Source organism: Gastrolobium bilobum, unplaced genomic scaffold (genome assembly GCF_033153095.1).
Source record: "Gastrolobium bilobum isolate Gb01-03AN ecotype WA unplaced genomic scaffold, APGP_CSIRO_Gbil_v1 utg3711, whole genome shotgun sequence".
Lineage (NCBI taxonomy): Eukaryota > Viridiplantae > Streptophyta > Magnoliopsida > Fabales > Fabaceae > Gastrolobium > Gastrolobium bilobum.
Genome location: NW_026899314.1, coordinates 322,858 through 394,946, shown reverse-complemented (window position 1 = coordinate 394,946; position 72,089 = coordinate 322,858). Strand labels below are relative to the sequence as shown.

The following is a 72,089-nucleotide window of genomic DNA, read 5'->3' as shown; positions in this document are numbered from 1 at the left end:
AGCACAAAAAGGTAAACCAAAAATTGAGCCTGTGCAATTCCACGCTTCTAGCCCAAAGGGCTCTTGCGTGAGGGGGCGTGTTGAGATATATAGTTCTACATTGATTAGATGGGCAACTAGTATGGCCTTTATAAGGCTTTGGGCACTCCCACCCCTTGAGCTAGCTTTTGAGATGGTGTATCCTAAGATTCTTTACAGAATCTCGCCTTCTACACTTTGGCATTATTGCCATGCGCTGATTCTTGGGCTTGCAAACGTACAAATACAAAAAGATGCACACGTATCATTTTCGATACCAAAAGCTTCATTTAACAAAACAAAATAGTTTTTTAGTTATATATTTGCGTTTTTCCTCTCTTTTATATATATATATATATATATATATATATATATATATATATATATAGAGGTAGGATCCTTTGACACCAATGTCAAATTTGAAATTTGACACCTTATCTGAAACCCGTTAGATCAAAAAATATCAATGGTGTCACATGCTTACAAATCATAGTCGTTGATCTTTATTGATTTAATGAGTTTCAGATGAGGTGTCAAATTTCAAATTTGACACCGGTGTCAAAGGATCCTACTTCATATATATATATATATATATATATATATATATATATATATATATATATATATATATATATGTGATGCATTAAATGAAAGCGTGAGGAGCTAATCTTGAACATTTAATCTTACATAAAAGATTAAAGAGTAAAGTATTTGTGATTTTAAAATGATCATTTTTAATAAAACTACGTTATTTTAATGTGTATTTGTTAGTTTTTTATATTCTCTTTCCTTCTCTTTCTCCAAAATTAAAATTGTTCTTATTTAAATCTGTTGGTCCCATATAAACTCAAGAGGGGTGAATTGATTTTTATAAAAATAATTTGCTAATTAAAAATTAACTCAAAACAATAAATTAAGATAAGGATAGAGAGATATTGATACAATAGTTTTTACATGGAAAACCCAAAAGGAAAGAAAATCATGGGCCCTAATATTAAATACTGAAATTAGATGGGCAACTTCACTATGAAACTTGCGTACACTAGTATCCTAGTTTCCTAGTTTACTCTTTACACAAATTCCTACCTGGTATCATAGTTTCCTAGTACGAAATCCTAACCTTTTAGGATTTCGAAACCCTATCACACAAGGGTCTCAAGTCACTCTCAATTTCTAAAGAAAAGAGATATGTTGGTATCCCAGTTTTTCAGCAAAAGAATTGCTATCCAAGTTTTCCAGTATATACCTTCAAACGGTCAAGAAGAATTTTATAATTAAAAAGATTTACCTTAGTGCTTCTTTTCCTCAAGCATAAAGGTAATCTGAATTTCTATGGAGAAATATTCACTTTGCCAAAAGATGAATGTATGAAAGATTAACTTGAGAAAACTCTTCAATTGATGCACAAGAAAGAATCCTAATCTTAAAAATCTAATTCTCTATCTTGAATTTTATCCTCTCTTCTCTCTCTTATATTTTTCTCTCTCATGAATAATCTGTAGTGAGCCTTATTTATAATAATAACACTTTCTCTCACATAAAAGCCCAAAAGAAATAAATTTGAAATTTGAAATCTTTTCCAAAAACTAACCAGAAATCTTTTACCTTTAAATAAAATTTTAAATGCAATTTTCAAAAATAAAATTTTCTGATTTTTTCAAATAAAAAATATTTAAAGCTTAAATATTTTTTTCTATTATGCAATGCAATTCTAATCTAAATCTTTGACAAAGAATATTTTATCCTCTCTTCTCTCTCTTGTATTTTTCTCTCTCATGAATAATCTGCAGTGAGCCCTATTTATAATAATAACACTTTCTCTCACATAAAAGCCCAAAAGATATAAATTTGAAATTTGAAATCTTTTCCAAAAACTAACTAGAAATCTTTTACCTTTAAATAAAATTTTAAATGCAATTTTCAAAAATAAATTTCTGATTTTTTCAAATAAATGCAATTCTAATCTAAATCTTTGGCAAAGAATATTTTATTTCTCTTACATGAAATATAAAAAGATAAAATATATCCTAAACTTTACTTAATTCCATGTTTTTCCCTCTCTTCATGATATCTTCCATATCTTCTTCAATCTTCATGCAATCTTTAATTATCTTGAATATTATTTCATATCAAAATAAATATTATTTTGAAATCTCAAACAATCAGCTCATTAGTAATTTCAAGACAATAAATTATTATCAATTAAATTAACATTAAATTATTTGTAATCATCAAAATATATTTTAAATTAATTAAACAACTGGGCAAAACAAATATCCAACAAAATCGAGTTCCCCACTACTAGAAATCAATTTCAACACTATGTTCAACCGTCAACTTTTCCATTCATTTCGACTAGCGCACGCTATCGCAAGTCGTTTACCTTGATTTAGATAAATGGAGGGAGAACCTATGACTTCATAACTTAGCAATTTGTTGTAGGAGCAATTGGATCAGGCAAAGCGTTTTAGGCCATTGCGGTTTGGGATGCAAAGGATCATAATCGTTTTATTGATTTACCTCTCGGTGCGCAGATCTCGTGCAGAATCTTTCCACGTATGATTCTTCTTCATGAACTGCTCACTTCAGCGCCGCAGCAAGAACAACCTCCTTGAAGCTAGACATTGACAGATCTTTCAGACTATGTCTCAAGGGAAAATGAGAAGTGTGTGGGAACTGTCTCACTTTCAGGGAGATGACCTTACCTTAGCCTCTGTAACTATCAAGTAAAGATTCGAGAGGCTGATGACTATAAGTGTAGAATATATATGAGTTCCAAGAAACCCTAGCCCTAAGTTGAATGGGCTTTAGGTTTCTTGAGCTTTTCTTACACACTAGGCCCTATTGGGCTTTAGTGAATGAGTAAAATCCAACAATCTCCTATTTGCTCTTGAGCACAAACTTGAGCCTAAAGCCCAAATGCATGTACCCCACTAGTCATCATCAACTAAAATTGCCTCATCCTTTATCTTGAACTAGTCTGGGGATCTATCATCTGTTATTAATCAAGGCTTTTTATAATCAACGAGCAATTATCTAATTCGGTGTTACTCCGCTAAAAGCCCGAACTTGAAATCCAAGATTAATAAAACCTTTAACACGAATGTGCACCGCCCCTTTGTAGAATGTCTATAATTAATTGATTACTTTTCTGTAACTCAATCAATTATTTATTCTTTTGACTATGATAGTTTCTCTAATGGATTACATGCACTGGCCAGTGTTTTCAACATCCAAGTACCGAAACATATCAAGGGGACATATCCTACAAATTTCTTGTTGTTTATCTCATAAATACCGATAATCAAATAATCTCACTCAACAAAATATCGAGTTATTGGCCGTCAATAGATCGAATCTTACCTGTTGGTAAATCAAAGAATGAAAACTATTTGATTACCTATTTATAATAAACTCAAGATTAAGAGCAATCACATAACTATAGTTAATTGGATATTTGATATCTTGTGACAGAAAAATAACATTAATCAAATCTCTCATTGATCCTTTCAATGTGAATGTTAATTCATACCAATATTTTACAATGATTCAAACAAAACCATTTCATAAAATATTGCAGCTGTGAATCTATTCATCAATTGTGAGAACCTGTGATAATGTCCTCCATGAATGTATCTATATGATCATATACTCCACAATTGATCCGAACCTTGATGTTTATAAATAGTGCGCAAAATAAATAAATAATACCTCATTTGTAAAATTCAGAAAATGATTACATTATTTCATTGTCTTACTCTAAGAGCATAATGAACTCAATATCTCTCACTCGCTTAATGCAAGTATGAGATCCTCCTGAGACCCAATGAAGTAACTGTTAGGAATATGGCTTCCATACTCAAGAGGGGGGTGAATTGAGTATTACAAGATTTTCGCAAAAGCCCATTCTAGTTTCTAAATGATTATTTCAAGCAAACTTTGATATGTGAAAAGCTAATCAATACATTCAAACAATCTACAATATATAATATGTCACAATTATAGAACTTAATATAGCACATACAAGATATATAACAAGCAATTAAAGTGCTAGAAATAAAGAGTTTAGAGTTTAGAGAATTGCAAACACAATATATCCTTGTTCGGTCACCACCACTTGTGACCTACGTCTAGACTGAAGCCGCTCGATCAACTCGTTCACTAATGGTCAAGCTTCACGGGTGCTTGACAAAACTTTACAATCTTCCAAGGCTTCGGGTTCTTGGATACCTTTCAATATCCAAGTTTACGGGTACTTGGCAACCTTACAATTCACTCCAAATTTACTTAGGTATTTGGCTACCTCTCAAACAATGGGTCACACAACCCTTTCAACTCAAGAATACAATGAGGGAAATATTTGGAAATGAATATACACTCTCAAAGTGTGGATATACACCTTGAAGCACTATGGGTATATGGATTTTTAAGATATGAGCTCAAATATGTTTAATCTTTGAAAGATATGAAATAATATGCAAGTGATAGTGTAGAAGCTCTCAAAGCATGCTTAATATGTGTAGAAATGATGCCTCAATCTTTTGAGTCATTGTGAATGCATTTATAGTGTTTTCATTGAAAACTAACCGTTTATAGTCATTAGAAACTAGCCGTTGGAAAATTAGCCGTTTATAGCCGTTGGGATCTCATTTGAAAACTAGCCGTTTTATAGCTGTTTATAGCCGTTGGGACCACTTTTGAAAAACTAGCCGTTTTATAGCCGTTGGGATCTGTTGCAGTGGTAGTCGATTCCCAACTTGACAACAAGAACACTGTTTCATAATTTGGCTATAATTTGAGTTATACTTGTCGGATTGATGTGATCTTGGTCTCTTTGGAAAGATAAAAGAGAGATCTACAACTTTTATGAAGAACACAAGATCCAAATCCATCATATTATGTTATCAAAAAAAAAATCCATCATATTAGATACAAAAAATTGTATGGAAGGCAGCAGCAAAATTAAGCAACAAATTTTTAAGTTCAAATGTGTTCTAGCTTGCTTCCAACTACTTTTTGTGAAAGATCTTGACTTGATAAATATGTTTTGAAGTTATAAAATATGTCAATGATCTTTTCCATGAATTTTTCAATTTTCTTTCAACTATATAAAGGTTGTGATTATGCAATTTGAAAAACACATTTACTTTGAGAAAAACTTTGAGTTCATGCAATGCAATCTATCATATGCCCTCACATATATTCTAAGTCCTAAAGATATATTCTAAATATGATTTTAAACTTAGCTTCATGTCTTGTGTCTTGGATCTTTTCTTGAACTTGATGCTTTGACTTGTTGAATATGACAATGCTGACACTTTGTTGGTTTTGATCATTTTTCACCATGGTTATGATATTGAGCTTCTCTTAGATGTTGTCCATGGTTAGTTGTCTTTGATCTTGTTATTGCTCTTCTAATTATTCCTTGTTGCTCTTGATCCAATGATCTTGCCACTTTGATATGATATCACTCTTCTTGTGTGGCTACATCATACATCTTCAATATCCACATATGGTTGATGATTTTTCCACTTGATCAAACGACCTTGCTTTTTTGTTGTTGTCACTTTATTATCATCAAAACATACTTTGTATCTATAGTAACATTCCTCTCAAACACAAGTTCAAACAAACTCTTGGTAACTGGATCTGCAAGATCCACCTCTAATGCTATATGAGTTTAGTAAAAAACTCATAGCTTGAGATTGATTTCTTGAGTCAATATCCACTTGTAAAACTAAATATGTGAAAATTCAACTTTTCAAGACTCCTACTAGAATATACCAGTATATAACCTCTCACTCTCCAAATATACTTGAGTACATGCTCAACAACAATCTAGTGTTCCTCTAGGTCCAGAATAGTATCATCTCACTACTCCCAATGCATGGCAAATATCTGGTTTAATGCCCAACATGGTATGCATAAGACTACCTATTAAAGCATAAGGTATTCTACTCATGCATTCTTCCTTCTCAGAAGTCTTTAGAGGTTACTCCTTAGGTAGATGAATTCCACGTCTGAGAGAAATAATTCCCCTCTTGGAATTATTATGTAAAATTTTTGGCAAGAGTTTTATCAATGTAAGTAGCCTAAGGTGATGCCAACAACTTAGTCTTCCAGTTTCATAAGAGTTTTATACCAAGAATATAATTGGATTCCCCAATACTTTCATACCAAAACACTAACTTAGCCAACTTTTTATGCTTGATATTACCTCCACGTTATTTCTAATAAGGAGCATATCGTCTACATAAAGTACCAGAAAAGCTACTGCCTCCCATTGGATCCTTTACATACAAATATGTATCATTCATCAAGGTTTTATCAAAACCAAAATTTTGATAACCTGATCTAAACTAATATTCCAAGTTGGATGCTTGCTTAAGTTCATGAAATAGACTTTCACAACTTACATACTGTGTGTTCCTGCTCATTTAATATAAACCATTTTGGTTGTTGTATGTAGATATCCTAACAACCAACTCCAAAAATAAAATATCATAATTGAGATTGATAGCAGCAACTAAGAGAATCTAGATAGATTCAAGCATGGCGTCTGGCAAAAATTTGTCTTCAAAACTAGCTTTGAAGGTTTTCACCTTCCTATCCATCGTTACTTTGCATTTTAGGTCCACATGCACCTAGTGGATCTTACCCCTCTTGATGCCTTTACTAGGTACCGAATGAAGTTGAAATAAGGGTATTTCATCTCATGGTTCATAGCTTAAGCACACTTGATCAACAACATCTTTTAATGCATTATCGTAACTAGTGGGCTCAATATCACTCAATAAGAGACAACTTGAGAGTTAACAAGGTTCTCTACCACAACAAATGTACCACACTAGACCTTATGTATCTATAGGTAGATCTAAGATTGGGTCAAATGGTGTATCTTCAATTTCTTGAGGATCCATATATTATGTCTTTAACATGTCCTTGATATTGTTCTTCCACATGTGATATAAATATTTCTACTAGTTTCATTTATATATTATCATGTTGAATTTTCAATTATAGTTCCCGTGTTTGTTCACCTATAGATACATCTTTTCCCTCTTTGAACAATCAAGAGAATAGAGGATGGAGCTTCTAGAGATTCTGGAAATTCTTGATTTGAGATAAGTCTCGTCAAGAATAACCTTACTTGAGAGCTTATAATTTCTCATCTAGTCTTCCTCTGAGAAAATCACATGAATGCTCACTTAGATCATCTTGTCCTTGGATTAAATAAGATCTCATCCTCGGTTCTTTTAGGGTAGCCAAAAGGTATGCATATTTTCGTACAACATTTCATCTTATTTGACCCCTGTTATAGGACATGAGCCAAAGCACCCTAAATATAAATATGGTTTGAACTGAGCTTGCACCATTTCCTTAATTCTTTAGGTGTCTCTATAACAGGCATAAATGGAATCAAATTAAGAATGTACGTCGTTTTCTCCTAGGTATCTACCCAAAATGCTATTGGTAAGGATGAATAACTAAACATGGGCTTCACCAAGTCTAGAAATGTTTGATTTTTGTATGGAGCAACTTCGTTCAACTAACACGTTCTTAGAGTTGACAGTTGTGAAAACTATCCCCTCTTAAATCAGGTAAGCCTGAACATACCAGACAAGTATTCAACACTTCAGTCAGACCAAAGTGTTTTGATTTGAACACCTAGATGCTTTTCTGCCTCAGACTTAAAACTCTTGAAATTTTCCAAAAGCTTTGAGACTTATAGCGCATTAGGTTCATCTATCCAAATCCAGAGTAACCATTCATATAATGAAGTACTCATAACATATTCTGGCTTGAAAGCTAATTAGTCCACATACATTACTATGTACTAATTCTAGTTGAATAGTTGCACAAATCCCTTTGACCTTGTAAGATTGCTTGGCCATTTTACCTTTCAAATAAGACTTACATGTAGCTTTTAGTTAAAAAACTATGAAACTTCCAGTTTCCCTTTTAACTAAACCATGTTTGCTATTTGAGGTAATCTGACTCAATCATAAAAGCCAAAAATATGTTTCATTTAAAACTTTTATTTCTTTTGTGAATATTCTTGTTCATCATCTTTTCCATTCAGCATAACAAATTTAATGGGGTATAAGACATAGTTAATAAAGACTATTTAGACATCGTATCAGAACAAACAAGACAAAGACGAACTTCGAAATGTAACTGAGGAATCAATTGCATGTCAAACCATGTTTTAACCAAACAACTAACAATTATTGAACTCCTCTTAAAATTCAGAACAAATAAGTAGTCACCCAAAACCAAAGTCTTTTAACTGACTTGTCTTACTACTTATGCAGATACAAGTTCCCATTTTAAGCTTAAAATTTGTTTGTCCACCCTGACAAGAAAGCCATGTTTGAACTACAACAAAAAGTAGTGAACATAATCAGTGGTTCTTGAATCATTGATTCATCCACTAATCAAGCCTTAACTTACCCATGTCTGGTTTTTTTCATCACCTTTCGACAATTTTTCTTTCAATGTCCCTTCAGTCCATACTGGAAGCACTTGCCTTCCGGCTACTTCATAGCAACTAGTTTGACAACTGATAGCCAAGCCATTTTGTTCTTGTTACCACCATTGGGTTTACCCTTCAATTTAACAAGACTTTTAGCAAAATCTGCATTGACTGCATCCTGTCTAGCAGAACTGCTAGACATAGTAAACATGTCATTAAGAGTCTGGAGCATCTCTACTCCACTCTTAACCATGTACATTTGCTTATGCAAGTGTTTGGAAAGACTGACAAGAACATAGTAGTGAACTACCATATCTGCCATTTTCAAATTTGAGTATTGCGTCTTAGTTTCCTTAGATGCATCCTCTATAGATTGTTGTGGCCTTGGTATTATCAGGACAAATTTTAGCTTTCATGTTTTAGAAAAATATCAAAGTTTGTTTTTCACTTATTCATAGTTGGTATCATTTAGAGGTTTTTGACTCAAAATCATTTCTAAGATATTTTCTGAAAAACATACAAGGCTCACAATTTCAAACAAATAATGCAATAAACAAACAAAGTGCAAGTAGATTCTCATAACTACTCTAATTTATTGTTAACAATCCTTCAGTTTTCTTAACAAGGCTTACAATGGGCAAGTCACTTGCAAAAATCAAAATTGTTATTTGGGTCTTCGGTGCCATTGCCAGAGCCTCGATGAGAGGGTTAATAATTTTACCAAAGTTGAATGTATTAACCATTGTTTAATTTCAAAATTGTCCTTAGTGTCCAAGTATTGCCAACAATGGGTCGTACAATACTTTACTAAAATTTTGAAATTATTAAGATTTAATCTAGTGAAATCCGATTATCTTTATCCGATGGGGCTTCAGCGATAACCATTTCACTAGTAAACCCACAAATGGAGCCCACATGATTTAAAATTAGTTAATTAGTTTTAAAACCTTCATTCATTCAATATTTTATTTGATAATTTTCATAATCTCTGTCGAATTCATTGTTTAATTTCAAAATTATCTTTAATAACTTAGTATTAACGACGTTGGGCTATACAATATTTTATTAAAATTCTGAAATTATTAAGGCTCAATCAAATAAAATCCAGTTATGCTTATCCGTTGGGGCTTCACATGACCATTTTATTGATGAACCCACAAATGCGCTTAGAAGTTAAATTAATTTCTTAATTTAAATCTCCTCCCATGATTATTTAGGTCCAATCTAATAAAATCCAATCTTGTTTATCCAATGGGGCTTCGCATGATTATTTTATTAATGGTCCTATAATGCGCTTAGAGGTTAAATTAATTTATTAATTTATATCTCCACCCATGATTAATTCGGTTCAATCTAATAAAATCCAATCATGTTTATCCGATTGGGCTTCACATGATTATTTTATTAATGTCCTATAATATGCTTAGAGATTAAATTAATTTCTTAATTTGAATCTCCTCCTATTCGACATAAACAATTTTTCAATTTCCTAGAATTGTCTAAGAGAAAAATGTTTATCCTTTTAAATGACACAACTTATATCATTTCACTCTCACAAAGAGGTGTGACTCACACCTTTATTTTTTTGTCAACTCTCTCTCCTCCTTTATCTATCTCTTTCTCTCTCTTAAAATGACACAACTTTACATCCTTTAAAATGACACACATTTTTTCCATTATTTAATTGAGAGTAACCTTTGTTTGATTTCAAAAACTAAGTAAGCAAGCGCTCCGATGAACACGCATCACTTAGCTTATCGAAAATTTGAAATTATTAAGGTCATAAATTTCGGTCATGATAGGCAGTGTGTACTTCACACAACCATGATACATGATTGTAGTATGCAGCGTGTGTTTAACACATGACCATTTTAGAAGACCCACAAATTACTCGCAAAATAATCAATTTTCATAGGAAATTTTCTGGATTATTTATCTTGATTTTATTATCCAAAATTAATTAATTCAATTATTAATATAGATTTTTAGAAAAAAATATATAATAATTGATTTCGAGGATAATCTAAAAATAAAAAATAATCTCACAATAACTATCACACTAGTCGCTGAAGACATAATAGCTATTATGCTCATGTAGGGGTGAAAGTGGGCCGGGCAGGCCTACAGGGGCCTACGGCCTAGCCTATATTAGACCGAGTTTGGCCTATTATATATAGTAAAATAGAACAAACTCGAATTTTTAAAGAAGTCTATTTAGAAAGTAGGTGATAGGCTTTTTTTACATACCGGGCCTATAAGCCTACAGGCCAGCCTATATTATATTATTTATTTTAAATTAAATTAAATAATATTATTCATAGTAGTACCAAATGGTGATAGTACAGTTGGTGCATGTGAGCTAAGTAGGTGGTGGAAGGAGTTAGGTTCGTTCCCTCACCAATGCTATCTTTGAGAGTGACATAAGATCTGTACCAATCTCTACAGTACCATCAGAATCAACATTTAGTTCTCGAGGAAGAGTTATTGATGCCTATCATTTTAGCTTGGTTGAAGATACCATTCAAGCTTTAATATACGACGAAGATTGGCTACGTAATAGGTATGACTTAAAGAAAAAACAAAAGGTATAAATTTAAACTATTGAAATCATTTTATAATTTAATTATATTCGATTAAATTTTAATAGAAATTTGACTTTGTTTTTTATGTAGGAGGAACCACCATCTTAGCATGTGAGATTGCCTATATGAATCTATTAAAATATTTTTTGTTTCTTAATCTTATTTTTTTGTTTCTATTTTTTATTCTTGTTTTTTCTTTTCTACATTTAGAAATTGTTTGCCAACTTATGTAATCTTGGAATAGTATTTGTAGGGGACAGAAGATGAAGAGAAGTTTTTGGCTATTACAAGCATCATGATATGTTTGTTGGATTCATGCAGTTATTTTAATTTACATAGTATAGATTTGTTTGTTGGATCTAATGAAATATGTGTTATTTAGTTTGAGCATTTTGCTTTTGAAAGTGACTTAAATGTAGATTGTGATGAGTTTTGTTGTGATTCAAGGTTCTGTTTGGACGTTGAAATTGTGATTTTTGTTTTAGCAATAGAATTTGAGTATTTTGTGAAGTTGATTCATGGTTCTTCTTGGAAGTTAAAAATTAACAGTTTAATGGGCCAAGCCAGGCTAACAGTTAGACTCGTACTAGGCTCGGGTCAGGCCAAATTGAAATTTTTTGGCATAAGCTTGGGCTTTTCGGGACAAAGCTCGACCCAACCCAACCCACTTTCACCCCTATGCTCACCTAATATTCAAATTATGCAACAATATGGCACCACCTACTCTATATGGCATGTTACAACATCAAGCATGTTATCAATCATACAATTCATCCATTTATAAAAATAAAGCAATTATAAAATGAACTTTACTCCATGGTTTCATAGAGAAAAATAAAAAAAATTACAAGCCAATATTTGATGACCAAAATATTCTATGACTTGCACTATTATTTTCCTTCTTCTTTCTAGGTCCATAAGGTTTTGGTTCAAGCCTTTTTGGCAACCATGGGCTTAAACTCCCAAAATACCAAAAATTGGCAAGAAATTTTCTTGGAAACCATAGCTGTTACGATTGTTGTGCCTCTGTATGACGTCCGATTGATACGAAGTTTTACAGGAAGGACCACCTTGATGAGACGAAGCCATGGCCATTGAAATCACCCTAAACGGAGCTGGCACATGCTCTATCTTTCCTGGAGAGTGAAGCCCACTCGAAAATACTTCCGGTGGAGAATGAGGGTGCGTCCGGCCTGCGTTTTGCGTGATTCAACTTTTGTTTGACTCAATTTTTCGTTATAAATTTTTCTACGGTCTGAAATTTTCAATCGGAGGTCGTATTCATCACGAGCAAGTACAAAATAGTCGTGAATGTCTTTTTTTGCATCTTCTTTCATTACAATTTTGTAATACAACAAAAATATATATAAAAAAATTAAAATAAAAAATCAAGGAGAAAAATTAATTATAAGGGATTAGCCTTCTTGTACAACCCAAGAAAATACAACCACATCTCTATTATGGATTAAAGCCAAAAACCAAATAAAAGCATTGATTTTTATAAAAAGGATTATAATGGATAGACATGCCAATATATAATAACAAATATAGAAACCTAGGTGCCATGTTTCACGATACTAACTAATTACATGAAAATTGTAAATCAAAACTAGATCCACATACAAACACGCAATCTAGCTCTGAAATGAGCTTAGCTCATGGAGATGACTTTATCTCAGCCTCTACAACTACCAAGTGAAGACTCGAGAGGCTGATGACTATAAGTGTAAAATATATACGGGTTTCAGGAAACACTAGCCCTAAGCTGATGAGCTTTAAGTTTTTTGGGTTCTTCTTACACACTAGACTCTATTGGGCTTTAGTGAAAGAACAAAATCCAATATTTGCTTCCTACATTTGTCTCAACCTTTAGAACATTATCCCATTTTATGTCAAAGTCGACAATTGTGATGCTCTAACTTGTAGGTTGGCCTGTTATGCCATGCTCTTCTGTTATAGTCAGATACCTTCTCGTTGGACCTTTTTATTGATTTAACCTCAAAGGTTTCAACATCGTTTTAAGGTACAATGGTTAGCCACCCTTGGTTCAATCATGACCAATTATGCTCAGATAACAAAGATATTCTCCTATGACAAAAGATAAGTAGCCATTGTTTTTCCCCTGCCCTAATGTTTCTTTGCAACTTTATAAACCAGATACACAAGATTCACCCATTTCCTGTTTGATGTGCTTCACTAGCCTTCTCTCTCCTCTACCAAATCCTAAATCCACGTAACCAAAAAAAATAATCCTAAATCCACTGTTCCTCAACACCACTTGCTAGCCATCCCAACACTAATGCATGTCCTAATTTTAGGATACTTTCTTTGTGCTTGCATCCTAGTCCCCTAGTTGACCGCACAACCATTGTATTTTACATTTTCCAATTGGGGCACCTTGATCAAACATATTCAATCATTTATCTTTTTACCTAGACATTTCCTAAGCTCGATCTTTCCCTGTTCTTGATCTATTTTCTCACTCCCTCTAGCTCTCTATATGTATCTTCTCTTGCAATTTTTTTATCTTCTCAACTTCCTGTTTAAAGCATGTAAAGAACCAATTCAACCTAAAAGCTTAAGCTGTTGGGTGAGGCTAAATTAATAATTTCATATATCTCAACACGCCCCCTCACACGAGAGCCCACTGGGCTTGAAGGGTGGACAATGCACAGGCCCACCTACCTGTGCGAACAAAGAAATTCCACTAGAAAGAAAGTGGGGGGCAGTGAGGATCGAACCCGGTACACGAGGCTGCCTAACAAGATCCGCATCTTTCTGGTAGACCCGCTGTCTACCGAGTAAAGATCTTCCCAGAAATTGTCACCGTCGTTAGTTTTCGACCACCGTCTGCCACCATCGTCCTCCACCAGAAAAGTTTTCTGGCGACCGTTCTGATCAAAAAGTACATCAACGGTCTCAGAAGAAGCCGATCTACCCAACGCTGCAAGACCCACCATCATCAGAGGTTGCCAGCGCCGTGGACCACTATTTGACTGTCGTTGACCGCCACCGCAGATCACTTTTCCAGCACTTTTTTCGGCGAGCCACCCACAGTTGTTATCGTCACAAGGAGGCGGTTCTTTTCGTCCAAGGCTCGCTCCCAAATTCCCACTGACGCACCCTCAAGCGCGTGAAATATATGTGCGGGTTCCACCATCAGGATCGCCCTCTCCTTCCGTGTTCAGATCGATCCTTACATTGTGGTTTTGAGTCCGTTGCGGCCCTTTCGAAGCATTTCTCCTCTTTCCATTACTATTCACGACATCTTTGTTTCAGTGAATTGTTCTTGATCCATGGCTGATTCTAGCTCATTTATCCTTCCTCAAGATATTTCTCAACTCACGATCCCTAGTTCTACTGCTACTGTTGTGCATACAGGTAATATTGTTGCTGGTTTCACTCAAAGTTCATCATTTGGTCATTGGGTTCTTGATTCTGGTGCCTCTAATCATATTTCTGGTAATAAATCTTTGTTTTCCTCTATTTCTATCTCTGGTTATTTTCATGCTGTCGCTATGGCTAATGGTTCCCAGGTTCAGTCTCATGGGATTGGAACAATACATCTCTTTCCCTCCATTACTATTGATAATGTGCTCTATGTCCCTGGTTCACCCTTTTAATCTCCTTTCCATTAGCCGTTTAATACGTTCTCTTGATTGTCTAATTTTTTTTACCCAAAGTTCTGTTGTTTTACAGGATCAAAATTCGGGGAGGACAATTGGCGGCGGATTTGAGTCCAATGGCTTTTACTTGCTATCCAGCTTCTCTCATGCTCATTCTGTATTAGATTCTCCACTCACTATTCACGATTAGTTGGGTCATCCTAGTCTTACAAAGCTCTAGAAGATGGTGCCACATTCGTCCAAGCTATCCACTTTGCAATGTGAATCATGTCAATTCGGGAAACATACTCGCAGTTCTTTTCCTGATAGAGTCAATCGTCGTGCCTCCTCTCCTTTTAGCTTGGTTCACTCTGATGTTTGGGGACCCAGTCGTACTGAATCAACTCGGGGTTATAGATATTTTGTTACCTTTATTGACGATTATTCTTGAAACACTTGGTTATTTTTACTGAAAAACCGCTCTAAGTTGTTCTCCATATTTCAGAAGTTTTATCATGAAATTCTTACTCAATTTGATATTCCTATCCGCACTTTTCGTAGTGATAATGCTTGTGAGTATCTGTCTCAACCATTTCAATCATTCATGGCCTCTCACAACATTCTTCACCACACATTATATGCTCACACCCCCTAACAAAACGGGGTTGCTGAAAGAGAAAATCGTCATCTTATTGAAACAGCCTGGACACTCTTAATTCATGGGAATGTTCCTACCAGTTTTTGAGATGATGCTGTTCTCACCGCATGCTATCTCATTAATCGTATGTCTTCCTCTGTCCTTGGTAACCAGGTACCGTGCTCTATCTTATTTTCCCATCAGCTTTTACATTCCTTACCCCTTCGTATTTTTGGTTCTACTTGTTTTTTTCATGAACTCGGTCCCAATCGTGACAAGTTGTCTGCCAAATCTCACAAATGTGTGTTCCTTGGTTACACTCGGACACAAAAAGGTTATCGGTGTTACTCTCCCAGTCTCCGTCGCTCTTTTGTCTCGGCGGATGTTACTTTTTTTGACTCTGATACCATGTAAAAAATCAATTCAACCCAAAAGCTTAAGCTGTTAGGTGAGGTTAAATTAATGATTTTATATATCTCAACAAAGCATATGCTTCAATTACCAATCAACATTAGCAAAGCTCTAGTGGATATATCAAGGTCCTACAAATTAAATAGAATTCCTACAATGTACAATTGTTTAATTTATTTTTTAAATGGATATCCAAAATGGTTATAACTTTTAAATTACTGATTTGCTAAAGTTATAAACAACTCTGATCAATGTATAACTATATATAGATTAGCGAGTCATAAATAGATGAAAGGTTACGTTATTCAAGTTTAGTGAATGTTTATATAAGTTTATGTAGATTAAGGTGGTCATCAATTTGATCAAGTTGCATATGACTAGTACAGGTGAAGGCATGCCAAGTAGGGGTGTGAACGTTTCAGTTTGGTTCAATTCGGGTAAACTGAATCAGTTTTAAAAGGTGGTTAAGTTCTTCAACCTCTTCAGAGAAAATGGTTCAGTTTTTAAAACCGGTTTGGAAAAATGTGGTTTGGTTTGAGTTTAGTTCTGCTTTTAGCCCAAACTGAACCAAGTTGGTAATGTGATTTGGTTGTTTAATCAAACCAATTTTGAAAAAATGATTCAGTTTTTGTACCGCGGTTAGAAGAAAACGGTTCAGTTCTTGAACCAGTTCAAGTATGGTTTTTTTAGTGTAGTTTGGATCAATTCACAATTCAATTCAGTTCATTTGATTTTTTTTGCACACTCTTAAATTGCTGAACAAATTTAGTAAATATTTATACAAGTTTTATATGTTACTCATAAAAAGTATGATAAACTGTTACTTATTTAAATTTTGACTATCACAACTGAATTTTTTTATCTTATTTGACCATGGCTGATATTTAATTGGTAAGATGTCTAATTGAAAATTATCTATAAAATTTAAAGATCAAGATTCAAGAACATGTTCGACAATCCTTAGAGCTGTAAACTGAAAAAAATCATTGATACTGCAGTACAATAACTTTAAATTAAATAATCATCATTCATTTAACAATCATGTAAAATTCAGAAAAAAATTTAAAGAAAAAAAACTCAAACAAAGAATATGTCAATAACTTGACAACGGGTCGACTCAAACTCTTGTTGTAATAACAAAACAAAGCTCCAGAATTGGCACTTTCTCTCAGGCAAAGATGGCTGAAACGGCAACAATGGCTGCCATGAGGACCCCAGATAAAGAAGAAACAACAGCAGAAGAAGGAGCAGGTGCAGGACCTTCGGATACAACATTAATAACAAGCTTCATTTGATGAACAGCACAGTGGTTTGCAACGCCACAAACGTACCACTTCTTCCCTTCAAGTTTCAGTTGAATAACGTCATTTCCGCTTGTAAGTGCATCATTTGGTGGGGGAAAGCTGCAATTCTGGAATTGTGTACCATTCACTTTGAACACATTGTGTTTCGCGTTGTCATAATTGAACACTGCAAAATTAATAGATAAATGAGTTCATCTTAGACTACAGGTTCTATATACCAAAAAAAAAAGTCTCGCCTAATAACATAATAGAAACAAACAATGTACATCTTTACATCAAATTTTGCACACCATTTAGCATGTATTCTTGTGGTAACTGTTGGTTAATTAATTGTTCATCACCAGTGACCAGTGTGAATATATATGAAAGCAAGAAATAATGTGTGAATAGAATAACTAACTTACATCATACTAGTGTTAAAAGCACTAGTAAAAAATATTTAGAATTTTAGTAGATTTAATGGTTGTTGTTAGATTAAATAAATGTTACACAGCCATAGAGTACTTGATAGAATTCCAACAGAATCCACCAAAATTTAATGGTGATTGTTAATTAACGTAAAGTAGTACATATCACTCATTTATCTAAAAGTCAATAACATACATATCAACTAATTCTATTAATTCTACCAAAAAATTTTAATTGCATATAATTTTTCAAAAAAATAATAATTTACGCGCCATTTTAATCATACCATCCTTACGTCGCATGCTTTGGAATAATAATAATAAAAAGCCATTTGTAGTACACACTCATTCCATCTTTTCTTATCCTAAATATGCCAAGTTTTAAAAATAGTATAATGATGTAATATGTAAATAACATGTTGATTGATAATTTTGTCCCTATTTTACATTATTTTTTTTACTATTATGTCTCTTTTCTTAAATTATATCTACTCAAATTATACATCAATCTGTTCTTATTTGATCCAAATTTAGTTAAACTCTAGTTCTTGATAAATTATTTACTCCAACAAGCATTGATCAAATTTTGATTAAACAGAAATAAATTAATATATAATTTGAAAAAAAATGGTATATATATATATATAAAATTTGAGAAGAGGGATGAAATAATAATTTTATTTAAAATAAGTGCAAAATATATAATCAAAGGCCCTAGATAATAGAAAACAAAATGATAGAAAAAAAAAAACATTCCTCCACACAAAAGTTAGTGAGCACGACAAATTATTAAGTGCCAGTCAAATTCTGAATTAAATAGAAATCTGTTTACATACCAAGGTTGTCCCCAACACGGAAAACTTTGTCCCGAGCCCACTGTGTGTAGTTAAAATCAATAGTCCAGCCATTCTGATCTCCCACAACGTAATCAGTTGCCATAGCAACTGAGGAAAACAAAATCATGGAGATGGCTAGGAGTAAGGCAATGCGAGTAAAAGCCATTTGATTTGAACTAAGAAAGTTAAAAGCTACGTGCTTAAAATCTCAAACAAGTACTTGAATATAGCTAGCAAATGTTATTGCTTAGATGAATTGTTAGCTCACACCATTTGCTATATATAGGACTTGCATGCATATTGATTTTAATATACATATGGAAGCCTTGCAAGAGGAGGGGCGCGTGGGGTATCGGATCTGGCCGGCATTTACAACAATGAGTTGGACAGTTGTGATGGAGTACTAGGAGTCATGAATAGAATTATACTTTGATCGAATTTGACTATAAACAAAGGGACAGAATCCGTTTACAAACTTTTTTTGCAATTACACTAATGTAGGACCGGTCGTACACTGTGTGATTAATGTAGGACCGGTCCTACATAGTGTAGTTTGTAAAAGTTTGTAAACAAAAAAGTTTGTAAATATAACCTGCACCGTAAACAAATATGTTACTTCTTTTGTTTTGGAATGGGTGAATATATATGCCATGTGGAACATGTCGAAGGGAAATGGGAAAAGAGTAGATTTGTTCCCTCGACCTGCCTTATGCACTTCCATATGATTCTTAGGCTTCCAAATGTGTACCTACAATGTAAGGATGAAAAAGAGGAGTTTTTTTTTTTTTTTTTTAAATGTAAATGTAAAGATAAGGGCTCATCTGATAGACATAATAGGATGAAGACAAATAATAATAAGATAATAATGTTGGATCAGAGTAGAAAAGTATATGAGCTTGCTCATATTTTATCTTGTGATTGATATGTATTCTAAACAAACTGATAAGATTATATTATCTTATTATATATAATCTTATTATTTGTTTGATGTGGATTAAAATAATATCGGAATAAGATGTAAATAGACATAAATACTCTTTATAAAATTTCAAAAAAAAAAAACCTTTATAATATATATTACGGGTCATGGTCATTTTACACCAATATAAGTTGCACTCTCAATCTTAATTATTAATTTTATTTATATATAACAACTCTGGTTTATTAAATATGTGAGCTGTTAACTACAAATAAATCAATGAATAAAACAAAATACAAAACTTTTTTTGGATACAATTAGAAATTGAACACAACCTAATACAAACTATCCAAACTCCTCGTCATTAGACCAAACCTAATTGCTTTAAATATAAAAAGTTTTTTAAATATAAAATTTTTTATTCTTACAACCTGCCCCTAATTTTATATAAAACTTTTTTAAATTTGAGATTTTTAAACTATTTTTTCATTTGACTTATTTATATGTTAGTTTTATTTTAAATTATTAAAAAAAATTAGAAGTCATAATTCTAAAAAATATTAAATACATAACTAACCTGCAAAATTTTCCAAAATGGAAAAAATTAAATCTTCAACAAATAAATTGTAAAAATAAATTTTAAATTGATTATCAATATTTATATATATGTAACACGACAAAAACAATTTAAATAACATTAACACGAATGATGCGAGTAATACGGACTAGCGGGTGGCGATGTGGTTGGCAGTGGTGGTGAGGCATGGCTGGCGGAGATAGAGAGTTGTTTGATGGTGATGGGTGGCCAATGGTGGGGACTTGTTGGTGGCCGTGGTTGACTACTAGCGAAGGCTGGCAACATTCACAACGAAGTACTAAGGCACTGCTTTTTGGTGCAGAAAAAAAAAAAGGTTGGATTTTTTAAAAAGAGGATCACAAACACTTGGAAAAATCTTGTGTTTGGCAAGTGGCTTCTTACACAGGATGCTTACGGAACACTTCGAGGGGGTGAATAGGTATTTTAAACTTTTTCAAAAATTTGTTTGAATTCAGTAAACAATTACACAATTTTTATTCAGTCCCTATATGTCCAAAATAATTTTTCACAATGCTAAAAATAATGTAGTAACAGAATGCGTACCTTAGCAATTTATAGAGTATAAAGACAACAATGTAATTTTCTTAAACAAAACAGAAAATGATTAATTTCCAAATACCAGAAATCAGTTTAAGTGCTACAGCAATTATAATAGAATCAGTAAGGTGCTACAACACTTTCAAACCAGAATCAGAGTAACTGTCAGTCTCTCAACAAAATATTCAGAAATCAAATCAGAGAGACAAGAGACACACGATATATCCTGGTTCTAGGGGTGTTCACGGTCTGGATTGGATCGGTTTTAGAAGGAAAAATATGATCCAATCCCTTCGGTTTGATCATATAATCATCCATTCGGTTTGGATTTTTTTCAAATCCGATCCGATCCAATACAATTTTTTTCGGTTTGGATTGGATCGGTTTTTGGTGTTTTGAAAATCATAAAATTTATTTCATGATTTTTGTGCAAATAACATCTTTTGTATATATTGACTTTGTAATTCTTTTTTTTTTTTTTTTGAAATACAAAAGCATTAGTAAACTATAATATAACTTTTTTTTGGGCAATGAGATATGAAGCTCTACAAAGATAAAATTTTGGTAATGAGATGTTAATAGATTTTTTCTTGGATTTAGTTGATGGGTTAATGGGTCTTGGGTTTATAAATTTTTGGGCTATGATTGGGGAAAAACCCAAGTAGATAGAGAGAAATTAATATATTGGATCGGTTTGGATTGGATCGGTTTTCATCAACCCATCCAAAAACCGATCCAATCCAATTAAAATTTGCGGGTTTTTTTCGGTTTTCGGTTTATTAGGTTATCGGTTTTTCGGTTCGGTCACCGCGGTTTGAATCAGTTTGGATCGGTTGATGAACACCCCTACCTGGTTCACACCCACTAAGCCTAAGTAGGGTGCTACGTCCAGACTGAAGTAGCTGCAGATATTTTATTTATCACAAGTGTACCTGTTTTACAAACACGCGTCACACAAGCAATCAAACAAGATATCAAAAATCTTCCTAGTGCCTACACTGCTCCAAGCTCTGAGAATACTCTCAAGCTGAACCTACGGAGTTCACCAACTCCTCTCACACAAGACTTCCACTCTCCCTAGTGGATTCTTGAGGCTCCAAGCCTTGAGACACACTCTCAAGCCAAGTACAAGGTCGCCAACCCACTCGGTTGCACCCACACACCTAGGACAGATTTACAGCACACAACTACTTCACTTTAACAATCAATACATAATTTTTCAGAACTGTGTAACAAGTGAAATAATCCAAAAATACAGTGTCCTATCACACCAAATATATCAAGGTAATATCAAACTAAGCTCCACAAATTTATGTCATATGCAGAAAATTAAACCAATGAGATATGTATCAAAATCTCTAAAATTAATGCACAAATGAGCTTGGATATTACACAATTAATTTTCTAAACAATGGGTACCAAGAAATCTAATTTAAACAGAAAATATCACAATTATAACTAAAAAAATCATATTTGAAATTTATCTCAAAATTTCATATAAAATCAGAATTAATTCTAGATTAATCTTCTAACACAGAACCACAAGAAAATCTGAATTAAACACAATATGCCTCAATGAAACCAGAAATTCAGATTTAACATGCTTAACCAAAATTCTTCAAGATTTCAGAATATAGGGTTCAAATAGAAATATTAACCAAGACTATGAGTAGATTAGAGTTTACCAAAATGAAACCCCAAAAGATTATATGAGTTGTTCTCACAAGAACACCAAATATTCAGTATATTTCAGATATCAAGAGATCTAGCCTACTCTTAAATTGTGATCTGGTTTTGAGAAGATTTTCTTCTCTTGAAAAATTTTCTTGCTTCCTAAACTCTTGACAATGTCGAAGAACAGAGAGAACTGCTTGAAGAATTTTATTTTCTACACCAATTGAAAAATTTCAAAGAACAGAGACTGTGAGTGAGTAAAGAGCGTTGTTATCAAAAGTGAGAGAAAGCAAACTTTTCTTTTGCTTCAGATGTCTTTTTCTTGGTATATGTGATGTAGTGCCTTTTCACACTTTTCTTTTATTACTTTTTGTATATCCTTCATTAAGCATAAAACCAACGTTGACAATGACAGGCTAAGTTCCTTTTTTTTGTATTCAGTGAAGTAATTTTTCAATTTCACATTTTATTACTATTATATATTATATTAAAGGGGAAGGATATTGTGATAACCAAGTTGTGTTATTACCAAGTGACTACCAATCAATCTTACTGTTAGATCGAATATATTGATCCAACGGTTATATTTATTTCTATCTTTGTATGGGCATGATACTCCAAATTTAATACTTTATATTTATTTTCACCTTTGTATGGTTATGATTTCTCATATTTAATGCTTTCACTTTAAATATGGGGAATCATGACCATACAAAGATGGAAATAAATATAACCGTTGGATCAACATAATCGATCTAACGGTGAGATTGATTGGTAGTCACTTGGTAGTAACACAACTTGGTTGTCACAATATCATTCCCCTATATTAAAACCTAAAGTTCATATATATATATATATATATATGCGCTTGCAATTTCTCATGTTGCATGAGAAATGCAAATTTTCCTACAGAGAGAGAAAGGAGTGGGGCCCACTTTAAAGAAAAAAATAAAAAACAGAAAAAGTGATTGGCACGGATATCGAAGTGAGATTGGTAGGAGAGGAGAATTCTCATGTAACATAAGAAGTCTTTTTTCCTATATATATATATATATATATATGATTGATTTAGCTTTATTATATTACTTTTACCTTTTGTTTTTTTTTAAACAGATTTTTAATTGATTTTTGTATTTAATATTTTTGAAACATATTTTTATCAAAATCAAAATCATTATTATTTATTATGAAATTAGCATGATATGCAATAATATGTATTGACATGCAATGAAGCTTAGATAGATACTATACGATATAATAGTGTGTAACAAAATTTCTAAAAATACCTAACCACTTGTATCTTCAAACTCCAACTTCAATTTGGGACTTTTTATAAACCCGTCATCATCAAAATATATATTCCATTATGTTTAAGAGGTCTTCATCTTGGACTCTTGCTGGGATTTTGGAGAAGACAATGAGCCTTAGCTGTTGTGGAAGGATGCTCCCTCTTCCTATTGGCTTGTTGAGATCGTTTCTTTTAGTATTTTTTTTTTTTAATTTTGCTTGTATTCCTTTATTTTTATGGAAAGGAGCAATGTTTGCAGTGTTTGTATTTGTTTATGAAGCCATAAGCTAAAACTCATATTGGCTGAGTAGATAGAGTACTCTTTGAATGTGATTGAACACATAGATGCTTAAAATTTGCTAGAAAAAAAATCTATTTAGCGAGGGAATCTCAATAAAATTTGCATCACAAAATTTGTGGCTAACTCAATTTTCGTAATAAATTTCATCGCAAATCTCATCTGTGAGGAAATTTATGACGAAAAATAATTACGAGAATAAAATTTGAGATGAAAATTCTATAACAATTCCGTTGCTGAACAATTTTTTTCTAGTAGTTAACTGAGTTTGTTTAATATTGGTTTTCATAAAATAAATATGCCTTATTTGTTTACTAGCCATTTTCGAGCAAGGAACTTGATTAAACCTGGACTTTTTTTTTATTTCTAATTTCATAATGGGCATGGGAATATGTTTGATTAAAACTCAAGTAAACTAACAAGATAGTTCGCAAAAAAAAAAAATGTTTTGGGCAATGAACATCACTACAACATTATTAGCAACAGCATCCTCGTGACCAATTGCTAAAGAGGGAGAAATTGATATATATATATATATATATATATATATATATATATATATATATATATATAGGTAGGATCCTTTGACACCGGTGTCAAATTTGAAGTTTGACACCTCATCTGAGAGGCGTTAGATAAAAAAAGATCAATGGTGTCACATGCTTACAAATCAAAATCATTGATCTTTTTTGATCTAACGGCTCTCAGATGAGGTGTCAAACTTCAAACTTAACACCGATGTCAAAAGATCCTGCCTCATATATATATATAGATATAGAGAGAGAGAGAGAGAGAGAGAGAGGCAGGCTATATTTACAAACTTTTTTGTTTACAAACTACACTATCTTCTCCCGGGAGAACACTAGGTTTCACTATGTTCTCTCGAGAGAAAATAGTGTAATTTATAAAAATTTGTCAAAAAAATTTGTAAACAGATCATTCCTCATATATATATTAAGGTTATCTACAGCTACCTCAAAAATGATGTCGTTTTGATTAGTGAAGGGTGTTTCTATAATTTTAGGTGAATTAATGAAGAGTGTTTCTGTAATTTTATTTATTTTTTTATCATATGCATTTTACTGAAACATCCTTCATTAATTCAATTAAAATTATAGAAACCATTGTTATTAAAATCTCGATTTATCACTACGATTTTACGATTTTTTTTCATCAAAACGATTTTACTAATATTCCAAACGCTTTTACGTTTTTATGATTTTTTACGATTTTTTTACATTACGATTTTACGTTTTACGATTTTTTAATCTCCTTCCGGTTTTACTTAAGATCTCGATTTTAACAACATTGACAGAAACACTTTTTATTAATCAAAACGACATAGTTTTTGGGTAGCTGTAGATAATCTTATCTAAAGTGGCTGTAGAAATATATTTTCTCCATATATATATATATATATATATATATATATATATATATATATATGGGTTATGTTTATCTCATTTTACATGAGATAAATAATTTTCCTACACACATAAAAAAGATTGGGTCCCACCACTCTTTTTTCTCTTCCTCTTACCTGTGGCTCCCACTCGTAATTTTATTTCTACAACATGAGGTAACTATTTTTCTACAACATAAGAAAAGTATTTCCCTATATATATAATATGTTATTTTACCTATCTTTTTTTCTGATTACATTTGCCTACCACTCTAAAAGACTATTAGATCACAATCTTAATTAACATTTATCTTTCTCTCTCCTCTTTAGATTCTGATCTAAGGATGTTGGAGAGTGGTAGGCAAAGATAGACAAAAAAAAGTAGGTAGAATAACATGTTTCTATATATATATATATATATATATATATATATATATATATATATATAGGGTTTTCATTTTATCCTTTAACATAACACAACAAACTTTCCTACACTCACAACATTTTGTGGGGCCCACACTTTTTAAAACAAAAAAATAAATAAAAAATTATGGCACGCAAAACGAATCTCTATAACATTACACAATCACTTTTCCTACAACATAACTCTTATAAAACCCATATATATATATATATAGGGCTTATCGTTTCTCAAACTGCTTGAGATAATCTTATCTCCGGCTACCCTAAAACTACGTCGTTTTATTTATTTATTTCCTTATATTAATTGATTCACCTTTGAATGGTTATGATTCCCTTTTTCTCTCTCTTCTTTTATCACCATTGATCCATCTTTGTACGGTTATAATTTAATAGTTGGAGATAAGATTATCTCAAGAAGCTTGAGAAACGATAAACCCATATATATATATGGGGGTAATTTGAGATAAACTTACCTCAACCACCTCTTATAACTACGTACTAAGAGTAGTACATAGTTATAATACTAAAGTTATTTTTTCTCTCTCTCTACGTCAGCAAACAAGTTATCAATTCTTTTTTAATTTCTGTTCCCGGGAACAGAAATGGATAGGAAACTCGTTTGGTAAAATCGGTTTATTTTTTTGTTCCCGGGATGAACCGGTTTAATTTTTGTGCTCGGGAACAGAAAAAAGAATCAAAAAAATTTCTGCTTTTTTGTTCCTGGGCACAAAATGAGAAACACTTATTTCTCACAATTACTCTTCACCACTATCATCATCATCACCACCATCATCATCCCGACATGACCACCGCCACCATCGTCGCCACCGCCGTTGTACCACCAATGTCATCGTCACAACCACCACCACCACCACCACGACGATGCCGCTGTCACCATCACCACCACCAACACGATGTCATCGCCACCACCTCCACCATGCCACTGTCATCACCACCATTACCGCCGCCACCACCATGCCACCACTACCATCGCCGCAGCCACTGCCGTCACCACCACCACCGCCATTGCCATCACCACCGCCACCACGACCACCATTACCACCATCATTGTCTCAGCCACTACCATCACCACCACCCCCATGCCCATCACCACCACCATCACCGCATCATCGCCTCTGCCACCACGCCACCGTCACCAACCACCACCACCATCGCCGTAGCCATTGTCGTCACCACCACCACCACGCCGCAGCCATTGCCGTCACTACCACCACCATTTTACCACCATCATTGCCACAGCCACTGCCACTGCCGTCACCACCACCCCCACCACCATGCCATCACCACGTCATCGCCACTGCCACACCGTCACCAACCACCACCACCACCATCGTCGCAGTCACTGTCATCACCAACACCACCATGCCACCACTACCACACCACCAACCGCCGTCGCCGCCGCCATTACCACCACCACCATCGTCACCATTACCACCACCATTGCCGCAGCCACTGTCGTCAGTACCACCTCTGTCGCCACCGCCACCATATGAAAAGGAAAGTGATGATCCAAAAAAAATTATGCTCGATAGGAATTATTTTTTATTATATTATTTGTTGTGTTATCAAACGCAATTCTCATTCTCAGAATAAAAATATAACATGTTATCAAACACATTTTTTTTCTTAAAAAATGTTCTAAGGCACAGAAATAGAAAAGAATTGTTTCTTTTCAGAAACAATGCCAGGAAACAGAATGGTTGTCATGCACACCCAAAGTGTCCGAAGAAAGAAAAAATAATAATAACTTTAACATTATAACTATATATTATCCTTAGTATATAGTTATATGTGTATGTATGTGTGTCATTCTAATCTAGTAATCCAATAATTTCATTATTTATTTGATTTGATATATTTTTTATATTGGATTTGATTTGATATACTTTCTATTTCTTTTTTATCACTCTTTTTACTTATTTTTTTCTCAAATCTCAACTTAATTAACCATTTTGTCCTTAATTCTTGAAGTTATAACTAGTGCACTCTTCGCATTGATTAACTTGCCAATTTTCTGTGGAAATAATATTTTATTCACTATTTAATTACTTGTTGACGACAAACATTTACATAAGAATATATTTTTAGAGAAATATATTTTTTATGTTGTTGGCATACAAAATTTAAAGTGGGTGATATCTTTTTTTTTTCTATCTGTTTTCTTTAATAGGTTTCAACTATTTTTTTTTATGCTGCATGAGATAAATTATCTCAGAAACATATTCATCATATTTTTAATTTCTTATGCTCAAAAAGGCAACAATGCCCTATTTGCATTCTTGCAATTTTGTAAATATTATGCCCAAAACTAGAATTACTCTGATTTCTCGCGTGATATAGCGAATAAATTGGACCTTTGTCTCGTTTGTAAGTTACGTGCTTAATATATGTTGTGTACCTATTTGGACACTTGGAGCTTCGCTATATATTGATCTTCACCAAACAAAGGCCTTTATGAAATACGTGGCGTGATTGCCATACACAAAGTGTTGAGATATATAGTCCCACATTAGTTGTATGAGCAACTAATGTGGAGTTTATAAGGTCTTGAGCACTCCCACCTTTGAGCTAGCTTTTGGGATGGTGTATCCCAAAGTTCTTTAATATGGTATCAGAACCGCCTCCCACTTAAAAAAAGAAAAAAGTGGAATTAAAAATAAAAAAGCACAAAAGGTAAACTAAAAATTGGGCCACGCTTCTAGCCCAAAGGACTCTTGTGTGAGGAGGCGTATTGAGATATATAGTCCCACATTGGTTGTATGAGCCAACTAATGTGGCATTTATAAGGCCTTGGGCACTCCCACCCTTTGAGCCACGCTTTGATTTCTTCGTTTTAATTGTTTAAAAAAGTGGAATTAAAAATAAAAAAGCACAAAAGGTAAACTAAAAATTGGGCCACGCTTCTAGCCCAAATGACTCTTGCGTGAGGAGGCGTGTTGAGATATATAGTCCTACATTAATTGTATGAGTCAACTAATGTGGCATTAAGGCCTTGGGCACTCTCACCCTTTGAGCCACGCTTTAATACAAAGTGGTTCGTCTTTTTAATTGTTTAACAAAAATCAAGAAGGAAAAAACATACCATCCAAAAAGTTATAACCAAGATTTTTGCAAGCTATTTAGTAAATGTGGTTCGAGACACTCGGCACAAGAACATTACAATAAATAATCATAATTTATTCATACAATCATGTATAATTCAGAAAAACAAACCCAAACAAAGATGACAATAAGGGGTCAACGTAAACTTTTTGTTTTAATAACAAAGCAAAGATCGATCGAGAAGTGGCACTGTCTATCAGGCGAAGAAGGCTGAAATAGCAACGATGGCTACCATAAGAACCCCAGATAGAGAAGAAACAACAGCAGAAGAAGGAGCAGGTGCAGGACCTTCGGATACAACGTTGATGACAAGCTTCATTTGATGATCAGAACAGTGGTTTGCAACGCCACAAGCGTACCACTTCTTCCCTTCGAGTTTCAGTTGAATAACGTCATTTCCGGTTGAAAGTGAATTGTTTGAATTTGATGGTGGGAAGCTGCAATTCTGGAATTGTGTAGCGTTCAATTTGAACACATTGTGTCTTGAGTTGTTATAATTGAACACTGCACCATTAATAGATCACAGAGAAAGACTTCATCTTAATTTGACTACACGTTCTATATACCCAAATAATTTATTCTAAAGTCAATAATATATCATATAGTTCTAGTAAAAGTTCAACCAAAAGAATTCTGATCGATTGCATAGTATTTTTCAAAACAATAATTATCATTCTTACATCACATCTTTTTTAACAATAATAAAGAAACTCTAAAGTCTTTCTATCTTAATTTTCTTATCCTAATTAGGCAAATTTTTAAAAGTAGTATAACAATGTATATAAATACATAACGCTTTCTAAAACAAAAGTGATAAAAAACATTCATCCATACAAAATTCAACAAGTACAACAACTCATTATACGTCAATAAGTGCCAAAATTCTGAGTAAGTAGAAATTTTGTTACGTACCAAGGTTGTCACCAACACGGAAAACTTTGTCCTGGGCCCACTGTGTGTAGTTAAAATCAAGAGTCCAGCCACTCTGATCCCCCACATTGTAATCAGTTGCCATTGCAACTGACGAAAACAAAACCATGGAGATGGCTAGGAATAACGCAATGCGAGAAAAAGCCATTTGATTTGAACTAATAAATAGTTAAAGCTACGTGCTTCAAATCTCAAACAAGTCCTCGACTATAGCTAGCAAATGTTATTGCTTAGATGAATTGTTAGATGTCAACTTTGGCTATATATATAGGACATGTATATTGATTTTAACGATAAACATGGAAGCCTCGAATTGGTGTAGGGAGCTTGGGTTTAACCGGATAAGGCCGGCCTTTGCTATGATGAGGTTTCACAGCAGAGATCTTATTTACAAGTAAAAAACAATTTTTTGACTTAATCAAGGAGGGGACAACTGTAAGTACTAGGAATTCTTAGTAGAATTATACTTTGAAGCAATTTGACCATAAAAAAAAAATTAAGAAAAATGTTTATCCTTTTAAATGACATAACTTATATTATTTCACTCTCACAAAGATGTGGGACTCACACCTTCATTCTTTTTATTCACTATCTCTCCTCCTTTATCTATCTCTTTCTCTCACTTAAAATAACATAACTTTATATCCTTTAAAATAACACACATTTTTTCAAAAAAAAATAAAAAATATGCTTATTCCTTTGTTAGTTTGTTTTGGAATGGTGAGTTCTTCAATATATGCCATGTGGAAAGTTTCAAAGGGAAATACGTAAAGAGTGGAATGTGTTTCCCTTGGCCTGCCTTCTGCACCTTCGTATTACTGTCATGCGCTGATTCTTAGGCTTGCAAACGTACATGTACAAAATGTACAAATTCCAAAACATACAAGTTACGTAACTGATTAATATTATGGTATATATAACCACCACATAATACACGATAATTATAATATATTGATTTTTAATATAGTTTATTCCTTAAAATTTATGAAATAATTAATATATGTGTTTGAAAACTTAATGTTAATTGGGTCTTTTATGATTATATTTAATTACTAAAAATAGTAAATTTTAAAATTAATTTGAAATTTTTAGGATTAAAATTAACTTTTTAAAATTAATTTTTAGAAATTTTTAGTAATTATGCTTGTTTGTACTGCACACTCATGACCTGTACTTTACATTAACCTAATGTACTTCGAGGCAATCCATTGTACATTAAGTTCTAATATGTTGTTGATAAAAATAAAGAGAAAAACATTTAGCGTTACTGCAGATAAGTTATTTGTATTTATTATTAAAATAACGTCATTTTGGTATTGAAATATTAAAAAATTATAAATATCAAGATTATTATAACCCTGAAATAAATTAAAATTACAAAAACACCATGATTTCTGCCCAAAACGACGTCATATTAGACTTACCGAAGATAACTTATCTGCACTAACAGTAGAAAAAGCGTACTCAAAAATAAAATATCCCTTTGTTCTGTTTGTCTTTTTGAAAAAGTGTTTTTTATGTACGGATGCAAACGAATATAGCTCTGACTATTTGGAGGGGGGGGGGGGGGGGGGGGGGGGGGGGGGGAATAAGTCCTTCCAAAAAAATAATGCATAATTTTATTTTATTTTTAAGTTCATCCAAACAAGTCCTTTTAAGTAATATAACAAGTTCATCCTGATATGGAGAGTACAAATTGAATGTTACGAGTAATAAGTTTAGCAAAATCATGATTGAATTGTATTTAAGCATAATTATGGTTCTTTAACAATAATTTGAGACAAAATGAAGAGTGAAAAATTACATTTCCAATTCATCAAATCATAATTTATAAATTATAATAAACATGCTTCTTAATATTTGGATAAGAGTTTTCTATTAGGTTTTAATAATATTTGTAGTAAGTTTATATTAATTACTTTCATATATTATCCAAATTTAAATTCCTGTAAACTTTATTTAAGCTGTAACACAATATCTTGAAAATTAGAAAACAATCATCACTTTTTCCCTCACAAACTTCACATGTTCAATTAAGCTACAAGAAATTTTCTTGTAAATATCCTAATTTTTGTGTGAATATATATAGTCTTCCATTGAACAGGAAAAATGTGGATGAATCAAGGATAAAACTTAAGTAAAATTCTTGTAAATATCCTAATTGTTTTGAAAAATTTATTGTTGTTTTCTAATAAAAATAATACGTATTACTTTATAGCCATCTCGTTCTTTTTTCTAAAGCTTACATAAGCAGAATAGCTAGAAATACACTTTTTTTTTTGTTTTTTTGTTTAAGAATAACATTATTTACCTAAGTTTTATCCATTAATCAAAGTGTGTATACGAGTTGATATAGACATCACACGACAGAACCATGATACAAAATAAATAAAAAAACCAACAACTATTGGTAAGTTTTAAAATATTGTTTTCCCTTAGTTATAGGTCTCTTTGAGCATCAAAATAATGTTATTAGTCACGAATATCAATCACTAACTCAATCGAGGTATTAGACTAATGAATTATTGATTTAACCGCTTGAACTGAATTTATATAAAAGTATATATACGATAAATAAAATAAAAAAGGATTTTAACAAACAAATTATTGTAATTTAGTGATAAATGATACATATATTGCTTAAGAATGAAGAAAATAATATTTGGGAGAGGCCTCCCTTATAAATGATACATATATTGGTCGAACCAAATCAATTGAGTTTCAATAAATTGTTAATGAAACTGCTTTTCTTTAAGAACTTATTATGAACGATGGATATCCTAGCATTTAATTGGTGCAGAAATTAGTTAGTGATTTAGAGACTATAAATCGATAAATTTCTTATAGGGATAAGTTATTCTACCTACCATTTTTTCTACTTACCTTTGCCTACCACTCTAAAAGATCATTAGATTAGATTCTTAATTAATATTTATCTTTCTCTCTCTTCTTTAGATTCTGATCTAACAGTATTGAAGAGTGGTAGGCAAAGGTATGCAGAAAAAATGATAGGTAGAATAACATATCCCTTATGTATATTGCTCTGCAATAAGAAAATTTTGTTATTCTGTATTATTCGATATCTACTACTTCAGCTATATAGACAATGAGATAGGTTATTCTGCCTACTCTTATTTTGCCTACCCCTTTCAATACCGTTAGATTACAATCTCATCCAATGGTGGAGATTTACTATAAAAAATAAGGGTTTTATAAGAGTTATGTTGTAGGAAAAGTGATTGTGTAATGTTATAGAGATTCGTTTTGCGTGCCATAGTTTTTTTTTGCTTTAAAAAGTGTGGGCCTCATAAAATGTTGTGTGTGTAGGAAAATTTTTCTGGTCATGTTAAAGGACAAACTAAAACCCCATAAAATAAACTCTTTTACTTCTTTCTCTCTCACTGCCTCTTATTATCTCTGTCTCCTCTCCTTTCTCTCTCTTTACTGGCGCTTCAACATCAAAAAAAGGTGCAAGTTTTTTTCTCAATTAATCCAACCCAACCATTGTTATGAGCATTTACATAAAAAATTGAAAAGGGGTGTTAAGAAGAAACAAACCCAGATGCCCTATGTTATGAGATCAGGTATGCTTGTTATTGGGCGTAAAATAGAGAGAACAAAGATCATTTCCCCACTTCAAGGTGAAAAATAAGATAAGAAGAAGGAGATAAGTTGATTCGATTTCAAATTTCAATAGCAAAATAGGAACGTTACTGTAATCATGGATTAATTCAAAGGAAGGGATTCTTCGTGGTTTTCATTTTTTTGTATTTTTGTGATTTTTGTCGTGTTCAATTATATCAGATTCAAGGAATTTTGAAAATTATATTCATCTAGCAGGATTATCATGCCATTAATCATGGATTGGATTTAGATTCAAATATAAATTCTGGTTGTAAAGAGAGAAAGGGGAGGAGAGAGAAAGAGTGTGAGAGGTAGTAAGTAGAAAGAAAGGGAAGAATAATTTATTTTATTCCGCAAATCTCCATCATTGGATGAGATTGTAATCTAACGATGTTAAGAGAGGTAGGCAAAGGTAGGCAGAATAATTATCCCTTAGAAAAATCTAGTTTTTTTGGAAGTTTTATTTCAATATAGCATTATTAATTTTTTTAAAATGCCCTAAATTTGTCATTTTTGGAGTAGAAATAACTTTATAACATAAGAAATATTAAACTGATCATTTTAATTACATTTTAATGTTACAACTTATTAATATACATTTAGTAATAAAAAATCTTTATCACATGTGATAAACCTTGTTTTCACCATGTTTTGAATGCAAAGAGGAGGCTTAAAACTCCTAAATTAAAGAAAAAAAATATCATGATTTAGTATTTTTTTTTATGAATTATCATTTGCGCAATGAATTAAGATAACGTTAGTTATTTTTTTTATATTTTTCGGAGATTGGATTGAGTTTTGGGACAAAATAAGCCTTCTTATGGAAGTTATGTTTCTAATCAAGAGAAAATTTCCTTGATTCTATCTTCTGTGCATTTTATTGTATCAAGGATGATGAATTTGGATCTTGACCTCTTCATAGAATTGTTGATCTTACTTTTATCTTTCTGTGCAAATGTTATGTTTCCTTCTTATAGGATGCAATGATGTGTTCATTTGCATTCACATGCTTGATATCATTATTTTGTTATATAATAATACTGAAATTATTAATTAATCTTAATATATGATTTGTATAGTTATGTTAAATGAAGTTATAATTCTTTTACCTTTGACTTATTGCTTGATACATTTTTATAAACTTGAGAAATATTTAGATGTTAGAGACTAAAAATAGAATATTAGTACAATTTATTTATTTATTTTAAAATATATTTTTTAAACGAGTTGATTCACCAATAAGCCTCAAAACAAAATAGGTTAATATTAGCTCACTCATTAATGACGAATCAACCCGATCTGCCCCTTTTTGATAAATTGAAGGTAGGTGTTGCGACTTCGGCAAGTGCACCGGTCGTACATAAAGTTATAAGAAAAAATTGTCGATCCCACGAGGACTGATGACCAAGCACTAATTTATCTATTTAATTAAAGTTGAATCGATCGTAAAAGATTGGTTTGAGAGTATTTTAATTAAAACAGAGTTTTTAAACTTATTTTTAGTTTTCAAGATTTAAGAAATTAAATTCAGAAATAATAATGCTAGAAAATTGGTTTTAAATTTTAATAAAAGATGTAGTTACGAATCAACTTCCCCAATGTTTTTTTAACGAGTTTATCTATTCTTATAATTACATTCAAGATCCAGTTATTAACAGTTCTTTCTAATTTTGAATAATTCTCAATCCCTTGGTAATCTAACCCTTTACACCACTCAAAAGCATAATCCCTTAATACTTTTTCATAAAGTAAGCATTAATGCAAGAACATACGGTTATAGAATTCATAAGTCTATCCCTAGATCATACAAACTCTAGCAATCAACAATCGGAATCGATACACCAACATCCCTATTGTCATGCATGACTCATATGTTTATCTACGAGTGATCAGTTCATAAAAAAAGTTAATCAATAAGAAACAGATTGATTGCATAACTTTAAATCATGAATATAAATTATAAGAAAGGCAAACAGCGTTCAAGAACCCATTGGTTCCGTCTCGCCTAACTACTTAAAGAAAATTAACCTGACATAGTCAGGAAAACAAGAACAATAAGTAAAAAGGAAAATAAAACTCGGTCTCCACGGTGAAGCTTTGACCGTTCCTCTGCCTCCTCTTCCAAATGTCCTTTACGACTTTTAGTCGCTTTCTATTTAAAGAGTTAAAGTGAGCTTTTATTTCTGGATCAGCTCGCTGAAGCGAGCTGCTCAGCGAGAATTTTTCTTCTTCTCGCTCACTTGCTCGTTGAAGCGAGCAATAGAGCGAGCTTAATTATGCTTCTCGCTTACTTGCTCGCTGAAGCGAGTAGTAGAGCGAGCGTGACCAAATCTTTTTCAAATCTTTAATTTCTGATTTTTCTTTTATCTTTTTGCCGTACCAATTGCTTTTCCATCCTCATCAGGTTAGTAATTTTTTATTCTTAGTATGAAACAACCTGAAACAATAAAAAGGATTAGGATCTTATCTAGTTGTTGGCATTTTACTAAACTTTAAGATTTTATTAATTAACACTATATTTTTAATTATATTAATTAATATTTGCACTATATTTGATATTAAAAGCATAGTTTGACACTTATCAATAGGCCCGTCCATTATGCCAACTCTTGTAGACACACAATTTTATGCATTTACATAAGATAGCTAAATAGTCTAATCTCATTTTAGTATAAGACACGAAAACGAATACAACCCCAATCTCAGAAATACAGCAAGAGCTATGTCAGATTTCAATTCATTATTAGCATACCTTATAAACGGCATCAATTCCATTTCCTCATTGATGGTTTTTGTTTAAATACATAACTCTTCTTGAATACATTCACTAACATACTAAATAACCAATAATAAAGAAGGGATTAATTATTAGTAACTAGAAAAATAAAAATAACCCCTGTCCTCGAAATTCTGAAACAACACACATCAAAATCCAATCCGAGGCAGCTTTTGAATTTTATTCAAATATTTTGAATAGCTTCTTCGGCACCCAACGACCATAATGAGGAGCACTAGCAGTCCATGGTGCTTGCGGAGAGGGTACTTTAAGGGGCACAGGGGAAGATGAAGATGTTGGGGACAATTTTGCTCTAACGGGTGAGGGTGAAGGGGAAGGTGTCAGAGACAATGCTCTTTCTTGTAAAGGTGAAGGTGAAGATGTTGGAGACGATATTGCTCTTTCTGGTGAAGATGGGGATGAAGATGTTGGAGACGATATTGCTCTTTCTGGTGCAGATGAGGGTGAAGATGTTGGAGACCATGCTCCTTCTGGTGGCAGCACAGTTATGACAAGCTTTTGGCCTAAGTTGCAGTGATTATAAAAACCAGAAATGTACCATCTTCTCCCTGTGCTTCCCAATACAATCATATCATGTCCACTAATCAGTACTGGTGCTAATGGAGGAATTGAGCAGTGTATGAAGTCATTTCCACCCACTCTCGTCACATTGTCCTTCCCGCGAGGATAGTTGAATACTACAAATTAATAAAAAAATTTTATCACAAAATAATTAAAAGTTATATATATATATATATATATATATATGTATGAATAAATATGTCTACAGTCACTTTCGGCTGACATGACGAAGAGAGAAAATACAATTTTTATGTCTTGTCAGACTTAGTTAAAAAGGGATAGTTGTAGACAACCTTATATAAGGTGGCTGTAGAAATATTTAACCTATATATATATATATATATATATATATATAGTAGGATCCTTTGACACCAGTGTTAAATTTCAAATTTGACACCTCATCTGAGAGCCGTTAGATAAAAAAAGATCAATTGTGTCACATGCTTACAAATAAATGTCGTTGATCATTTTTGATGTAACGGCTCTCAGATGAGGTATCAAATTTAAAATTTGACACCAGTATCAAAGGGAATCTTACTTAAAGTTTACAAATTTTTATAAATTAAATATATACTATGGTAGTAAATATTACTTAAGTATATATTATCCATAGTATATAATATACTTTGTAAGAGTTTGTAAATATAACTTACCTCATATATATATATATGTGTGTGTGTGTTGTGTGTGAAAATACAAATCTCATATTGTGAGAGACAATAGGTCAAAGTTGATTAATGGTATCATATGCTTACCAATTATTGATCCAATGACTCTCAAATGAGTTGTCAAAAGACCCTATAATATATGTGTGTGTGTGTGTGCATGTGAGAATACAAGTCTCATATTGTAGGAGACACTGAGTCAAAGTTGATCAATGGTATCATATGCTTACCAATTATTGATAAAAGATTATATATATATAGGGAAAAATGTTTCTGTAGTTAATGCAGATAGGTTATCTGCATTTTTTTCAAAACGACGTTGTTTTGGTAGTGAAATTTTAAAACATTATAAATATAAAGACTATTATAACCCTGAAATGAATTAAAATTACAAAAATACCATAATTTCCGTTCCAAAACGACGTCGTATTGGGCTTACTGCAGATAATTTATCTGCAGTAACTGCAGAAAAAGCGAACCTATATATATATATATATATATATATATATATATATATATATATATATATCTATATATATATATATATGGGAAGGTTATATTTACAAACTTTTTGTTTAGAAACTATACTAAGTATGACCAGTCATACTTCATTGAAGAATGTATGACCGGTTATACTTACTGTGATTTATAAAAAAAAATTATAAACGGATCCTTCCATATATATATATATATAAAATTGTTTATGCATTATTCACGAGGACTAGAAGAAAGGTTTTGTAAACTCGAAACAAAATAGATCAGATGAACATGACTAAGGGAGAAAATGAATTGAATGAGCTTAATTACCAAGTGTGTCCCCAACACGAAAGATCTTGTTTGCAGCCCAAGCTTGGTAATTAAACCCAGTTGCCCAACCACGGTCATCTCCAACTACGAATTCTTTTGCTACAGCCATGGTTGATAAGATGGAAGCAGTGAGAAAAACAGGGATGAGGATGCGAGAAACAGCCATGCTTGATTCAGTACTGTATGAACTAAACTATAGCTCTTTCTTTGTTTTGTATACATACGATATGGAGATCGAACACGAATATTTATAAGACTTCAGGGCGAGGGTTACCAGAGCTATATTTTGCCGTCACAGACGGCTAAGGACGGTTTGGCAGATTTTGCATATTACTTGAACCAGTGATATATTTGGAGAAGAGCAACGTTCAAAGAATATAAGACAGTAGTTTGTTTCGTCTCTTTGTGTTGTGGTAAACTGGTAATAAGGGTTCAATTTTTATTCAGCGTTATTAATTTCACACTAATATATATATATATATATATATATATATATATATATATATATATATATATATATATAAGGAGTGTTATATTTACAAACTTTTTTGTTTACAAACTACACTATGTAGGACCGGTCCTACATTAATCACACAGTGTACGACTGGTTCTACATTAGGGCCTGTTTGGTATGACGTATAAGGCATGATAGTATAAGCTTATACTATACGTTATGACATTTTCAGCTGTTTGGTGTGACCACCGTATAGTATAAGCTTATACAGCGTAATCCCTTAATACATCAAAACGATGTATAACTTAATCCGGCCTAAGGGTGAGGGATAAGACCTGATAAGAGATTGATGTATTAACATCGTTGACTAATGTAGTTCTTAAAAATTCATATATTATTTTAATATTAATCAATTAAAATAAAAATTTATTTTTCAATATATTAATTTTTAAAATATTGAATATTTTTATTTTTATAAAAATTAATTTATATTTTGGACACACTAATCAATAAATTTTTATAAAAATTAATATCATATGACATTTTTTGAAGAATTATATAAATTCTTTATTAAAGGATATTTTTATTAAAAATATTTATTTTTATCATATATAGTATTATACAGTGCATTACCAAATACTAGATGATATTATCTTATACAATATATTATTTTATACAATACCGCGCCAAACGCTTGATAGTATTAAAATTCAATCAGGTCTTATACAATCAGGCCTTATACTATCAGGTCTTATACTATAAGGCCTTATCCTATACTATGCACCAAACATGCCCTGGTGTAATTACAAAAAAAGTTTGTAAACGGATCCTATCCCTATATATATATATATATATATATATATATATATATATATATATATATATATATATATATATATATATATATATATATAGAGTTATATTTACAAAATGTAACTATATTATGTACTTCTCGAAGTATACTAGGTTATACTATGTACTTCCGGGAGTACATAGTGTAATTTGCAAAAAATTGTAAAAAAGTTTGAGCCATACACATTACTAAAAAATTTGAACTCCTTAGATATAAGTGAGATCAATGGACAAGATTAAGAATATAAGTTACACTAGTATAAAATGATCTTGACCCATATATATATATATATATATATATATATATATATATATGGGGTAGAATCATTTGACATCAGTGTCAAATTTAAAGTTTGACACTCATCTGAGAGCCATTAGATCAAAAAAGTTCAATGGTGTCACATGCTTGCAAATCAGAGTCGTTGATTTTTTTTTTATCTAATGGTTCTCATATAAAGTGTCAAACTTTAAATTTGATACTAGTGTCAAAAGATGTTATATATATATATATATATATATATATATATATATATATATATATATATATATATATATATATAGGAAGGTTATACTTACAACCTTTTTTTTACAACCTCTTACAACCATATCTTAACACCGTTGATTTCCATCAATCAACGGTTATCATTTATTGTGGATTAATAATTAATTAATGAATTTAATATGTGAAAATGATAACCGTTGATTGGCGAAAATCAACGGTGTTAAGATATGGTTGTAAGAGGTTGTAAAAAAAAAGGTTGTAAGTATAACATTCCTCATATATATATATATATATATATATATATATATATATATATATATATATGGGAAAAATATTTCTCAAGCTGCTTGAGATAAATTTATCTCCGGCCATCCCAAAACTACGTTGTTTTGATTATTTATTTACTTATATGTATTGATTCACCTTTGAATGGTTATGATTCCCCTTTTCTCTCTCTTATTTTATCACCATTGATTCATCTTTGTACGGTTATGATTTAGTAGCCGGAGATAACTTTATCTCCAGCAGCTTGAGAAATGATAAGCCCATATATATATGGGAAAAACATTTCTCAAGCTGCTTGAGATAAATTTATCTCCTCCGGCCATCCCAAAACTACGTCGTTTTGATTATTTATTTCCTTATATGTATTGATTCACCTTTGAATGGTTATGATTCCCCTTTTCTCTCTCTTATTTTATCACCATTGATTCATCTTTGTACGGTTATGATTTAGTAGCCGGAGATAACTTTATCTCCGGCAGCTTGAGAAATGATAAGCCCATATATATATGGGAAAAACATTTCTCAAGCTGTTTGAGATAAATTTATCTTCGGCCATCCCAAAACTACGTCGTTTTGATTATTTATTTCCTTATATGTATTGGTTTACCTTTGAATGATTATGATTCCCCTTTTCTCTCTCTTATTTTATCACCATTGATTCATCTTTGTACGGTTATGATTTAGTAGTCGGAGATAACTTTATCTCCGGCAGCTTGAGAAGTGATAAGCCATATATATATATATATATATATATATATATATATATATATATATATATATGTATATTGGATTTGATACTTTTATACTGGCATCAAACTAAAAAGTTTGACATTAAACCTTAATCGTTAATTTTTACAAATCTAACTGTTATAATTTATTTAGAATTAATAATTAATTAATAATTGTGACATAATAAATTATATCTGTATTTATATATATAGGGGTTTGATTTTCTCATGTTGCATGAGAATTGAATTCTCATGTTGTGACTCAACTAGTAGTGGACCCCATATTTATTTAAAAAAGAAAAAAAGCTTTGCACGCAAATCGAAGGGTCACAACATGAAAATTGAATTCTTATGCAACATGAAACAATATTTTTCCATATATATATATATATCAAAAGAAAAATATTACTCAAGTCATTTGAAGTAACTTTATCTCCGGCCATTCTAAAATTACGTTATTTTAGATATTAAGAGAATTAATGGAGGGTATTTTAGTATTTTTGTTTCTTTAATTCTCTTAACGCCCCCAGAACTAGGGTGACCAGAAATAAAGTTATCTCAAGTGACTTGAGAAACGATAAATCCTATATATTTATGGAAAAACTACTTTCATGTTGTTGGGGAGTAATTTTATTTTCTACACATCCATCGATTCCTATGTAGCTCAATTTTTATTTTTTATAAGTAAGTGAGCTCCATCTATAAATTGTGTCTGTGATAAGAGAGAACTATTCTCCTACAACATACATGAGATTAATATATAATAAAGTCCATATATATATATATATATATATGGTTTTATATTTCTGCAGCTGTTGTACGTGCAGCAATCAAACACTTGCCATATATATACTTGAAAATATTAAATGCGGGAAATTATAACCACACAAAGGATGAAAGCATGTTAGGAATCATAACCATACACCTGTCGTTGCTATACGTAAAGCGGCTGCAGAAATGATTTTACCATATATATATATGGGTCAGGATCATTTTACACCAGTGTAAGTTACACTCTCAATCTTGACCATTGATCCCACTTATATCTAAATGCTCTAATTTTTTTAGTAATGTGAGTCATTGGATACAAGTGGATCAATGGTCAAGATTGAGTGTAAGACTTCTAACTCTTATACTAGTGTAAGAATATCTTGCCCCTATATATATATATATATATATATATATATATATATATATATATATATATATATTAGGTTAATTATTGATTTTATGTATTAAATTAGTTAATGTTAGATACGGTGCAGTTGGACCCAAACCTACATAGACTTATGATTGATTATTTCTCATAATAATTTCTCTAGTATCTGTGTTCCGTGCATGGTTACGTTTTTCATTCTATCCATTTTCTTTTCATACCATTGTCTAATACTTCAAACATCAAAAAAAAAAAAAAAAAGGAAAAACTATTTTTTTTACAGAATATTGTGTTATTTTAAATGAAATGTTAGTATTTTATTTAATATTTAAATTAAAAAAAAATTCCATCAATAAATTCTCACTTTTCCGGTTACCAAAAATAAAATAAAAATTCTCACAATAATTTTTCATTGCGGGACAAGTCCCTCTAAGTCTCTTACCATAAAATACAATCATTTTATTTAAGTTGATATGATATTCGGATCTTCAACCAAAAAAAAAAAAAAAACAGGGGTGGTCATATGATCTTTTGATAGTGTTTCGAGGAGAAAATCTATAATTTTCTTATTTTATTTTTTTAAAAATCCGAACTGAATTATTAACCGATTTGTTAATTAATCGAAAGTGAGAAAGGTTATGAATAATTATTTTGCAAGAAATTTATCCAACATTGCTCGATCCAGATAAACTGAATTGGATATTATAAAAAAAAGTGAGCGACGTTTATACGAGTTGGGAAATAGTTCTGATCTGAGCCCAATTAATCGACCCATAGCGCAAACTCAAAACCCAATAATAACCCATACGGTCATAGCCCATCTCGAGCCACACTTGAATCCCTCTCGTATACGAAGCTCTTTGCGTCTGGTTCGTTTGCTGCAGAGTTGCCGAAGAAGAAGAAGACAACCGTTTCAGATTACACTTCCTTCTCCTTTGTTTGAACTTTAGTTTTTTGGAATCATGGGTAACTCTTTCAAAAACTGTATAAAATCTTATGTTTCAGTTTTGTATTGAATCTTAAGCTTTTTGAATTACGTTTCAGAGAAACAAACTGCAGAGAAATCACGCAGAGAACGAAGGAAAGAATCTCGCTTAGAAAAGAATGCATCAAAACACCAATCCTGGCTCCATCACCAGGTATCTTACTCTATGCTCTCTTTCTCTCTCTCTTTTTTAAATGTTTTGTATTTGTATCTTGTTTTCTCACCAAAGCAATGAGAAATTTTATTATTATTATTATTATTATTATTATTATAGAAATCTCAAGCTATGAAGAGAAGTAGTAACAATAATTCAGAGTTGAAAACTGAGAGCAAATCAGACCAATCAGTTAGTCCTAGTCTCATGGAAACACAGGTTGTGAAGTTAAAATCTTACTCTAGGAAACGTGAGACACCTGAAGAATGCACTGTGTCAGATGAAATTTGCGGCTCTGTTGCAAAAAATGTGAAAAAAATGAGCAATGGTTCTCGGAAAAGTTCCGGGAAGACGAGGGCTAAGGAGTTTTATGAGATGGGTATGCCAGATGTTTCTATGGCTGCCGAGAAGGATCTAGAATTGGAAAGAAAACTTTCCAAGAAGCTCAAGGTGAAGGAAGGAAAACTGAGGGGAGTGGATGATGGGATGAACATTTTACTTGAAGGAATGTCATCTGTTATTGATTTTGTTGGAGAAGGGGAAGTTCTTGGTACTAGTGGATTACCCGTGAAGAGATTGAAGAAGAGCTTGTCGAGTAAGAAGGACAAGTTGTCAAAGAAAGGGATGGAACTAGAGTCGTTAGGTGGTATATCGGGGCCTGTGGCAACTTTCAATCAAGATGATGCATCAGAAGAAGTTCCTGACAGTGTACCTTCAAGGAAGAAGCATGAGAAAAGAAAATTGTTGGGTCAACAACAGGAAGATAATGCGGAGGATGATGCCGATTGCACGCTCAAGCCTTTGGAATCCCATGAAAAGGAGGTGGTTTCAGGGGATGTTCCTGCTGAAGTTCCAATAAAGAAAGAAAAAGCAAAATATATAGAACCTCACATGAGAGCTCGTGCTGGCAATGAACCTGAAGAGCATACTCAAATTCGAAGACGTGTACGACGTAAGGAGGAGCGACTTTGTTTTGACTTTGCATTTCTAACTGTATGCCAAATAATTGTTGTTATTATTATTTTTTTAACTTGAACTTGTTTCTTCAGGCCTTCTTAACGGATTTTCTGCATCTAATGTTGAGTCAATTACTGGAGAATTGTCCTTGATATTTCAGGTATGCCACTCCTATAGTTGTCTTACAATAGATGCTTGTTTGATTTCTTTTAATTATGTTTATATTATCTCATTTTGAGATGGTTAAAAGAAGAGACATAGAAGAGAATGTAAATGATTCTAGGAAGTCTTTTAAGAAATTTAATCTAGAGTGCTACTGTTTTCCTAGCGATGACTAGGGAAGCAGGAATTGTGATGCATTATGTAGTGCTTTGTTTGATGGATTTGCTTCGTGTTTGGTGTGCTATTCCTTCTTTTTGTTTTCTTTCTATTATGCATATTTGAGGTAGCAATTTGGTAATGACGTAGAGATTTCTGTAGTAATTTGTCTAGACAAATTGTTAATTCTGATGTGTGAATTGCTGTGGCACTAAACAGTTTTTCTTATGGGGTTATTGGTGCAAGCCATTTGTTCAACCTGTAAGTGAAACCTCACCACGTCTTATTAACGCACCATAGACTTTGGGTTCATCTATATGATAGACTTTTGTGGTGTCTAAGCAAGTTGGAATGTTGTAAATATGTCATGCCGTAAGCTGACAGATATCTCTATGGAGGCATGAACCTAACGGGTGTGAAAATGGATACTTTCTGCATAATGTGAACAAATGATGCTTAGCTTGAGATCTAGACATGTAGAGGCAATATTAAAACTATGCATAGTAGTTGCTTGTGTTTGGTTGTTGATTGCTTGACCTGAAATTTTGAGAGTTTTGGGTTGTTTGCTATTGTAATGATCCCTTGAGTTGATGCTTGTAGTATATGATAGTCAATCATTTCTATTGGAGGTGGTTAAATGATTACTATGCTGTTGTTTGATGCTTTTATTACAAGGTCACTTCATACACACACAAATTGAACAGAAAGCCTTCGGCTTGCAATGCTTGATTAGATTGAATAAATTATAAACCTATTTGGTGAGTGACTTGTTCTGTTTAGTTCTTGCATGAATTGTAAAATTAATAACTTACACTAACACTAAAATATCTGAACTTTCAAACATTATGTTCACCTTACTGAGTAATTTACTGCATTTGATATATTAAAACCTACATAAAACCCACAAAGTTGCTGCTGTATATACTTCTTTAAGCTACTGGTTTATAAAAGACAAAAAATTACTGTTCTGCTGCTACAGATTTAGTCTGGTTATTTAACTAGATTTGAAATCTTATGTTCATTATTGCTGATCACTATATGCTATCATATTGATATTAAAGTGTTCCTGAGATTATTATAATCTTGCGCCTGGTCTGAATTGTTGCTGTATTAGGTGTCAAATTGAGCTGGAATTTGTATCGGCTTGTGACCAGTCCACTTCTTAAATGCTGGTCTTGCTGATTTATTTGGTACAGATATAATATATTTTGAGTTGCCTGTACAAAAATCTGCACTAAAATGATACTATTCAGGTTACTCAAATTAAAATTGCTCAAAATTTAAACCCACACCTGTACAAAAAAAAAAAAAATACTTGTGTATGGAAATAATCCTAGTTGAATTAAGATAAACTAGTATAATGATTTATTTGTACCAACATTGATGTATGCAATATGGATTTATAAGCTACATTCATGTTCGAGTAAGCTTCTGAATTTTAGCCCTCCTTTTACTTTTTTCTGTCCAATGATACATGGATATAGTTCAGGACCCTTCCATAATGGTTGTTGCTGTCCTAGCATGATAATGTGTATGTATGTGATTATAGTCCTATATGGCAGAATTACTATAGTTGACATACGAATATTGGCTGTGAACCATGAATTATCGTGCATGACTCTTTTTTTTTTTTTTGGGTAGACATCGTGCATAACTCTGAATTACTGTGCTGTCATGTTGAGTTACAAGTGATTCTTGATATGATGATTGAGTGTGGAGAATACTATTCAATATTGTATGATTGTGTTAGAATGTCACTATGTGCGTGTCAAGATAATCTGATGTGTATATTAGTTGAGTCACCTAGATAGTAGCAATGTATGTGATCTTTCATCGGTGAATATCATCGTAAGTCAGCATCCAAAATTTTGAGGACAACATTTTTATAAGGTAGGGAGAAATCTAACACCTCAATGTCTATAACTCCTAAGAATGGAGTGAGGGTTAATTTGGAACTTAGAAAATTTAACGGGGCAGAATATAATTTATAAAAGTTAAGTGGTTGATTGTAAATTGTCAAAATTGAGGGTTTAATTAGAAATTCCTAGTAATTGTCCTAGGGCTGTTATATGGAAAGTGAGGGTGTAAGTGGTGTTTTTTTATGCCTGAATAGCTAAACCATGTGATTTGCATCAATTATCAAATGAGTTTATCTGATGGGCGCAACAACTCCCTCTGCCAAACCTGATTATCCTCGTGAAAGAGACATGACCCATCTCAAAATTTCTTCTCTTGCATGTATGAGAAGATCTGGCCAAGTCTGCACATTTTTGTGAGTCACTCACGGCATTGTCTCTAGAAATTTCCCTACACCTTGTGGAGTGTGATTTCCCTCCTGTCTTCCCTGTAATATCCGTGGGTGAGTGGGTGAGAGAGAGAGTAACAAAGAAGTGAGTGGCATTAGTTTATGGGAGTTGAAGTGGAAATATTAAAAATAAGGAATTGATGCATGAGGACTCTAAAGTTGGAAGGGAAGAAAAGGATCATCCTCGAGAGAAACTTTGGGTAGAGTTGCAACTTGGGTTGTCTTATCAAGAGGTTGTGCCTACATATGAATGAGGGAATTACCGGAAATAAATTTGATCCATGGGCTGACTCAAGCAAGCTAGGAGCTGGAGGTAAACCTCAGAAACCTTGTGTTCCTTCCTTTATTTAATTTGGGTAAGGCTGTAATAGTCTTGGTTTGCGCTTTTGTATGAATGTTTGAACGAAAGTGTTATTGGATGGTAATCTGATACGACACCAGTCCTTAAAGAGTATTGTAGGAAGCATAGCATATTCTCATATCTCAATGCTGACTCAGCAAGCTAGTTAGTTAGTAGAGAATATTCTAGAAGTGGGTATGGATTATAAATAGAGAGGTATGTGAAGGGTGAGAGGGATATCAGGAAAATTAGAAGATACTTGGGCCCTTTTGGGATTGGGAGAGAGTGGAACCTCTCATATGTGTTCCACGTTATCTTTACCTCTATTGCATTGTTAATTTCCTTTTGGGATTTGTAATTCCATTTACGCTTAACAAACTTTCTTTGTTATACGTTTCTGTTTGTAATGGTTACTGAGAAACATATGAATGAGGTATATTCAGACCTGATTTCTGGAGTAATTCTGTTTTAGATTGTTATTTTGGTTGGTCTGTATCAATTGGTATCAGAGCTCTCCGATCTAGGGAGGGTTTTGAACAAAAAGAAAAGAAAAGAAAGATGGAATACAGATCTGAAGATTGGAGGAAAAGTGAGATGCAATTGGAAAATAGATTTGAAGAATGGAGAAAAAGAGGAAAGCAAGTTGAAGAAAATCATAAGGAGGTACTCAGGCTCCTTGATGAACTTCTTGAGAAGACCAAGCAACTCTCTAGAGGGCGATCACATACAAGAAGGAGCGGCAAAAGATTTGAGGAGAACGAGACGAACGAAAATCTGAATCGATTTCAACCAGAAGCATTAGATGATCCTTATAAAGTGTTATACTCGCTTAAACAGAGCGGAACGGTGGCTGAGTTTAGACGCGAGTTCGAGAAGATGATCAGAGCTTTGCGATTTGAGGACGAGGAGCTGCTTAAAGGGGCGTGGCTCAATGGCGTTAAGAGTAGCATCTGCGAAGAGTTGATGATGCACCCTGCTATCACTTTGTCGGAGATGATCAAATTCTCCTTGAAGATAGAGAAGAGGAATGTGGCGAGGAAGGAGGATGGGCTGAATGCAGGGGGAAAGAATGGGTCAAGGAATAGATCAAGTGGGCTTACCAAAGGGGGTCAGGCCCAACGTTATAATGCTAGCCCATACGAAGGAAGAACTTGGGGGTTTAACGGGTCAGGCTCTGTTAACCAAACAATTTTGGGTCGGGTTAATACACCACCTAACTCAATAAATTCTAAGGTGTCGAGTCCCCAAAATGTTAGGGCAACGAATGAAGAAGAGAATCAAAAGGGGGCGGCATCGAAGGGAACCACCAGCACCGTTAATCAGGTTGACGATGGTGGCCACACCACCGAAAGCCAGGAAAACAGCAGTCACGACGGCGAGGAAGAACGAGGGAGGAACGATGACGAAGAAGGGGTGGTTTCGGTGTCACGACTGACGGAGAATCAGGCCAGCAATGGCCATCAACGACTGGAAGTTGACTCCTTGCTATTTACTCGGGATAGAAGTGTTTGCATTAATCTTGCTACTGCTGATGTTTTCATTCCTTATGATAGTGGCTGGCTATGAAGCACCGATACCGACACGACATTTTTGATACGTTCCCGATACGTGACTTCGATACGTTACTTCAAATTTACTAATATTTCGATATGTTCCGATACATCTTAGTATTAAATAATATTTTTAATATATAGAATATATTTCACATTATTTATGTATTTGTTCATTTACTAAATATGAGTATAAAATATGAAAATTAAACAGCACCCATTATTTACATTCACGTCATGTATTTGTTTATTTTAATTTTCTGCATTATTTATTTAGTTTTATTATAATTACTTGTCCTTTTAATTTTATGATATTTTACCACAACAAATAAGAAATAATTGCTTGGGCTCTTTCTTTTAAGAAAAATATCCATATCACTAAACCTAATCTTTACTTTCTTGAAAACCTACAACCATCTCAAGCGGCGGCTAGTTTTGGGAAAGGAAGAGAAAAAAAAAAAAAAACACAATGGTGATGTGTTGCAACAAGAAGATGAAGAAGACCGGCTGACTAGCAAGATGGCTCGCACGGAGCTCTGGTTCGCGAACGACGCGGAGGAGCTCGAGGTGGGTTTGCGGTGGTGTGACGTGGCAGTTGGCTACTGGTGCGCGACGGAAACAAGAGATTTGACCGTGTCGAAATTTTTTTGACCGATCGATACAGCAAAATGGGTATCAGAAGCGTATTCGTCTGGGACGCGTGTCCGATACATTGGAATTTTTTTTTTGGACATATCGGTGCTTCATAGGTGGCTGGAACCCAAAAGCTGACTTGCAAGTGCAGGACCGTGCTTATAGGAATTGTCAAAAGAAAAAAGCTCAAGTTGTCCGAGTTGGCAATAAGTATATGTTTGAGGAAAAATTCATAAAGCAAGAGACGTCATTGATAAATGACAAAGGCGTGGGAGTGGCTATGACTCCACAACCACCAGCGTTAGAAGTAGACCCTCCCTTGCGTAAGCCGCCGGACGTGGTCCTTGATAACGAGGCAAAGGAGTTTTTGGAGCGCAGAGAAAAACAAAGTCAGTGGCCACAACGATGGCGTAATCAACAGGAAATGGCTAGGTTAGGGAGTGGATTGGTGGTATTGGGCCATTTAATTTACCTAAAGGGTCAGGCCCAAGTTATTAATTATTTTCAGATCCAGCTTAGCAGTGTCACTATTTCATACAAAAATTGGGCTTGTGAGCCCAAAATCATGTTTGGACCCAATTGTCCCCAAACATTTGGGTGCTGTCCAGCAAGCCAAGAAAGGCGAGAATTCACGATGGAGGAGAGCAGAATTTACGTTTCACGGTTGAAGCTCCAATTTGATGATTTTCAAGCAAGACCAAATTCATTTGAAGTGTACCCAGGTCCTGTTTGTTATTTGGAAGTGAGTATTAGTTCTAGCAAAGAAGCATTTATTTTTTATTTTGGCAAGGACTTCAATATTGCAAAAGGATTTATATATTCAAGGAGGGTTGAGACCGATGTCCTAATAGCTGTAGTTGGATGTGGGGAAGATATTTGGGCAAATGATGAAGAGAAACTTTCACAAATTCAAACAGATTTAAAAGAAGATGGAACTACTGCAGAGGAGCAATGGGATCCTGGTAGAGGTTATATTGCCTCATGCATTAGTTGGCCATTATATTTCAAGCAATGGGACCTCGGAAAACGATCATCACCTTGAGGACAAGGTGATTTTTAAGGGGGGGAGTATTGATACGACACCAGTCCTTAAAGAGTATTGTAGGAAGCATAGCATATTCTCATATCTCAATGCTGACTCAGCAAGCTAGTTAGTTAATAGAGAATATTCTAGAAGTGGGGATGGATTATAAATAGAGAGGTATGTGAAGGGTGAGAGGGATATCAGGAAAATTAGAAGATACTTGGGCCCTTTTGGGATTGGGAGAGAGTGGAACCTCTCATATGTGTTCCACGCTATCTTTACCTTTATTGCATTGTTAATTTCCTTTTGGGATTTGTAATTCCATTTACGCTTAACAAACTTTCTTTGTTATACGTTTCTGTTTGTAATGGTTACTGAGAAACATATGAATGAGGTATATTCAGATCTGATTTCTGGAGTAATTCTGTTTTAGATTGTTATTTTGGTTGGTCTGTATCATAGTCTTAGTTGAAAATATGATTAAATGGAATTATTAATCAGCTGCCTACATGTATATCCGAAGACAGCTGCTAGGACACACATGAAGGTGTATTCTAGAAGGCGTCACAGAGGATCAATTGATCATGAAAATATTCTAGAAAGTGGTGCAGGAAATGGGTAAAAGTAATTCTGTTATAGGATTTTGTTTTGCTGACGTGGCTGTTGGTTAGTGTGTGGGGTTATATGAGACATGAAGCATGAAGGTGTGGTGCTTGGCAATTGGAATTGGCACTAGACTTGGAGAGCTCGGCATCTCTCTAACCTGCTGGTCCATAGCTTTTCTTATTAATCTTCCTTTTGTAGCTTGAGTAGCAACGTGATAGTTAATTCGCCCTTATAATTTCTATTACTGTAATGCTGTTTTCTGCAATATATATGAAAAAACCAGATACTTCTCTGGACCAAAAGCTGCGCATTTCCCTTATTTCTTTAATTATCTGATCCAGTCTTATCAACAGCCTTGAGACATCTTGAATATATGTATCCTTTGTTTAAAATTTGTTATGATGTAATGTGTTTTGGCATGAGATGTGTTAACAATGATTTGTTTCCCTGATTGTACCATGGTTACCCTTCTAATGGATCATGAAAAATCATTTTCTTGTGGATTGTGCCTAAGAGGAGAATCATTGATGTTTGAGGTGTGCTATATGATAGAGATTTATACCAAATAATCTACACATTACTTTGGGTATGTTAATGATCTGTTTCTAAATGTACTAGTGAAATTTGATCATGTTAATCTATGTAGCGTGGTTTCATTGCCTATGTTTCCGCTTGATTCTCACACTGCTACTGGATACAATATTGGGTAACGAACTAGATCAACACGGGGCGTTACACAACGACTATTCGAAGGAAAATTGCTAGTCCCACTACTTGACATATTTATATGCCAACTTTCCGATTTTGACATATGCCAATGTTTCTGAATTTTTATTTTTTCCGATTAGTTGCTTCTGTGAAACAAAAGCAGTTGTGTTGCTCTGGAATTTTTATGGTAACTTCTATGATTCAATCCCTTTGCAGACTGTTGCTCGTAATGTTGCTTCACAGATTATGACTGAGGAGATTTTAGCATCATATTCTTATGCTCCCCGTAGCAATGAACAGTTAAGGATTTTCTGCCTTACTATTTTATTGTTACCTCCCTCAGTGAAGTTGCTAAATCCTTGATTTTTCGTTTTCTATGTTGTAAGCAATTTGTTGAGAACCATTGTTGTAGTAAGGGAAGGTCAGAAATAAATGAAGATTTCAATCAAATTTAGTTGTAGCCTCAAATGATGAGATAAGATATGATTAAGCCATTAAAAATTGATTTTTGGGGATTCAGTGAAATCCTAGAGCCTTAGATGCAGATGCTCCAACCTGGAAGAGTGAAAACATACAAGAATAATGACATTAGAAAAAGAAGAGGATGTTTGTCGAGATGAGAAGGGAAAATGTGGCTAAAAATCCTTGTCTGAGAATGATGACTTTGATATAATTGAATGGGCAAAGAAAGATACTCTTGTGCAGGGTTCTGTGTAGTTTAGAACAGTTAATCATTGTTCCTATTTTAAAGGTTGTAAAGGGATACAGATAGTATTGTTCAGCCCTTGGATATGTCAGATTCTTCACTTGGATCTTCCATTGAGCATTGTGCTTTTCTCTTATCCCAATTCCTGTAAAGTTTCTTGGTGACTATTCCTGGAGTCTAGCTTTCTGGCCTTTTTATATTGTTGTGTTCATTTTAACTGACATTTTTTCTTGTGAAGGTATGCTGCAGTTTTTGCTGCATTTGTTGCAGGGATGGCCTGTTTGGTTGGTGTTGACTTCAGTGCAAAGTTTATGGCGTCCTTTGCCAAATGCTTTGAGGTATAGCTCGTGAACAAATAAATTAAAGTTTTGTTGGTGTGGTTTTCATTTGTTTTCTTTTTCAGTTTTAGTTTCTTCTCTAGATCATTATTTGCTATTATTTCGCAGTCTTTTAAAGACTACAAAAATTATAATATTCATATGTTTTCTGCCCAGGATGAGTACCAAAAAGAAGACAATCTCTCCTTGCGGAATCTTACTCTTCTCTTATCCTATTTATGCATATTTGGAGTCTGTTCTAGGTGGGATATCTGTACTTCACCAGGCATTTTTATAATAACTTTTTTAACTATATTTTTTTTAATAAGTATCTTTTGTAATACTTTTCAGTGATTTAATATTTGACTTTCTAGTCATGCTGAGCAAGCGTTTAACTGAGATCGATGTCTCTATCATTTTGGCAGTGTTGCAATGTAAGTTTTTTCTCTATTTAATTGTGTTTGGTTCTAGTTAGAGCTTCCAGGGGTGTAAATTATAGAGATTTATGTAGAAGTTCCCTACTACTACGTATTTCTAATTGACTGCTAGATCATCATATGCTTAAGCAATGAAAGGAAGCCCCACATTGAATGGATTGCTGTTGAAATAGACTCCTTTCCTTTATAGAAGACTTTTTCTACTCTGTTGATACGATATCTAGGTTATTTTGTTTGGTTGTGATGAAACAACTTTGACATTTAGGAACTGAGTGTTATAAATTTCTATTTTCTAAGTCTAAATTTGAGCTGTTCAAAAGCACTTGCAGCCCATGTGGCTAGGTTAATACTGTCAGATAGCTACAGTCATACAGTGTAATATTTGGGTTGTTCATTAAGACATTAGACAGCTAACCAAGCTTGGCTGGGGTAGCCTCATTGAAAGATTTGGATGGTGTATCATGCGCTTGGAGTTTTCTTACATTTCTCATTTATAATATCAGCAAGAAAGATTTCTTCTGTGTTTGTTTTCATATTTCATCTTTTACTGCACCACCATAAGACCTGCAATGTTGTATGGTATTGAATGTTGGGCAGTAAAGAGCCAACAAGAGCATAAGCTTAGTGTTGCAGGGATGATGATGTTATGGGGGATGAGTAGATGTACAACACAAGTAGTATTAAGAATGAACGCATTAGAGAGAAACTAGGGGTAGCATCTATTAAGGAAAAGATGGTTGTATCTTGCCTAGGTGGGTTTGGGCCATGTGAGAAGAAACCAGTAGAAGCCCCAATAAGAAGAGTTGGCCAGATGCTGGATAGCCCTTTAATTAGATGTAGAGGGAAACCAAGAAAAACTCTAGATAAAACCATTAAAAAATGACTGAGATCTGAATAGACTTTCTGAGGATTTAGTTCATAATAGAACACAATGGCATCATTTGATTCATGGAGCTGGCCGTACCTAGTAGGAAAAGTCTTTGGTTGTTGTTGATTTGGTTATGTGGTTTTTGTCTCTTTGTTCTCTTCACTCTGATATTTCTTTGTTCTTCTGCTTATATCTCCTTTATTTCCCATTATAACAGTAGCGTGGCTGTACTACTATAGATATTTTTTACAGGAACTTGTCAATTAGAGAACCATCTCTGACTTCTATTTTTATGGTATTTGTCTGAGAAGGTTGTGGGATGAAAATTAGGGCTGATGATCCAGCTGCCATGAAAAATTTCATTGTTAGTGTTCAGAATACGTCAAATAAGTTGAAGGCTTCCTCTGCAGATGACCATGAAAAGAAAAATAGTAAAAGAGTGAGCATGCTATGTTTTATTATCAAAAACTGCCTCTAGTTTTTCTTCACATAGTTCAACACTGATTACTTGGTAACACTTGTAGATGGAGTTCATGCTTGAAACCATATGTGACATCAAGAACAACAAGAGAATGCCAAAAGAGGACCCTGCACATCACACTCGGATTAAAAAGTGGTTACAGAAGGTCCCATTCTCTAATCTGTGTTTTGTGGCGTTCATTCTTGAAATTCCTTTTTGCGAAGATATTACATGTTATGTTCCATTGTAGTTTCTTTTCAAAATAAAATAGAATTTCTTAATTGAACCCAAAAAAAGAAAAATGAAAATTCAAGTTTTGTGTAGGTAGTACTTAGCTAGTTTGCCAAGACATCCTTTTCCAACTTTTGACGGATAGAGTTCAATTTTGGCATTTTTTTTCTGTTGATAAGCATGCTCTTTAATACAGTTGTGACAAGCCGCCTTTTTTCTTTTTTTCTTTGTTCTTTTCTCTTCTTTTTTATTAAGATTGCTATTTGCATTTCTGTTATTCAAAAGGCATTCATGTCCTTCAAATTCGTAATATTAATTTTGTTTCCAGTTGAGAGTTGATGGCATTCTAATTAGAGGGCTTAAATGGAGCAAGTTACTTGACCCTGACAAGAAGGGCCAATGGTGGTTGTCTGGAGATGTGGCTTCTGCAACAGATAATGTTGAAGAAGTTGCTAACAAAATAGACAAAGATGTTCTCGAAACCCAACGAATGCTGCAGCTTGCTGCTGCTCAAAAGATGAACACGGATGCCAGAAGGGCAATATTTTGTATAATAATGAGTGGCGATGACTATATTGATGCATTTGAGAAGCTTCTAAGAATGGAATTACCAGGCAAGCAGGTCAGCCCTTTTTTTTCCAAGTTTAGTAATGTCTTCTTTCAGTTATGAGGCCTTCCGTCTTGTGACATATTTTTTGTTAATGAACTACAGGACAGAGATGTAATGCGGGTTCTTGTGGAATGTTGCTTGCAAGAGAAAGTTTTTAACAAGTATTATACAGTGCTGGCTTCCAAATTGTGCGAGCATGACAAAAATCACAAATTTACTCTACAGGTATTGTTTTGTCTCCTTGTTGTAGGATTGAGATGAGAACTAATTTGAAGTAGAATTGTGTTGAATTCTTCTCATGAGTCAATATGGTTACATTCTTATATCACTTTAGTGGGGATAAAATAAGGAGAGGAGCGCTTATTATGAGAAACTTCTGATTAAAAATTGTGGCATTACACTCTATTGATAAATATCATAACCTTGCAAAAAAAAAAAAAAAAAAAACCTTGCTCCCTCTAGCCCAAACAGCAAAACCTTCAAAATGACTCGGAAGAAAATTATCCAGAGAATCTGAACAAACCCTTGCTCCTTAAAAATGTGCGCGGCTTTTTGTCTATGTACTTGTAAAGCACATAATGCGGACATCTAAGGTTGGTAGATACATCAGCCACCATCAAAAGCTCCTTTTATGTATTTTGGGCATAATGTGTTGAGGTGCAATCTCAAAAATTATGATGCAAATGCCAATATATTAAACTGAATATTTTCAGATTTTTTAGTGAATATTATTGGATAATTGGAAATTAGTAGAACCAACATGCTTACTCTAAGGGGTGTTTGGTAGGAGAGTTTTTTTTGGGTGCCTAGGAAAGTTGAGATGGGTTTCCTAGTTAACTATGTTTAGTAATAGGTTTTAAAAAATTTGCCCATCATTCGGACTTGCATAGCAATCTCAGTTTGTGTAAAATTGAAAAAAATTGTCATTTCAGAATACCATCCAGAGGGTAGTATTCTCATTACCCCATCAAATAAAAAAGTAGGAAAAAAAGCAATGGACACAAATATCCCTTATCAAAAAATGTGTCAAAAGAAAGCTGGAGAGAGAGTCTTCTGTGTATTTAGTCAAGAGTTAGTTTGGTAATTTCATTTCATTTTTCCATCAATATTTTACCTTCAACCAAACATAGACTCAGAAATTTAACCCAATTTTCTCGGTAATATTTCGGCCTACCAAACAATTTTTTTTTAACTTTCCTACCAAATTCACTTTCCCACCATATTCCTAGTAATTGTATTTTTCTGATAATTTTTTTTCTCCTCTATCAAATGCCCCTTGAAGAATTTCTCGTAGATATTCTTATACCTGAGAAGTTCCTTTTCTTATTGGCTTTCAAATTCTCTTAAAATGAAGGATGTATCGAGATTTTTAATGACCATAGCTAAGAAATTTGTAGCAATCCATGCTTTGAAAGTGGAATTTGAATTGAGTTATTTTACATGATTGATGTTATTATTACATATTTCTGTTTCTGTATTATTTTTTCATATATAATTTTCCTATACCTTTTGTTTGCAGTTTTGCCTGTGGGACCACTTTAAGGAGCTAGAGTCAATGCCACTTATGAGGTCAATGCACCTAGCAAAATTTGTGGCTGAAATGGTTGCCTCTTTCACTCTCTCTCTCACAGTTTTGAAGACTCTCGATCTGGGTGATATCAACCAGTTAACACCAAAAAGGATTATGCATTTCCGCATTCTGTTTGAGGCCATTTTCGAGTATCCCGAAAGCTTGGTTTGGAATATATTCACACGTGCAGCAGTGACCCCTGAACTTGAAAGTCTTAGACAAGGGATTGAGTTTTTCGTCAAGGAGTACATTGTGAAAACCAATAAAGCTCTTGCTCAAAAATTTAAGTTGGCAAAAAGAGCCCTTAATAATGTGGAAGGAGTTCTGATGTGAACTTATATTGCATAGGAGGATAATTGATTCTTGCAGAGCCTTCGATTTGCGAGGCTATCCTATCTAATTATTTTTTTTAACAAAAATAGTGGGACCATCTTATGTTGCATAGGAGGATAATCGATTCTTGCATAGCCTTCGATTTGCGAGGCTATCTTATCTAATTATTTTTTTTAACAAAAATAGTGGGACCATCTTATGCTACTTGAGAAAACTATTGATTCTTGCAGAGCCTTCGATTTGCGAGGCTATCCTATCTAATTATTATTTTTAACAAAAATAGTGGGATCATCTAATGCTACTTGAGAAAACTATTGATTTTTGCAGAACCTTCGATTTGCGAGGCTATCCTATCTAATTATTTTTTTTAACAAAAATATTGGGACCATCTTATGCTCCTTGAGAAAACTAAATCCATATATATATATATATATATATATATATATATGGGTTTCTCTTTTTTCATATCACATGAGATAACATCTCTTATATTATAGACACAACAAATGATGAGGTTCATCACTTGTTAAAAATAAAAAGAGGATAACACGGATTTTGATACCTTACAACATGAGAAAGCAATCTCCGACAACATAAGAAAATGAATTCCATATATATATATATATATATATATATATATATATATATATAATTACATTTATCTGTATGAATAAAATAGAAATAATGCTCATATTTATATGGGTTTATTTGTTTCATTGGTGTAAGTTGCTATCGATCTTATTCATTGAATTTGTTTATATTTAATAATTTTAATTTATTTAATATGAGTCATTAGATGCAAGCAGAATAACAACTAAAATTGAGTGTCAAATTTCTTATATTTATATTGATCTAAGAATAAGAAGTTGTACATCAAATTTTAATAATTGATTTACTTGAATTTAAATGACTCATATATAACAAATCACAATCGCTATATATAAATAGAATCAATAGTCAAAATTAAGAGTGAAATTTGCATTGATATAAAAGAATCATGATTCTGTATGTAAATAAATAAATAAATATGGTATAAATGTATATAAATAAATTTGCACTCGGTTAAAATACGGAGTCAACAAGTAATTGGTTAAATTGGATAAATATATACAAGTTTATATTTCTTACTTAAAATTTCAAAAAATAATAACACAATTTAATAAGTTGATATTTCTAATTTTAAAAGTTTAATATAAAATCAATTAATCAAAGCTTATAAAATAAGCTCACAATCATAATTAAAAGTATACAATACATAACATAATTTAATTGTAAGTTCTTATTAGTTAATTTACAGTGAAAAACATTATGCTACATTCTGATTATTTAAAAAATATCCATTACATGAATGATTAATGAAAGTGTTTCAATTCCAATGATATGCTGGAGCCTAGCCATTCTCGGGACTAGGATGTTGAAATCTTTCTTTTATATAATTTAGACGATTTTAAAAAAATAAAACAGTAAAAGGGAAAAACAGTGAACGAAAGAACAACCTCATAAGAAAAACCATTCATATCATTCCCATGGGTCTGCTTGAAAGTTGAAACAAGCTTTACCAGCTCAGAGTGAAGTGACTGCATTCGTCCCATTCTTCATTTGAGGCATGTAAATACAAGTTATTTTTCTTTAAATAAAAACTATGTTGATACAACTAATATAAATTTCAATATATGTTAAAAAATTACCATTTAGATTAAAGATAATACATATATATATATATATATATATATATATATATATATATATATGTATATATTAAGATTTCAAGATGTTTTGAAATGTTTATTGTATAACTTCAATTCCAGAAAAATATAACTGCATTTTATTAAATTATCTTTCATTAAAATACTTAAAGTACTATTTCTTTATTATTTCTATCTCTAATTTTATTTAATGAAAATGGTAAAAGCTAAAAATAAAGTTAAAAATTATAATTAATTATTTCTTAATTTTGTAAAGTGGCAAATAAATTGAAGTAAAACAGTTTTTCTAAAGAAACAAACATCTTAAAACTAAAAAAATTACAGAAAAGCTATTCTTTTTTACAATTCAAATAAAACTCTGTCTACAAATCAATTAATTTTCATAATTAATTTTCTCAATAATTATATAATACGTCTTTAATTATAAATTGATTTCAGATTAGTCCTTAAAAATAACAGCAAAAGAATTCATATGAAACGAGTTTATATAATTTTAATATTAAATCCTAAACATTATTAAAATCTTAAACGGCTTTAGACACATTGAATTCTATATATTTCGTTAACATTAATAGGTAATTATATTAATTACCCAGAAAAAAGAACTAAATATATCAAGATTTAACATTAATAGGTTTTCACCATACCATTGTAGTTAGAACTAGATGATGGGATTGATCTAAAATTGAGAACAAACACTTTATCCTTTATGGGTCGGTCATAAAATCAAATTAGCAATGATACCATTAAATCAATTGAAACTGTTCAAATAGCTAAATTTGCAGTTTGATTGATTGAACCAACCAATTTGATTTTTTTTATGAAAAAAAGAAAGAAGGAGCGCATTCTGAGATGAAATTAAACAAATATCTGCAACACAAAATCTAAAGCGATAAAACAAGAAAAAGAATTGCATCTATCGATTGGAAATATTCATTGAAGTACTGATATATTCAAAAATTAAATAAAAAGAAAAGGATTTCGGGTACACATTGTTTTTTGGTCATAAGTCTAGTCTTGTTGACTATTTTTGGTTTCTCTTTTGGGTTTGAGGAGAAAACTTTCATTATTGTGGGTACATTCATACTAGAAGGGAAAAAAATTTGGGGGTTAAAAAGAATTATAAGAAAAAATAAGGTTTAAAATGAAAAAAAAAAATTCAAAGAAATTTCGTGGGTTTGAGGCAGTTGTAATTGGGGGAGGGGGAAATTAAAATATTATTATTTAAATAAACAATTACAAAAATATAATATTTTAGAACTAATTTATGGATCTATTGTATTTTGTTACGCCCAAAATAAGCATGACCACTCGCGCATAATTGAGGCACATTCAAGGCTTGAAACATGCCTTTTTTTAGGTGTAACTGGTCGCGCCCCAATTAAGCGCGACTCAGCATATTGTCACGTCTAAATTAGACGTGACCCTACAAAATCGCCAGCATAACAAGACTAGGTAAAATAAGTAAATGAAAAGACAAATAGAGAAAGTTTGCCGAGAGTACCAAAAAAGTGCTCTGAGAAAATTTATTTAAGGGGGTATATGGGAGGAGAAGATTTTTTGTGATCCCGTCCTGTACATTTAGTGTACATAAGATGTGTCTCGTGGAAGGTGAAGTATGTTGATATAGGGGGTGTTTATAGTGACAATGGTAAAAACCAAGGTACTAGTGGAGCTTCCCATGGTGTGCATAAAGGGGGGGGGTGTGAGAGTGGCTAGGATTGCTCTCCATAATAGCAGCGCATGAAGCTCTCTCCCTTGCGAAGAGGTCCTCTTCTTAATGTGAGAGGGGTTATTTCAATTGGAGCCTGGTCAAACTAGTCAGCCTAGCCATTTCAAGCTAGGCATGCTGAATCCCTGCCAAGATGCATGAGGATGAGGGGGCATCCTATGATACCTTCTAGAAGTAGGCCTTTTAAATTGGACTCAATAGTGAGCCTAAGCATGTGGGCTATCCAAAACACGTCCCACCATTGATTCAGTGGGACAGACCAATCAAAACTCATCATTGATTTAGGAGAGAAGATAGAGAAAAAAAAATTATTCCAAATATCCCCTTTTAGTGAAAGGAACACGTTGGCCAGGACCATTCTAAGTTTTTCTATATATAGAAGGAGCCGTAGAACAAATTAATTAAGTTTAATAAAATTATAATTTTTCCTATTTCAACTACCAATGTTGGTCAAATGAGAAAGAAAATTGTGATGCACTAATCAGATTTGTTTTCCTAGCTATAAGATGCCTCATCACCTTCCAATTTCATGAACAAATGTTTGACTATCATAGTTATGTAATCGACTTGTAACCTATTATCTATCTATTCTGATTTTTTAAAATACGGGTTAATTTAGAGCAAATCATAACCAGCAAGCTAAGCTGTCGACAAAATTTGAATGGGAACCTGGAGAGGTCGTATTCAACAACGTGGTTGGTTGGTTCTTTTCTTGGAAGACATTCATATTAAGGGAATATCATATAAATAAGAAAGACCACAGACTCATTGTCAGTTTTGGACTCACAAAAATTTGTAATAAAAGCTGGTTCATGCTTTGTCAATTTCTCAACCTACATATTAATTAAATTAAATTGTTGCAGAGTGTGCTACTAGCCTACTAGGTGTAAGTGTCTCATCTCAACAATGCAGTGCTTCCCCATGTCATGTGGTCCTGCCTTAACCACGACCACTAATAGCACAGGGACAATAAGACATAAATTATATCCAATATATATGCAGCACGTACCATTTACGTTACTCAGCTTCCATATGACTTCATGATAAATCCGTAGTGCTTTAATTTATCTCGTTATCATATTGAGCTGGAAAAAAGTGAAGAATTGTATGGATTTGCTACATTTTTTTTACGATAGATGTGATGAAAAAAGTGAGGGAGAGAAAAAGGTAATAAAACAAAGTGTGTGTAATTTTAAGTGATGTAAAATTGTGTTATTTTAAGTGAGAGAAAGAGATAGATCATCGAGGAGAGAGAGTGGACAAAAAAATAAAAATAAAAGTGTGGGTCTCACTTCTTTATGAGAGTAAAATGACATAAGTTATGTTATTTAAAAAGACAAACACTCTTCCCTAAAATAATATGTAGGATATTTTTACTACTAATTTCTTTTACTACCACTCTAATCACCATTGATGTCAAAAGTTATTTTTTTTCTCTCTCTCTTCATTCAACTTTTTCTCTAATTTAATGATAGTTAAAGTGGTAGTAGAAAAAATTAATAATAAAAATATCTTACCTCATAAAACAAATGGGGGATATTTTTACTACCAACATTTTTCATTACTAACTTACTATCTATATAACCACCATTGGATCAAAGAGAGAGAATGTTAAAAAGTTTCAAGTTTCTGAAGAGAGAAAAAATGTTAATCCAATGGTGATTAGATAGGTAGTATGTTGGTAGTGGAAAATTTTGGTAGTGAGAATATCCCTCCTCTAAAACAAAATAGATATTGTTGGGATGAGAAATTTGTGAGTTTGAAGCCATTACCGTTTATTTCAATCTAGAGGAAGGATATTCTAACTACCAAAAATTCTTACTACTAACTTAGTACCCATCATATCACCATTGGATCAAAGAGAGAAAATGTTAAAAAATATTTGAAGAGAGAGAAAATGTTAATCTAATGGTGATTAGATAGGTAGTAAGTTGGTAGTAGAAAATTTTGGTAGTGAGAATATCCCTCCTCTACAATCTAAGGTACACATAAGAAACCAAATAATTGGATGTCACCTTCTTAGGGTAAGACATTTTTATTACCAATTTTTTCTATTACTAGTCTAATTACCGTTAAATTTAAAAGTTATTTTTCTTTTCTCTTTTTTCATTTAATTTTTTTTCTAATCCAATGATAATTATATTGATAGTGGAGTGGGAGTAGAAAAAATTGATAGTAAGAATATCCTACTTCTTTAAAATTAGGAAGAAATTTGAAAGGCCATTTTCCAAAAAAAGAAAGAAACTTAAAAGGCCCACCATTTTCACCAAAATGCTTTTCTTTTGGTGAAAATTATACTTTAATTTAATAAAATTATATTTTTCAGATTTCAACTACAAATGTTCAACGGCTCCTACCCGCCCCCCAAATCAAATTTTGCTGAACTTTCTCGGAAAACTTTCTCTATTTAGCTTTTTATTTATTTATTTTTAAATATTTCAATCAGTTAATCGCTTCGCGACTAGTTTGATTTGGGACGGGTCTAAGGATTAAAATTTTAAAATCCTTCCAAAAATAATAATGGGAAGTATCGAATACATACTCTCATCTTCAACTGCTCAATTTTTTAATATCAACTGAATTACCATCATTTACTTTCTATATTGAACTTTATGTACTTTCTCTATTTGTCCTTTCGTTTACTTTTTTTTTATCTTATATTGTCTCTTCATTTACATATTTTACTTTATGTTTTAGGCCTATCTTGTCAAGAATAATGATTTTGCATATCACGCTCAATTTAGACTTGATAGTGTGGCTGGATCACGTTTAATTGGAGCGCGATCAGTCACTCCTCTACAAGCAAACAGAGGGACACCCGGCAAAATTAGCATACCTACGTCGCATTGAAAGCAAAAAAATTTAATTTGAATGTTAATGAGGGAAATTGAAAATCTTATATAATAGAGTGTAGATTACTGCACTACTTATTATCTTCATTGATAGTCAAATATTAATTATTTTATTGATTGTATTTAAAGGACTTCATACATTGATTTGTTAGATTTAACAACTAATAAATAATCGATAATTCAATAAAAGTACCTTAACAATAACACTATATTCGATGAGTAAGATTATTTTGTGCGAGATCAACAATCAATAATTTTTTGTAATTACTAGGATTGATATGACTAAAATCATAGGTCAACAAGAATCATCAAATGCAGGAACATGATTACCAATGGGGCTAATTGAAAATTGAAAAATAATAATAATAATAATTGCATGAACATTCTGATATGACATTTAAGCACAATGAAACATTACAACTGAGTGACACGATATAATATTCAAGACTTATTGGCTAATAAAGTTACTTTGATCCTTCCCTTAGACTATAGAGTTGAGGAGGGTACGCTGTGAATACAAAGCTAACAAGATTTCCGAGGACGAGTATTTTAAAGCACTTAAATAGGAAATAGACAAAGTTGCACAACTCCAAGAAGAGGTCAATACTGGTCTCTTTGTCCATGGCGAAGCATCAGGTGTTCTCTCTCATCTGCACACAACGAGAAACATTAGCCAAAGTCAGCAATATAGAAATAGATTTGTTACTTCACATTTCTTTTAATTGATCTTTGCTCCCCTTTTTCTTTTTCAAGTTTCAATTAATAACGTACTTTTTCTTTTCTTTTTATTTTTGCGACTTTGCTTAAAGTAAATTGCACTTTCCTCCAATGCCGTCAGTTGCAGAGTCTTTCTTTAGGCAGGCAACGATTACTCACAGAAAAAACTGTTCTCACAATGAATTACAGCAAATCCAAGTTCTAGTTTTGAAATGTTCTTTTCAGAAAATAGCTGTGCTTTTTTTATGCGTACAAAAGAGCTATTTAATATTACTTGCTTTGCTTAATTTTTGTTTACCCATTATAGGCAAGAGTGGTTGCACCTGTATGATGCTTGGATCAAGATGCCTGCAGTTTAGTCAGGATCTCATCCCTCAAAATTCATTCAAGTTTGATAAAATATTATTGAAAAATATGGTTTAAAATAAGTTTCGGCGGTAAGAAGTGAAACTGCGCTCCGCAGTTATTTTGCATCTGCAGGGATGCACATCCCATCGTAAATAATGGCTTCCTTTCTTTGCTACGTTAGCTAATTTTTATTTAGATTTTACTTAAATAACTTTATCGCACTATTTAATGGGATAGATCAATTTCATCCAATAATAAAGAACATATTAAAATGAGAGCATGAAACAATATAACGATAACACTACAGACAACTTCTCTAAGGTAGGCTTAGTATTTACTGAACCATTCAGAAAGCCACATTTAGAAATATTCGAGTAAGATACTCATCGTTATTTTGCACAAAACTGGTAAAATTGCATATCAATAAAAGGATTGCGGCAAAGCCACAAAGATACAGACATTTGGGAAAACAGAATAGGGGGACGGAAAAGGGGGGGGGGGGGGGGGGGGAAACAATAGCTCACCAGAGCATTCTAAACACCTAAATATTGCACACACAGTTATTGAAACAACCAAAATAGAAATTTTTCCTTTTGTGTAAATCAAGCAGAACCAATATGACTACTTTCTTATACCATTCACTTGGCAAGCTCGTTGCGGATGAGTTTTGCTGCAGCCACCATGTTTGTGAGGGCTGGCTTGACCTCTGTGTACTTACGGGTCTTGAGACCACAGTCAGGGTTGACCCACAAGATGTTTTTCTCAAGCACTGCAAGCATCTTGTTGATCCTGTCAGCAATTTCTTCAGTTGGTGGTATTCTTGGGGAGTGGATGTCATAGACACCAGGGCCAATTCCAGCACCATACTTCACTCCTTCACGGAAGACTGACAGGAGCTTTTCATCAGAACGAGAGTTCTCAATGGTGATAACGTCAGCATCCATATCAATGATTGAGTGGATGATGTCGTTGAAGTTAGAGTAGCACATGTGAGTGTGGATCTGTCAATATGAATGTATATTATTACACATGCAAATATAGAAGGAAAAAAAATACTGTAACCCTATTACTTGTAATTCAGAAATACCTGAGTGGTATCCTGAACACCAACATTGGTGATCCTGAAGGAATGGACAGCCCAGTCCAAGTAGTGAGCTTGCTCTGACTTCCTCAGTGGTAGCCCCTCTCGCAAAGCAGCCTCATCAATTTGGATAACGCTAATGCCACCCTTTTCTAGGTCTTCTACTTCGTCCTTGATAGCCAAAGCAATCTGATAGGTGGTCTCAGATCTGCAAATAGATTCGAACACAGGTTAGAAATAACAATTACGCTGAGTATTAATTTCTTCTTCTTTTTGACACCTTAATGTTTATTTTTTCCCACCACATTATAAGGGGTCTTGAGTTTTATACCTAGGCTGATCATTTCTAACAAAGGACCAGTTGAGAATGGTGACAGGGCCAGTAAGCATTCCCTTCATTGGGCGTTTGGTAAAGCTCTGAGCAAGGGATGACCAGAAAACAGTCATTGGCTTTGGGCGGCTAACATCACCATAGATGATTGGTGGCTTCACGCAACGAGATCCATAGGATTGCACCCACCCATTAACAGTGAAGGCAAAGCCTGACAACTGTTCGCCAAAGTACTCAACCATATCATTCCTCTGCAATGGAAGGCATCCATAATTAGTTGGAAGTTCAATAGCAATCTAACAGTAAGGGCAGAAAATTTGGCAAGAGTAGTTACTCTTTAAAGAGAAAGAGGTGAAGAAGAATATATCAAAACAATGTAAGTTTAATCAAGCTATTTTCACTTCAACAGACTAATATTTACCTCGGGCTCCCCATGTACTAGGACATCAATATCAAGCTCTTCTTGAAGTTCAACAACTTTGCGGATTTCCTCCTTGATTGCCTTAACATACTCTTCCTCGGAGATCCTGAAGAAAACAACATCCGGGTCAATAAAGGAAGGCATATGGTCAAGGTATTCAAGGCAGAGATCAGCATTCTCAGCATTTCTTACTTGTTAGCCTTGTATTCACGGCGTACCCTCCTCAGTTCTACAGTCTGAGGGAAGGATCCAATAGTAGTGGTTGGGAGGATTGGAAGGTTAAGCTTCTTTTGTTGAGCATCCAGCCTGGCACTAACATTAGTAGCACGGCGATGGTCAGAACCCTTCAATGCAGCAGCCTGAGAGGGAAAGAAAAAAAAGAAGCCGTGAGTAACAGCAGAATAATTTTTTTAGCATACCCAATTATTTTTTAACAGAAACTAGAAACTCACAGCCTTTTGAACAGCCTCATTAGTCACTCTTGGAGAGGACTTTCTGGAAGCCTGAGCTGCAGCATTTGAAGAGAAGAAAGCCTGAAAAAGAAACCATAAAAACATTGATTCAGTGAATTATGTAATGAAACAAACAGGAACTTGCATTTATAATTAGTATTTCTATCAGAAACCCCCAAAAGTCACAAAACAACTAGATTTTGGTCTCACGGTTCCAAAATTATTTATGACCAAAACCAGATCCATGCATATATTGCCTTCCACATTGATCCAGTTAATTATGTATGAAACAAACAGGAACTTGCATTTCTATCAGAAACCCTCAAAAGTCTCAAAACAAATTACATTTGGTTCTCATGGTTCCAAAATTATTTATGACCAATGCCAGATCCATGCATACATTACCTACCACTGCTAACTACAACTGCCTGCTGTTCTTATTGACACTTATCATTAATATTTTAGGTACCCAGTACCTCAATTTTATTTATTTAAATTATTAATGCTTCATTTCTCTCCTTACTCACTTAATTTTGTTTATCTTTTCATTATATAATTTCATTCTTTCAATTCTTTCTTAATAAATAAAATAAAATCCTATTTGCCAATGATAACTTTTTTAATCAAAATACGATTTTAGTTTACTTTAAAAACTTATTGAAAACCTTTTCTGTTGTCTATAGATATATTTCCCTCCCTAAATAAAATACCACTTTGTTTTTGGTAACAAACTCAAATCAAATTATTTTAACAAAATGTGAGATGAACTGGAAGAAATTGAAATTACCTCATCCTTTTTGCCAGATAATGCATTAGCCAATGCATTTACTTCAACAATTTTTTGGGCAGCAAAAGCCAACCATGACTTGATCTCATCATCCAACTTGGTCTCATTAACAAGATCAACAGCAGTGTGAAGAAGTGAGCAAGAGGTTGACACAACAAGTTTATCTGCATACAGTTTAAAAACAGATACATCAAGTGACTATATTAACTGCAAAATGTCACCCAAAAATTACTACGAAATGCAAGTTTAATGAATACCTTTTCCCACAATGCCCTCAAGAACCTTTAATGTACTGAGAGAAGCAGTAAGATCGTTAGCCCAAATGTTCCTTCCATCAACTACTCCAGCAAAGAGGTATTTTCCACTGGGAAATCCACTCTTGATCAAATCAAGAGTCTGAGTTCCACGGATTAAATCAAATCCATATGCGGTGACACCATTTAGAGATGTGAGAGTCTTGTATGCCTCAGCAGGGATGTCAGCAAAGTAGGTCTCAATAAGAACATTCAAACCAGATAAAGTAGATGCAAGTTCTGAGTATGCATCAGTAAATGCTTTCAACTTGTGAGCGTCAAGGTCCAAAACAAGGGTAGGTTCATCAAATTGGATCCATGAAGCACCAGCTGCCTTAAGATCGGAGATAACTTGCCTGAGTTTATAGTGATAAGCAAGTTAGATAAATAACATGAATATATACAAAATAATAATAATAATAATAATAATTTCCATAAACAGGTTACGTTTCTTACTTGTAGATAGCAAGGACCTTGGGGAGGAGAGAGAGGAGAGAAAACGATTTCTCAACTCCCTTGGCGGGTTTGGAGAGCAACAAGTATGATACAGGGCCGACCAGGACAGGAACGGTATCTATTCCAAGCTGCAAGACAAATTAAATATTCAATGACAACGTTGAAATAGATAAAAATAAGAAAAATGCTAAGACTTAAGCTGTTATCACAATGACCCACATCACTCTGAGATCTTTTGAAATTGGACCGTGATCTAAATAAAAATATCACACACAGCTATTACTCAGCTAAGCTAATGCAAATGGCTTTAATACATAAACGAAAGCACATACCGCCTTGGCCTCCTTGTATTCTTCAACAGCCTTGTGAGAAGCATACGTGAAGTGAACATCAGGTCCAAGTTCGGGGACAATAAAGTGGCTGAATCAACGCACACAAAACAGCTCAGTAATAAGATCACTGGAATAAAACGAAAAGCAACACCAAAAGTACATCACCGACACCAGACAATGCGAGGCATCACTTACTAGTTGGTGTCGAACCACTTGGTCATCTCCATAGCAGGCACAGTAGCATTACCTCTGGCCATGGAGAAGTAAGTATCGAATCCAATCTCCCCACCAGTCCAGCCGTATCTGGGTGGGACGGCGCCGAGGGTTGCGGTGGCGTCAAGCACCTGATCATAGTACGAGAAAGTGTTGCTGGGGATGTGCTTGATCCCAGCATCAGCCATCTGCTTCCAGATGGATGCCCTGAGTTCAGCAGCCACCTTCTGCAAATCCTCAGCGCTGGTCTTCTTATCCCAGAACGACTCCAGAGCGAACTTGAGCTCTCTCTTGGGGCCCATGCGAGGGTATCCAACAATATGTGATGCCATTGTTCTGTTGCAACAAGTCAAAATCCAAATCAACTCACACTAATCAAGATTTCAAAAAAAAAAAAACTAATCACATCACATCGGCAATAATATCCTGAGATTATAATCAGTATAAAGCAAGTTCCGATTCTCTATGCTTCACGAAAGGTAACACATCATTTCCAAGCTATTCAACAGAAGCAAGTTAAACCAACTCGAAGTAGAAATTAATTAGAGCATAACAGAGTCAGCAACTTGGTGAGCTCACACAAACATCAAATCTTAAAAATAGATAGCAAATTTCACGAAATTCAAAGTTCTGGAACTATCATTTCAGATTCGTATAATAAATGTTTCAGATCTAGTAGATCTACACACTTAGACAACTAAAGGCAACGGATCTACGTCCAAAAGCATTCATGGAAGGTTAACATTACATTTAATAGTAGATCTTAGGTGATAATGAAGTTCAATTGAAGTTTTAGTTATGGAAAATGAGAATTGTGAAATGGATCATGATATTTAAGAGAAGAGAGGAAGAGCATGACATAGACTGAAAGAGGATAACGGAGTAGAGAGAAACACGGTGAGGATAGAGAGAGAGAGAGAGAGAGTGAGGGTCTCGTACCTTACTATAGTGTATGAGACTAGTTCTCGGTGGCTTCTTCTTCGCTTCTTACAGTGGAGAATGAAGCAGAGAACAGAGTACGAGCTCTATGGAATGGTTTTCGCGTTATTTATAGCCGTTTTCTGCCCCAGATCTGAGATTCACCCACTCTCAATTCATTTTCCAATCGCATTTTCTTTCTTTTTCAAAACAAGAGAAATTAATTTAAGAATTTTGTTTCTTGTTTTTTACTTTTTTTATTTTATTAATTATGCTGATGAATTTGGAGATAAATTTATTGAAGATTGGAGATATTTTTTGGAGTTCTTAAATCTACGCGCTTCCGTGGCTCGTGACAGCAAGATTTTGGCGACAATACATGCTTTGCTTGGATTTTGGACACGTCGATTCAACTAATGCTTCTTAACTGTTACAGTCCCTCCCAAAAAAATGAGATCATCTTCTGTATATCTGTAGTATATACATCTTCTGTTCAACAAGTAATACTTGGATAAAAAAATTATTTTTTTCTTCTTTCCATAAAACATGACAGTTATTTCTTATTTTCTATTGGATAGATGCACTGAGTGAATAGTACAGCAGTAGTACCATAGATATTTCCTCCAAAAACCAAAATAAAAGCAACTTTTTACAAATATAAGAAAGAGAAAATATTTATCTTTTTAAATGATATTTTTTTAATTAAAATTAATGTATTTTATTTAAAATGTTTAAAAAAAATCTTTCATTTTTTACTTTATAAATTTTTTTTTCTTTCATTTAAAATGACATAATTATATGTTCTTTATAAAAATAAATACTAATCCCCCAAAAAAAATCAAATTAATACTTTACATAATAAGAAAGTAAAATTTCTAAAAAAAATAATTTTAAATTTTAAAAAAATATTATTTTAAAATAATATGAGTTAACTTTATTGATATAATAGGAGAAATATTAATCTCATAAATATATAAGTTACTTTTTATTCGAAACAGTACTTATAACATTTGAGACTTGTCTTATTTGAAAAAATTATTCACCTACTGCTAATTTCACGTAAGTACTCAAATTTATTAGGCTAAAATATAAGTTATTTCCCTTAACTTTGAGCATGTTTTAAATTACTTCCTTATACTTTTAATTGTTTCGATTAACTCCATATACTTTATAATTGTTTCAAATCAACAATTATGTTAAAAAATTTATAAACTCTGTTAAACCTCTTCACATGCACTAAGCCCCAAATCTCAAAAAAAAAAAAAAAAATTCTTTTTTCTACGTTTTCCCATCTTTTATTATAATTTTTTTGGATCTTTTCTCAATAGTTTGGGATGATTTCGATATGGATCAGAGAATATTAACGTAAAAGAATCTTCACAAGGTTTGGGATGGGATGATCTTGTTAATTTTTATTTTTATTTTTGGTGAACGGGATGATCTTGTTATTATTCACAAAGCTTCCAGCAATGATCTTTTCTTCTATGATTTAGGATGATCTTTTCTTCTCTCTTTTCTTTAGCTCTTGATTATTTATTCACAAAGTTTCAAGCGATGATTGTTTTCCTTTCGTAGAAGATGTTAATATTTTTTAAGAGAGACCTTGAGAGAACATAGAAGAAAAGAGATACATTAATCTTCTCCGATCCAAATTGAAATCATCCCAAACTATTGTAATAAGAGATGAGAGAACCTACAAGAAAAGAGAATTTTATTTTTTTGAGATTTGGGACTTAAGGCATGTGAGGAGGTTTAATAGAGTTTGTAAATTTTTTAGCAGAATTGTTGATTTGAAACAATTATAAAGTATAGGAGGTTAATTGAAAAAATTAAAAAGTACAAAGGAGTAATTTGAAACATGGGCAAAGTTCAAGGGATAACTTATATTTTAGCCAATTTATTTTGCCTATATTTTAAATTGTATTCCACAAACAAAATAATTATTATGAAATTATATATATATATATATATATATATATATATATATATATATATATATATATATATATGATATAGGTTTTTTGACACCGATGTTAAACTTTAAATTTAACATCAAATTCTAACTGTTGTTTTTCGTCAATTAACGATTATTATTTATTGAGAATTAATAATTAATTAATAAATTTAATTCTCAATAAATAATAACGGTTGATTGACGAAAATCAATGACTAAAATTTGACATCGATGTTAAAGGATCTATCCATATATATATATATATATATATATATATATATATATATATATATATATATATATATATATATATATATATATGGGCTTATCATTTCTCAAGCTGCCGGAGATAAAGTTATCTCTGGCTACTAAATCATAACCGTACAAAAATGGATCAATGGTGATAAAAGAAGAAAGAAAAAAGGGAAACCATAACCATTCAAAGGTTAATCAATACATATAAGGAAAAAAATAATCAAAACGAC

At 33.0% G+C, this 72,089-nt stretch overlaps 5 protein-coding genes across 6 annotated transcripts; 1 reads left to right on the top strand and 4 right to left on the bottom strand.

Moving 5' to 3' along the window:
• Window positions 1-16,897: 16,897 nt before the first annotated feature.
• On the bottom strand, window positions 16,898-18,442 carry LOC133289395 (blue copper protein 1a-like). The gene is made up of 2 exons (XM_061487315.1): window positions 18,277-18,442; window positions 16,898-17,199 (listed from the first exon to the last, which is right to left on the bottom strand). The coding sequence occupies exons 1-2, from the start codon at window positions 18,440-18,442 to the stop codon at window positions 16,898-16,900; spliced, it is 468 nt and encodes a 155-aa protein (XP_061343299.1).
• Window positions 18,443-28,734: 10,292 nt separating this feature from the next.
• On the bottom strand, window positions 28,735-29,616 carry LOC133289396 (blue copper protein 1a-like). The gene is made up of 2 exons (XM_061487316.1): window positions 29,451-29,616; window positions 28,735-29,042 (listed from the first exon to the last, which is right to left on the bottom strand). The coding sequence occupies exons 1-2, from the start codon at window positions 29,614-29,616 to the stop codon at window positions 28,735-28,737; spliced, it is 474 nt and encodes a 157-aa protein (XP_061343300.1).
• A 6,432-nt stretch (window positions 29,617-36,048) lies between these two features.
• Window positions 36,049-38,088, bottom strand: LOC133289420 (blue copper protein 1a-like). The gene is made up of 2 exons (XM_061487348.1): window positions 37,923-38,088; window positions 36,049-36,566 (listed from the first exon to the last, which is right to left on the bottom strand). The coding sequence occupies exons 1-2, from the start codon at window positions 38,086-38,088 to the stop codon at window positions 36,049-36,051; spliced, it is 684 nt and encodes a 227-aa protein (XP_061343332.1).
• A 4,695-nt stretch (window positions 38,089-42,783) lies between these two features.
• On the top strand, window positions 42,784-57,240 carry LOC133289407 (uncharacterized). The gene is made up of 13 exons (XM_061487333.1): window positions 42,784-42,865; window positions 42,944-43,038; window positions 43,159-43,990; window positions 44,088-44,155; window positions 51,696-51,778; window positions 52,424-52,523; window positions 52,680-52,765; window positions 52,854-52,936; window positions 54,119-54,246; window positions 54,332-54,433; window positions 54,827-55,120; window positions 55,211-55,333; window positions 56,628-57,240. Exons 1-13 carry the CDS (start codon window positions 42,862-42,864, stop codon window positions 57,009-57,011), a joined length of 2,382 nt encoding a protein of 793 aa, XP_061343317.1. The 5' UTR covers window positions 42,784-42,861; the 3' UTR covers window positions 57,012-57,240.
• Window positions 57,241-63,701: 6,461 nt separating this feature from the next.
• On the bottom strand, window positions 63,702-69,808 carry LOC133289392 (5-methyltetrahydropteroyltriglutamate--homocysteine methyltransferase). 2 transcript variants are annotated; one of them, XM_061487312.1, is made up of 13 exons: window positions 69,672-69,808; window positions 68,715-69,068; window positions 68,520-68,607; window positions 68,188-68,315; window positions 67,696-68,087; window positions 67,439-67,602; window positions 66,652-66,732; window positions 66,392-66,558; window positions 66,200-66,305; window positions 65,779-66,029; window positions 65,454-65,655; window positions 65,002-65,367; window positions 63,702-63,951 (listed from the first exon to the last, which is right to left on the bottom strand). In XM_061487312.1, exons 2-12 carry the CDS (start codon window positions 69,062-69,064, stop codon window positions 65,005-65,007), a joined length of 2,292 nt encoding a protein of 763 aa, XP_061343296.1. In that variant the 5' UTR covers window positions 69,065-69,068; window positions 69,672-69,808; the 3' UTR covers window positions 63,702-63,951; window positions 65,002-65,004. The 2 variants fall into 2 exon arrangements, with proteins under 2 accessions (XP_061343296.1, XP_061343295.1); XM_061487311.1 differs by lacking the exon at window positions 63,702-63,951 and having other exon boundaries at window positions 64,685-65,367.
• Window positions 69,809-72,089: the final 2,281 nt, after the last annotated feature.

Excerpts from the sequence above, each read along its gene's own strand:
- LOC133289396 (XM_061487316.1), bottom strand. The coding sequence starts at position 29,616 with ATGGCTTTTTCTCGCATTGCGTTATTCCTAGCCATCTCCATGGTTTTG. Across the intron at positions 29,043-29,450 it reads CCGTGTTGGTGACAACCTTG|TGTTCAATTATAACAACTCA; the intron begins GTACGTAACAAA and ends TTAATGGTGCAG.
- LOC133289407 (XM_061487333.1), top strand. Across the intron at positions 52,937-54,118 it reads CATTTTGGCAGTGTTGCAAT|GTTGTGGGATGAAAATTAGG; the intron begins GTAAGTTTTTTC and ends TTGTCTGAGAAG. Across the intron at positions 55,334-56,627 it reads ATCACAAATTTACTCTACAG|TTTTGCCTGTGGGACCACTT; the intron begins GTATTGTTTTGT and ends TTTTGTTTGCAG.
- LOC133289420 (XM_061487348.1), bottom strand. The coding sequence starts at position 38,088 with ATGGCTGTTTCTCGCATCCTCATCCCTGTTTTTCTCACTGCTTCCATC. Across the intron at positions 36,567-37,922 it reads TCGTGTTGGGGACACACTTG|TATTCAACTATCCTCGCGGG; the intron begins GTAATTAAGCTC and ends ATTAATTTGTAG.
- LOC133289392 (XM_061487312.1), bottom strand. The coding sequence starts at position 69,064 with ATGGCATCACATATTGTTGGATACCCTCGCATGGGCCCCAAGAGAGAG. Across the intron at positions 66,733-67,438 it reads TATCTGGCAAAAAGGATGAG|GCTTTCTTCTCTTCAAATGC; the intron begins GTAATTTCAATT and ends TTTCTTTTTCAG. Across the intron at positions 66,306-66,391 it reads CGTGAATACAAGGCTAACAA|GATCTCCGAGGAAGAGTATG; the intron begins GTAAGAAATGCT and ends TGTTTTCTTCAG.
- LOC133289395 (XM_061487315.1), bottom strand. The coding sequence starts at position 18,442 with ATGGCTTTTACTCGCATTGCCTTACTCCTAGCCATCTCCATGATTTTG. Across the intron at positions 17,200-18,276 it reads CCGTGTTGGGGACAACCTTG|TGTTCAATTATGACAACGCG; the intron begins GTATGTAAACAG and ends TTAATTTTGCAG.